The sequence below is a fragment of the Phyllobates terribilis genome, unplaced genomic scaffold (assembly GCF_046119375.1).
Source record: "Phyllobates terribilis strain yellow unplaced genomic scaffold, ASM4611937v1 Scaffold_5__5_contigs__length_657084704, whole genome shotgun sequence".
Lineage (NCBI taxonomy): Eukaryota > Metazoa > Chordata > Amphibia > Anura > Dendrobatidae > Phyllobates > Phyllobates terribilis.
In genome coordinates, this window is record NW_027362765.1 from 72,113,808 (window position 1) to 72,185,896 (window position 72,089).

General features: G+C 45.4%; 1 protein-coding gene across 1 annotated transcript; it reads left to right on the forward strand.

Annotated features, from left to right (window-relative positions):
* Nucleotides 1–5,296: 5,296 nt before the first annotated feature.
* On the forward strand, nt 5,297–37,758 carry LOC141270748 (oocyte zinc finger protein XlCOF8.4-like). The gene is made up of 6 exons (XM_073680855.1): nt 5,297–5,434; nt 5,564–5,743; nt 5,826–5,949; nt 6,033–6,130; nt 7,693–7,783; nt 35,584–37,758. The coding sequence occupies exons 1-6, from the start codon at nt 5,357–5,359 to the stop codon at nt 36,495–36,497; spliced, it is 1,485 nt and encodes a 494-aa protein (XP_073536956.1). The 5' UTR covers nt 5,297–5,356; the 3' UTR covers nt 36,498–37,758.
* Nucleotides 37,759–72,089: the final 34,331 nt, after the last annotated feature.

Genomic DNA, 72,089 nt, shown 5'->3' on the forward strand with positions numbered 1-72,089 from the left:
TCCACCTTCTTGTTCCTGAGCCCTTCTGTTTCTCTGTCTCTTCTTCTCTTTCTTTCCTGTTCTGTTCCTTTCTCTTGGAGCTGAGATGAGCTAGAATCTCAGCTCCCCTTCACCTCCTCCTCGGCCTCTCACTAGGCCCTCCTGGAGTAGAGCTCCTACAGAGCCTCTACTCCCTGTCTTCTCCTCTGGCTGAACGAACCTAGATCTAAGATGGTGCCCACCTTTTATACCTCCCTCTGACCATGAGCCCAGGTGACCAGCAACCAATGGGCTCCTACCTACGCTCAGGAACTGCCCCCTATCTGCCCCTACAGCACTGGGTGTTCCACCCCTCCCTCCCCACTCCAGCAGGGACATGGTCGGTCGTGCCTGCACTTCTGTCTAGTGGGAGCACCGTTGAGCTGTCCCTCGGAAATGGGGTGTGTGTGCTGTATGCAGCTAACTGAGCCCTGGTCCACACTCCATCCTTACCTGGGAGTGGAATATCACACCTCTGGCAGAGGTGCAATACCCCTGTAGCGGCCGAACCCTCGGGGCGCTACATTCCCCCCTGGTAAAGCACAGCACGTCCCCGGGCTGGAAAAGAGCAAAAACAGTTGATTACAGGACATGCAAAACTTTTTCAATAACTTTTTACATTTAGAAACAGACATTACGGTTCAACTCCCTTTATGGGACACACTTTTCTTTTCACTAGGCATTATAGAAAACTTTTTCAATACTTCCGGAACTCTTTTGACATTTCACACTATAGAAAACATTCACATCAATATCTATCAGCATATAAAAACTTTTCATATATAAAACATTTTTAATTAAAGCACATTCTTGGGTTCTTGGCTGCGGTGCAACTTGCAACCAGGTGCTCTTCCTTTTTAAAGGTGCAACAGTCCATTTTAACTTTGAGGTAGACGTTGTGGTTCTTGTATAAAACCAGTAGGGGGCGCTCTAAGAAGCGCAACTATATACATGGAATTGGCCGTTTCCAGTCCGCGGCCGGTGGGGATAGGGGAATGGCTGCTCACAGTCCTCAGCCTGTTAGGGGAAGAGGGACGGCTGCTCTCAGTCCTCAGCCAGATTACTTAGGGGATAGGGGCACACAGGTAACAGTTCGATACTTGTCCCAACGGGGACCACACTTTCAAGACGGGAACAGTCCCAAAAACGATTCGGATGTCCTGACGGGTAACTATGTACACAGGTACTTTGCTACTTACTAGTAGCGGTGTCCTCCATAGGCTCCTTCTTCCTCCTCATATGGCTCTTCAGACCCGTCCGGGTCCTCTTGGCTCTCCTCATAGCCGCGGTATTGTAGCTCCTCCTCGGTGAGCCGATGGACATGTAGGGCGTATGGTCCTTTTGCACTTACGTGGCGGGTGAAGGTGACCACATCACCAGGGTATAGGTCACGGCCACGATGCCCCTCAGGTAGATGACTTTCGACGTCCCTGCGGGTCACAAAGACGTCGCCTGCGGTTTCTGGGCCCCTGATGAAGCCCCAGCCGTTCTCCATGTGGAACTTGACTATGGTCCCGGTGATTCGGGGACCATGGGCTGCTTTGGGGTCTTGGCGGGCCTTACGTTTTTGTTCAGCACTCTGGGCTTGGAGCCGTTCCTCTCTGACGCGTCTCTCTCGTCGCTCCCGCTCAAAGGTCGCCAGTTGCTGATGACAGGCCTCCAGACGACGGACCGCGTCTGCCCGAGTCTCTTGGGAGAACCCCATCAAGTCCTCGCCGGTGGGGTCCCACACAAATTGGATGTCCTCCAGTGGGGGTAGGGGGACCTCCACGGGTTCTGGAGCCGGTAACAGAGGCTCGCGCGGGGGCTGGGTCTTCCATGGCTGATTGCTGATGACTTCGGCCGGCCACTCCAGGGGCAGTCCATCCGGACCGGTATGATGGGCAATCAAGTCCACACCCAGTCGTGGTATGGTAGAGGGACTTGATCTGGGGGCAGCACCCGGGGGCACTCGGCCTTGCGACCAGGCCAGGGGTCTCTCGGTCGCGCTAGGTGGCAGTCCCGTCCGGGACAGGGGCGCAAGCTTAGCGATGGCGCCCGGGTCATCCAGGCCTTGCGACCAGGCCGATGACGCTTCTCGCTTTACGGCGCCCGGGGTCAGGGGGCGTGGCGACGGGCGGGGCGTGGCCGCGGCGCTCACCGCTTGAGGCCTAGCTGGAAGTAGTGGCGGCGCGGCAACAGGCGCGGTGAGTGGGGCTTCGGGTGCCGCGACTGGGGGCTGGGGCAGGCTTGCGGTTGCTGGGCTTGGGGTGGTGACGTCCCCTTCACTTGCCTCAGTCTTCGCGGCTTCCTCCGCGGCGTCGCCTCTGGTCCTCTCTCCTCTTGCGCCGTCCTCCGAGGCAGGCAAACCGCGGGGTGCGGCTGAAGTCTGTCGCTGATGGGTCTCGGCCTGCCGGGCCAGTTCCTTTCTCCACTCTGTGAGTGCATCTTGCTGCGCCCGGACCATCCTCCGCTCCAGGTCCTCCAATGCAGCTTGCGCACGCTCTGGATCTCTGGGGAGCTGCGCCAGGACTTCTGCTAGGCTGCAGAGCGGTTCGGCCTGCAGCAGGCTTCGGGCCAGGAGACTGGTGCTGCTCAGGGCGTCCATTCCCAGGTGCGGTCTGTCTGGACTGATCCAGACCACCCCCTGCCCCGCAGTTTTCTTCTCTTCCCACCCCCATTGGGGGTGGCCTCGGGGCAACCTGGTGACAATCACTTTCAGGGGCAGCCCCCCCATGTTGATAGACATCTCCACTGCTGCATTCATGGCTGGTGGGGGCGGGCTCCTCCTTTGGCGCCATTCTGGGATCTGGCCCACGATGGGAGGTGGCTTCCTGCTGTCTTTTGGTGCACACATAATGGCGTCCGCTCTGCCAGGGCGGGAAAAACGGATGAAGACGGCGGGAAACGGTCCAAGATGGCGTCTGATGGCGGGAATCGGCTCCGGATGGCGGGAAACGACTCCGGACGGCGGGAAACTTCTTTCTAAGGTACATGTGTAATTCTCTTCAGGCACGCAATACCCGTTTGTGGCAGGTTGGTCACGATCCTGCCGACTACGCCAAAGCTGACTCGCCCCCTGGGCCGTGGGGCACGCGGATCCGGGCGATAGGGGAACGACGGGGGTAGTAGTAGTGGCGGCCCGGTCCCGCGGCTCAGGGTGGTCAGACCATTGGTAGTCTGCTACGTACTTGAGATAATGTCCGACTACGCCACCCGTGGATTGCGGTTATTAGGAACCGCCGCTGCATGCAGACCGCTGGGGCTGATGAAGTGTGCAGCTAGGGTAGTGTGACTCCCCACGGGAAGAGTGCGGCCCCAGGGCAGTGTAGTGGCTGGTGGAAGTGATGGTGGTGAGAGTCCCAGTACCGGTAGTGCCGGAGGAGCGAAGGAGCACACGGACAACAAGTTACAGTCCAGGGTCTTTACTCACAGTTCGTTTGTTCCGGGTCACTTCCGTCGGCAGTGACCGCCCGAGCCGTGCTGCGTCCACCAGGTGAGGGGCTCGGTCAACTCCCAGGCAGTTCAGGAGCATGGCACAGGACCCCCTTTAATCCTTTCTCTGGCCTGCCTCACCAGTGACCCACTTTTGTCCGGCTGCTGCGGACTTGTGCGGTTAAACGTGGGCCCCGTCCTCCGCTGTCCTATATGGTGCCTTCCTAGCAGGTTTGATGAGGTGTCGCACCAATAGATGATCACGACGACCGGTCTTTGGCTGAGGGTTGTTTCTCCTCCACCAACTTGGGATCCGGTACCCTTAATCTGCCTGACCCTGCACCCTGGATTCTCGTGGGTTCTTAGGGTCCCTTCCACCTTCTTGTTCCTGAGCCCTTCTGTTTCTCTGTCTCTTCTTCTCTTTCTTTCCTGTTCTGTTCCTTTCTGTTCCTTTCTCTTGGAGCTGAGATGAGCTAGAATCTCAGCTCCCCTTCACCTCCTCCTCGGCCTCTCACTAGGCCCTCCTGGAGTAGAGCTCCTACAGAGCCTCTACTCCCTGTCTTCTCCTCTGGCTGAACGAACCTAGATCTAAGATGGTGCCCACCTTTTATACCTCCCTCTGACCATGAGCCCAGGTGACCAGCAACCAATGGGCTCCTACCTACGCTCAGGAACCGCCCCCTATCTGCCCCTACAGCACTGGGTGTTCCACCCCTCCCTCCCCACTCCAGCAGGGACATGGTCGGTCGTGCCTGCACTTCTGTCTAGTGGGAGCACCGTTGAGCTGTCCCTCGGAAATGGGGTGTGTGTGCTGTATGCAGCTAACTGAGCCCTGGTCCACACTCCATCCTCACCCGGGAGTGGAATATCACACCTCTGGCAGAGGTGCAATACCCCTGTAGCGGCCGAACCCTCGGGGCGCTACATAACCATCAGCAGATTTGGTTTCCAGTATCATCTCTATGCTGATTACTACAAAATACCAGTGATTGTCGGTCCGCTGTCTCTATCATGTCTTCCCTATGTCTAAAACTGTATTGTTTCATAAATAAACTCCTTTTGTTTCCTCCCTCTTCTAACCTTCCTATACCTGATACTGCCATCTCCATGTGTGATTCTACAATAACTTGCCTGGACCGTACACAACAAGCCCTTATTATTTACCTTGTGCCCCCCCAATTCCGCATAGATTGTAACTTGTGAACAGAACTGTCGCTCCTCCTGACTGAATTGTTGAATAATATATCGCTGTGTAATGTTTTACTCCACTACATACACGTTGTACACACACGGCTCCGCTACATACACAGCTCCGCTACATACACAGCTCCGCTACATACACGTTGTACACACACGGCTCTGCTACATACACATCGTACACACACGGCTCCGCTCTATACACATCGTACACACGCGGTTCTGCTGCATACACCTCGTACACACACGGCTCTGCTACATCCACACTGTAAACCCCTCCTGACCCCACACATAAACTTCCCCTCATCCAGCACCATGACAACCAGCACAGCAGAGTCCTGCAGACACTGAGGCCCCTGATCATGTGACCCCTGACTCCTCCCCTCCTGTGACATCATCACAGGTCCTGTGCGCACAGAACAGCCATATATGTGGTGGCGGCTCTGCAGGTGGAGGTATGTGGAGATTCCCCATTACTATTAACCCCCTCAGTGCTGAGCCTGTGATAAATCCCTGTGTGTGACTATAATGTGATTGTGTGTTATACCGGGGGCAGGACGGGGCCATGACTGGATGTAGTGATCATGTGAAGCCGGTAACAGCTCCGGAGATTTCTTACATGGGATCTTTATGATGTTACATCGTCATCTTCTCCCCATTCAGGTCCCTACAATATCGGATCCTCTCAGTGGAGATCTTCTATATAAGAGAATTTCACCCTACAAGGATGGATAGGGACAGGGACAAGATGGCGGAGAGGATATTACACCTCACCCTAGAGATCCTCCTCCGGCTTACTGGAGAGGTGAGAGATTCTGATGACGTCACATTACATCATTCTTATCTATGGGAATAACAGATGGACAGAACTGGAGAGGTGAGGACTCTGGAAATGTCTGTAGTGAGATTTATTAATGTGTCTCTCCATAACCAGGATTACACAGTAGTGAAGAAGGCCTCTAGTGAGCGCTGTCAGGCCCCTGTGTCTGAGGGATGGGGAAGACCCCTGAGCCCAATCACAGGGCCTCCACCTCACCCCCTGATACATGAGGACATCAATGACCAGAAGATCCTAGAACTCACCTACAAGATGATTGAGCTGCTGACTGGAGAGGTGACACTGCTGGGAATGCTGGGACATTATACAGTAACGCTATGAAGGGAACGGGGGATGACGGTATCATTGTATGTGTCAGGTTCCTATAAGGTGTCAGGATGTCACCATCTATTTCTCCATGGAGGAGTGGGAGTATTTAGAAGGACACAAAGATCTGTACAAGGACGTCATGATGGAGGTTCCCCAGCCCCTCACATCACCAGGTAATAGACAGGACTAAATACACACGGCCTATAATTATCTGTATGCAAAGAATGAAATCAGTCCCTGTATGTGTTTCCTCCAGTTCCATCCAGTAAGAGGACAACACCAGAGAGATGTCCCCCTCCTCTTCTTCCACAGGACTTTAAGCAAGAAGGTCCCAATGTTCCTCAGGATCATCAGGTAGATGGAGAGAAGTTGTCATGAGATCTTCTCTATGATGTGTAGAAGGCTGTGAAGGTCTTGTGTTCAGTCTGGTTTTATCCACCAGTATTATAAACTGAATGGACAATGAATTAGCAACACTTTCCTGATTAGAGCTTTATTGTGTGGAGTGAGACCTGTGACCCTGGAGTGTAGTATAAAATGAAGTGAGGAGTTATCAGCCAGAATCAACATTAAAATTGGAAGAGTGAGTGATCGGAGTGACTTCAAACATGGTCATCGATGCTACATTAGCCATGACCAGTATTTGAAAAACTACAAACCTTGTTGAGATTCTCCTTGCAATGGTATCAAGGCTATACTGAGAATATTGTGATAACAGAAAAACAAACAATATCAACACTTCAGGCTGGTGGAGGTGGATTAATTAATAATAATACACTTTTGGGAGCTTTTTATATATTTTAGGCCTTTTAATTTTGAGCATCACTTGGAAAAGTGCTTGACAAGTTGGTCACACAATATAAATCCATGCAGCTGGCATGGTTTTATAATGTGTGACCAACTTAGATGCTTTAAATGCAGCATCTATAGTAAAAAAAAAAAAAAAGCATTAAAAAGTTAAAAATAAAAAAACCTGTATACTCACCTCTCCGGTCTCCTCCCGGCCGCGTCCTCTCTCCTCAGCGTCCCACGGTGTACTGGCAGGACCTGCGGTAACGTCATTTAGTCAGCTGATGGTCACGCGACCATCAGCTGACTAAATGACGTCACCGCAGGACGCCGAGGACGTGGCCGGGAGCAGACCGGAGAGGTGAGTATACAGGGTTTTTTTATTTTTAACTTTTTTATTTCTTTTTTTTCACCTCGTGGTAGCCGGGATGTAGAGGAGTTGTTGTCTCCTCTTCATCCCGGGTACCACACGCACTGCGATTACGCCGCAAAATTTGCGCCCATTGAATTTAATTGAAACTGAGCAAATCCACATATACCTGCGGGTTTGCTGCGTTTCAATGTTCCTCAATGGCCGTGAATTTGCAGCGTAATCGCGGTAGAAATTGTCATGCTGCATTTTGCAACGCTATGCGAATTCGGCGCGCAAATTAGTGCATCATATGCACATTCACATTGCTTTGCATTGCAGACTGTTTTACAAGCATTTTTGCGGCCACAAAAACGCTACATGGGCACATGGCCTTAGGGGTAATGCACTTAATGTGTTTTTTGCCTTTTGCAAATCCAGCAATTTTTTGTCTTGAAGCATCTTTTTTGTTTTGCACCTTTTCAGTTGGTTTTCCGATATACTTTGGCGTCTGGCTTTTTATTCAAAACTTTTATTGAATAAACTAGAGAGCACCTTTCATGCTGAAACCACCAATGGAATGGTCTGGTAACTTCTTTTAACCATTTTAGATCTTTGTAACCCTGACATTCAAAAGACTAATCATATGGAAGGCAAGTCGTCTTGACATTACAGTGGAAATGTTCATTGTTTTTCAGATGTTTTCCAGGCTGAATCCATCTGAAAAAGACGTTGTGCGCACATAATCTGTCTTTGACTTTTACAATATTTCTTTCAGGGTGAAGATCTGCCCCATATTAATACTACAGAGACATATGTGAGGAGTGATGAGCGGTGTAAAGAGGAGATTCCTACAGATAACCGCAAAGGTGAGTAGTCACCACTAAAGGCAGAGAAGTCACAGATTCTACTCAGTCAGTGGATGGTATGATTATGTGTGGAATTTTTTAGGGGCTGTTACACTGAGTTTTTACATAGATTTTACACCTAAAGATTTAAAAAACACGTTTTCACACTATTTTATATAGTTGTCTCTCTGCTTCAGAAGGGAGTCTTTTGTATTCAGAGACTTATCTAACACCGGACACTGTGCTCAGTGAATAACCCTAAATTTACTTTGAAACTTGTCAGTGTTGGGGATTCGCACTCAGGACCCCTGATATGGAAGGCAGAAACATTACTAGTGAGCCACAGGCTGCACTGCTATGTACACAATACATTTCTCAGCCTGAAAACCTCAGTAATATTCTTCTTTACAAGCATAATATTCCAGTATATTAATGGCGCAATTGTTGTTAGAACAGGAAAAAAGTTCAACAGTGGGTCCAACATATTGACATAAAAATTGGATTTTAACTTGTAAACAAAAAAAAGACGGATGTCATCTGAATGAAGCCTGAATCTATAGTCTCATTCTGAAGTTAATTAATTAACTAATTAATATTACTCCTACTACATATTGAGATAGGATCTTGGAGATGGGAATACCCCTTTAAGGACTTGCCCATTTTGGGTCTTTAGGACAAAGGATTTTTTTTCTTTTCAAGATCCAAAGTATTTTTATTTTTATGGATTTTATATGTATAACTTATTAACTCTTTATAGAGTTAACAAAACAGTAATTCTGTGGGTTTTTGATGTTTTACATTTTCTGTTATCCACGTGCTGCTCTTATAAGGCATTACCTTTATTCTGTGGATCTGTCAATATCAAATTTATATAGTTTTTTTTGTGTTTTACTACTCTTGTACACAGTGGTGTAACTAGAGTCTGATGGACCCCGGGCTAAAATTTGGACCTGTTCCCCCTGCATTTTGGTCAGATGTATGGGCACTTGTAGTTTTCTGAATCCTATAAGGACATATGTGTTGCCCCTTTCCCCATTAACGTGTAATTTTCCCCACCCTGTTCCCCTTCCATGCGTATGTGTCCCCATCCTGAGCCCCTTCTTGGCATATATGTCCCCCATCCTGGGCCCCTTCCTGGTGTATACAGTAGCTTGTGAAAGTCTTCACCTCCCTTGGCTTTTTACCTAATTATTTTACATTACAACCTGTGTTTTAAATATTTTTGTAATCCAATCTGTGTGTGAGCTATCAGCACTAAATATTCTAAGTTAGTGAAGTGAGAAAAATATTTGCAAAAATTTAATTCATGGGTTAAAATAAAAAAAAATTGGCATGTGCATATATATTGACCCCTTCTGCTATGAAGCCCCTAAAAATTTCTGGTGCAAGCAATTACCTTCATAAGTCACATACTTCGTGAAAGAAAGTACACCTGTGTGCAATCTAAGTGTCACATGGTCTGTCAGTATATACACCCTTTATGAAAGGTTTCAGAGGCTGCAACACCATTAAGCAAGAGGCACCAGTAACCAAACAGCACCATGAAGACCAAGGAGATCTCCAAACAAGTCAGGGTCGGGTTATAAAAAAAATAAATAAAAATAATCCAAAGTCTGATGATCCTTCGGAGAAATTATAATCAACTGGAAAGAACATGGTACCACAACAAACCTGCCAAGAGAGGGCTGCCCAGCAAAACTCTCAGCCTGGGCAAGGAGGTCATTAATCAGAGAGGCAGCACAGAGACCAAAGGTAACCCCGAAGGAGCTGCAGAGTTCCCAAGCAGAGACTGGAGTATCTGTCCGTACAACTACTATAAGCTGTACACTCCATAAATGTGGCCTTTATGGAAGAGCGGCCAGAAAAAAGCCTATACTTACACACAAAAATTGTAAGGCTCGTTTTGAGTTAAGACATGTGGGAGACTCTCCTAATGTATGGAGAAATGGGCTGTGGTCAGATGAGACCAAAGTTTAACATTTTGGCCACCAAGGTAAACGCTACATCTGGCACCAAACCAACACAGCTCATCACCCCAAGAACACCATCCCCACAGTGAAACATGATGGTGACAGCATCATGCTGTGGGGTTGTTTTTCTGCAGCAGGGACAGGGAAAATTATCTGAGTCAAGAGGAAGGTGGATGGTGCGAAATACAGGGATATTCCTGAGGAAAATATCTTTTTCAGTCTGTCAGTGATTTGAGACAGGGACAGAGGTTCACCTTCTAGCAAGACAATGACCCAAAGCATACTGCTTAAGCAACACTCGAGTGGTTTAAGGGGAAACGTGTAAATGTTTTGGAGTGGCGTAGTCAAAGATCAGACCTTATTCTAATTGAGAATCTGTGGTCAGACTTGAAGATTGCTGTTTACCAGAGGAAACCATCTAACTTGAAGGAGATGGAGCAGTTTTGCCTTGAGAAATGGGCAAAAATCCCAGTAGCAAAATATGGAAAGCTCATAGAGACTTCTATAAAGCGAATGCAACTGTAATTGATTCAAAAGAGGGCTCTGCAAAGTACTTGTTTTTTCCTGCTTGCACATCAAAATTTGCAGCAGAATTTTCTGCTGCAAATCCTGAATGCATGCATATTGCTTTAATCCCTATCATGTGCCCACTTCCCATTCATTAAAAGTCCTTGATTATGATTAATTAGGGGATGGGAGAAGATATTATCAGGGTCTTATAGTGAAATGAGGGGTGGGAGAGGATGCCATCAGGTGCTAAGTAAAATTTGGACCCGGTCCCCACTTGCATGTTGATCAAATATATGTGACCATGTAGCGTTCTAGATCCTATAAATACATATGTGTTCACCCTCCATGTAAAGTCCTCCATTCTGGTACACCTTCATGATAAAATGTGCCCCATCCTGGGCTCCTTCTTGATAAAATGTCCTTCATTCTGTGTCCCATCATGGTACAATGTCCCTCATCCTGTGCTCTTTCTTGATATAATGTTTCCCATTCTAGCAATAAGTTTCAATGTTCTTCTTCAACATATATACACGTCTGTGTATATACACTGCTCAAAAAAATAAAGGGAACACTCAAATAAACATATGCTAGATCTGAATGAATGAAATATTCTCATTGAATACTTTGTTCTGTACAAAGTTGAATGTGCTGACAACAAAATCACACAAATATCATCAATGGAAATCAAATTTATTAACCAATGGAGGCCTGGATTTGGAGTCACCCACAAAACTAAAGTGGAAAAACACACTACAGGCTGATCCAACCTTGATGTAATGTCCTTAAAACAAGTCAAAATGAGGCTCCGTATTGTGTGTGGTCTCCACGTGCCTGTATGACCTCCCTACAACGCCTGGGCATGCTCCTGATGAGGTTGCGGATGGTCTCCTGTGGGATCTCCTCCCAGACCTGGACTAAAGCATCCGCCAACTCCTGGACAGTCTGTGGTGCAATGTGACGTTGGTGGATGGAGCAAGACATGATGTCCCAGATGTGCTCAATCGGATTCAGGTCTGGGGAACGGGCGGGCCAGTCCATAGCTTCAATGCCTTCATCTTGCAGGAACTGCTGACACACTCCAGCCACATGAGGTCTGGCATTGTCCTGCATTAGGAGGAACCCAGGGCCAACCGCACCAGCATATGGTCTCACAAGGGGTCTGAGGATCTCATCTCGGTACCTAATGGCAGTCAGGCTACCTCTGGCGAGCACATGGAGGGCTGTGCGGCCCTCCAAAGAAATGCCACCCTACACCATTACTGACCCACTGCCAAACCGGTCATTCTGAAGGATGTTGCAGGCAGCAGATCGCTCTCCCCGGCGTCTCCAGACTGTCACGTCTGTTACATGTGCTCAGTGTGAACCTGCTTTCATCTGTGAAGAGCACAGGGTGCCAGTGGCGACTTTGCCAATCCTGGTGTTCTGTGGCAAATGCAAAGCGTCCTGCACGGTGTTGGACTGTGAGCACAACCCCCATCTGTGGATGTCGGGCCCTCATACCACCCTCATGGAGTCGTTTTCTAACCGTTTGTGCAGACACATGCACATTTGTGGCCTGCTGGAGGTCATTTTGCAGGGCTCTGGCAGTGCTCCTCCTGTTCATCCTTGCACAAAGGCGGAGGTAGCGGTCCTGCTGCTGGGTTTTGCCCTTCTACGGCCCCCTCCACGTCTCCTGGTGTACTGGCCTGTCTCCTGGTAGCGCCTCCAGCCTCTGGACACTACGCTGACTGACACAGCAAACCTTCTTGCCACAGCTCGCATTGATATGCCATCCTGGATGAGTTGCACTACCTGAGCAACTTCTGTGGGTTGTAGAGTCCGTCTCATGCTACCACGAGTGTGAAAGCACAACCAACATTCAAAAGTGACCAAAACATCAGCCAGAAATCATTGGTACTGAGATGTGGTCTGTGGTCCCCACCTGCAGAACCACTCCTTTATTGAGTATGTCTTGATAATTGCCAATAATTTCCATCTATTGTCTATTCCGTTTGCACAACAGCATGTGAAATTGATTATCAATCAGTGTTGCTTCCTAAGTGGACAGTTTGATTTCACAGAAGTTTGATTTACTTGGAGTTATATTCTGTTGTTTGTGTTCCCTTTATTTTTTTGAGCAGTGTATACAGTGCCTACAAGTAGTATTCAACCCCCTGCAGATTTAGCTGGTTGACACATGTGGAATTAACTTGGCATTGTGACATTTGTACTGTAGATCAGCCTGGAAGTGGGAAATGCACTGCAGCAAATTTTACGTTTTAAAAAAAAAAAAAAAAAAGTTAATTCAGAGTGTCATTTATTATTCAACCCCTCAAACCACAAGAATTCTGTTTGGTCCCCCTAAAGTATTAAGAAGTAGTTCAGGCACCAAGAATAATGAGCTTCACATGTGTGGATTAAAGATCTCTTTAACCCTCCCCAAACTTGTGAACAGCACTCAGACATGGTCAACATGGGAAAGACAAAGGAGCATTCCAAGGCCATCAGAGACAAGATCGTGGAGGGTCACAAGGCTGGCAAGGGGTACAAAACCCTTTCCAAGGAGTTGGGCCTACCTGTCTCCACTGTTGGGAGCATCATCCGTAAGTGGAAGGCTTATGGAACTACTGTTAGCCTTCCATGGCCAGGACAGCCTTTAAAAGTGTCCTCCCGTGCCGAGGCCAGGCTTGTCCGAAGAGTCAAGGCTAACCCAAGGACAACAAGGAAGGAGCTCCGGGAAGATCTCATGGCAGTGGGGACATTGGTTTCAGTCAATACCATAAGTAACGTACTCCACCGCAATGGTCTCCGTTCCAGACGAGCCCGTAAGGTACCTTTACTTTCAAAGCATCATGTCAAGGCTCGTCTACAGTTTGCTCATGATCACTTGGAGGACTCTGAGACAGACTGGTTCAAGGTTCTATGGTCTGATGAGACCAAGATCGAGATCTTTGGTGCCAACCACACACGTGACGTTTGGAGACTGGATGGCACTGCATACGACCCCAAGAATACCATCCCTACAGTCAAGCATGGTGGTGGCAGCATCATGCTGTGGGGCTGTTTCTCTGCCAAGGGGCCTGGCCATCTGGTCCGCATCCATGGGAAGATGGATAGCACAGCCTACCTGGAGATTTTGGCCAAGAACCTCCGCTCCTCCATCAAAGATCTTAAGATGGGTCGTAATTTCATCTTCCAACAAGACAACGACCCAAAGCACACAGCCAAGAAAACCAAGGCCTGGTTCAAGAGGAAAAAAGTCAAGGTGTTGGAGTGGCCTAGTCAGTCTCCTGACCTTAACCCAATTGAAAACTTGTGGAAGGAGCTCAAGAATAAAGTCCACATGAGACACCCAAAGAACCTAGATAACTTGGAGAAGATCTGCATGGAGGAGTGGGCCAAGATAACTCCACAGACCTGTGCCGGCCTGATCAGGTCTTATAAAAGACGATTATTAGCTGTAATTGCAAACAAGGGTTATTCCACAAAATATTAAACATAGGGGTTGTATAATAATTGACCCACACTTTTATGTTTAAAATTTAATAAAATTCAACTGAGCAACATAACTTTTTGGTTTGTAAGATTTATGCTTCTGTTCATAAAACCTACTCTCGTTTGCAGTTTGAAGACTCTAACTTATTTGCATCTTATCAAACCATCTAAATCTGCAGGGGGTTGAATACTACTTGTAGGCACTGTATATACTAGCTATTGAACCCGTTCTACGCCCGGTTGGCGAGCATTTTTATTGGTATATGGTCTCCCATGCTGGTATATGCTGCCCCCCATCCTGGTATTTTTGCTCCCCAATCCTGTTCCCCCAACTTATGTGCTGCCCCCATCCTATCCTGATATGCATGGCACCCCTCATCCCCAATCCTGGTATGCATGGCGCCCCTCATCCCTATCCTGGTATGCATGGCACCCCTCATCCCTATCCTGGTATGCATGGCACCCCTCATCCCTATCCTGGTATGCATGGCACCCCTCATCCCTATCCTGGAATGCATGGCACCCCTCATCCCTATCCTGGAATGCATGGCACTCCTCATCCCTATCCTGGTATGCATGGCATCCCCTCATCCCTATCCTGGTATGCATGGCACCCCTCATTCCTATCCTGGTATGCATGGCACCCCTCATTCCTATCCTGGTATGCATGGCACCCCTCATCCCTATCCTGATATGCATGGCACCCCTCATCCCTATCCTAGTATGCATGGCACCCCTCATCCCTATCCTGGTATGCATGGCACCCCTCATCCCTATCCTGGTATGCATGGCACCCCTCATCCCTATCCTGGTATGCATGGCACCCCTCATCCCTATCCTGGTATGCATGGCACCCCTCATCCCTATCCTGGTATGCATGGCACCCCTCATCCCTATCCTGGTATGCATGGCACCCCATCCCTCTACCTGGTATGTATGGAACCACTCATACCCCAATTCTGGTATGCATGGCACCCCATCCCTCATCCTAGTATGTATGGTACCCTTCATGCCTAAACTGGTATGCATGGTACCTCTCATCCTGGTATGCATGGCACCCCATACCTCACCCTAGTATGCATGGTACCCCTCATCCCTATTCTAGTATGTATGGCACCCCTCATCCCCCAATCCTGGTATGTATGGCCTCCTCATCCCCCCAATCCTGGTATGCATGGTACCCCGCATCCCTGTTCTGGTATGTATGGTACCCCTCATCCTGGTATACATTGCATCCCTCATCCCACTTCGGGTATGTATGGCCTCCTCATTCCAGAAACCTGGTATGCATGGCACCCAATCCCTCATCCTGGTATGCATGGCACCCCTCATCCCTATTCTGGTATGCATGGCTCCCTCATCCCTATCCTGGTATGCATGGCACCCCTCATCCCTATTCTGGTATGCATGGTACCCCTTATCCATATTCTGGTATGCATGGTACCCCCTCATCCTGGTATGCATGGCACCCCTCACCCCCCAATCCTGGTATGCATGGCACCCCTCATCCCCAATCCTGGTATGTATGGCTCCCTCATCCCCAATCCTGGTATGTATGGCTCCCTCATCCCTATCCTGGTATGCATGGTACCCCTCATCCCTATTCTGGGATGCATGGTACTCCTTATCCCTATTCTGGTATTCATGGTACCCCTCATCCTGGTATGCATGATCCCCTCACCCCCCAATCCTGGTATGCATGGTCCCCTCACCCCCCAATCCTGGTATGCATGGTCCCCTCACCCCCCAATCCTGGTATGCATGGTCCCCTCACCCCCAATCCTGGTATGCATGGTCCCCTTACCCCCCAATCCTGGTATGTGTGGTACCCCTTATCCTGGTATGCATGGTACCCTCACCCCCCCAATCCTGGTATGTATGGCACACCTCACCCCCCAATCCTGGTATGCATGATCCCCCCCCCAATCCTGGTATGCATGGTCCCCTCAACCCCCAATCCTGGTATGCATGGTCCCCTGACCCCCCAATCCTGGTTTGTATGGCACCCCTCACCCCCCAATTCTGGTATGCATGGTACCGCTCATCCCCATCGGGCTGCACACATACAAAAAAATAAACACTTATAATCACCTTTCTTCCCTGTGCTCCAGCGCTGCGTCCCATTCTGCTGGAGGCCAGGGGAGGAGTGCAGCGCCGGAGTACGCGTGTGCCCATACCTCGCTGTCTGGCGCCATTTTGCTGAAGACACACTGCAAATGTGTCTTCAGTAAAATGGCACCGGATAGCGCTATGCGCACGAGCCAATTCCGACGGCGCATTCATCTCCCGGCTACCGGCCCGAAGACACAGCGCGGTCTCCCGGATAGGTGAGTTGTTAGGAGGCCGGAGATCGCGGTATGTGTTCAGTGCTTACGCATACCGCAATCTCTTGGGCCACAATTCTCATCCTAAACTCCTCGTTTAGGATATGGTTGCATTCCTCTGTGGGGTCCAGACCACGCAGGCGCGTCGCGCTTGCGCAGTCTATAGAGGCTTCAGACAGAGGGACGCTTGTACGATTATATTATAGATATATAGATATATATATATATATATATATATATATATATACAGTACAGACCAAAAGTTTGGACACACTTTCTCATTTAAAGATTTTTCTGTATTTTCATGACTATGAAAATTGTACATTCACATTGAAGGCATCAAAACTCTGAATTAACACATGTGGAATTATATACTTAACAAAAAAGTGTGAAACAACTGAAAATGTGTCTTATATTCTAGGTTCTTCAAAGTAGCCACCTTTTGCTTTGATGACTGCTTTGCACACTCTTGGCATTCTCTTGATGAGCTTCAATAGGTAGTCACCGGAAATGGTTCCCAGAGTTCCCAGAGATGCTTAGTACTTGTTGGCCCTTTTGCCTTCACTATGCGGTCCAGCTCACCCCAAACCATCTCGATTGGGTTCAGGTCTGGTGACTGTGGAGGTCAGGTCATCTGGCGTAGCACCCCATCACTCTCCTTCTTGGCCAAATAGCCCTTACGCAGCCTGGAGGTGTGTTTAGGGTCATTGATGGTCTAAATAAATGCAAACCGGATGGAATAGCATGCCGCTGCAAGATGCTGTGGTAGCCATGCTGGTTCAGTATGCCTTCAATTTTGAATAAATCCCCAACAGTGTCACCAGCAAAGCACCATCACACCTCCTCCTCCATGCTTCACGGTGGGAACCAGGCATGTAGAGTCCATCCGTTCACCTTTTCTGCGTCGCACAAAGACACGTTGGTTGGAACCAAAGATCTCAAATTTGGACTCATCAGACCAAAGCACAGATTTCCACTGGTCTAATGTCCATTCCTTGTGTTCTTTAGCCCAAACAAGTCTCTTCTGCTTGTTGCCTTTCCTTAGCTGTGGTTTCCTAGCCGCTATTTTACCATGAAGGCCTGCTGCACAAAGTCTCCTCTTAACAGTTGTTGAAGAGATGTGTCTGCTGCTAGAACTCTGTGTGGCATTGACCTGGTCTCTAATCTGAGCTGCTGTTAACCTACGATTTCTGAGGCTGGTGACTCGGATAAACTTCTCCTCAGAAGCAGAGGTGACTCTTGCTCTTCCTTTCCTGGGGCGGTCCTCATGTGAGCTAGTTTCTTTGTAGCGCTTGATGGTTTTTGCAACTGCACTTTGGGACACTTTCAAAGTTTGCCCAATTTTTCGGACTGACTGACCTTCATTTCTTATAGTAGTGATGGCCACTCATTTTTCTTTACTTAGCTGCTTTTTTCTTGCCATAATACAAATTCTAACAGTCTATTCAGTAGGACTATCAGCTGTGTATCCACCAGACTTCTGCACAACACAACTGATGGTCCCAACCCCATTTATAAGGCAAGAAATCCCACTTATTAAACCTGACAGGGCCCACCTGTGAAGTGAAAACCATTTCCGGTGACTACCTCTTGAAGCTCATCAAGAGAATGCAAAGAGTGTGCAAAGCAGTCATCAAAGCAAAAGGTGGCTGCTTTGAAGAACCTAGAATATAAGACATATTTTCAGTTGTTTCACACTTTTTTGTTAACTATATAATTCCACATGTGTTAATTCATAGTTTTGATGCCTCCAGTGTGAATGTACAATTTTCATAGTCATGAAAATACAGAAAAATCTTTAAATGAGAAGGTGTGTCCAAACTTTTGGTCTGTACTATATATATATATATATATATATATATATATATATATATATATATATATATATATATATATATATATATATATATATATATATATATATATATATATATATATATATATATATATATAATATAATATATTTTTAGGATTCTTACCGCCTCCGGTGTCAGTGGGTCCGCCTCCACCCCTGGAATGTCTGGAATGTTCACCCCCTTGCTACAGCCCCAGTAACTCCTATGTGATGTATGTGCTACAGCCCCAGTGACTCCTACAATCATGGCCAAAAGTGTTGGCACCCTTGAAATTGTCCCAGTCATTAGAGAATTTCTCCCAGAAAATTATAGCAATTACACATGTTTTGTTATATACATGTTTATTTCCTTTTGTTTATATTGGAATAGCACAAAAAAACTGAGAAAAAAAGCAAATTGGACATAATTTCATAATAAACGCCAAAAATGGTCTGGACAAAATGTTTGGCACCATCAACCTAATATTTGGTTGCATACCCTTTGCAAAAAAATGCAACCCTTTGCAATCAATTTATTCCTGGAACCATCAACAAGCTTCTTACACCTCTCAGCTGGAATTTTGGACCATTCATCTTTTGCAAACTGCTCCAGGTCTCTAATATTTGAAGGGTCCCTTCTCCCAACAGCAATTTTAAGATATCGCCACAGGTGTCTAATGGCATTTAGATCCGGACTCCTTGCTGGCCACTCAAAACTTTCTAGCACTTTGTTTCCATCCATTTCTGGGTGCTTCTTGAAGTATGTTTGGGTTCATTGTCCTCCTGGAAGACCCATGACCTGGGACGCAAACCCAGCTTTCTGACACTGAGCACTACATTGCGACCCAAACTCCTCTGGTAATCTTCAGATTTTATGATAACTTGCACACAGTGAAGGAACCCAGTACTAGAGGCAACAAAACAACCCCAAAACATCTTTGAACCTCCACCATATTTGACTGTAGGCACTGTGTTCTTTTCTTTGTAGGCCTTATTTCATTTTTGGTAAACAGCAGAATGATGTGCTTTACCAAAAATCTCTATCTTGCTCTCATCTGTACATATGACTCTTTCCCAGAAGGATTTTGGCTTGTTCACATACATTTTGGCAACTTGCATTCTAGCTTTTTTATGTTTCCGTGTCAGCAGTGGGTTCCTCCTGGGTCTCCTGCATAGGTTTCATTTCATTCAAATGTCGATGGACAGTTTGCGCTGACATTGATGGGCCTGCAGGGCAGCTTGAATTTCTTTGGAACTTGATTGGGGCTGCTTATCTACCATTTGGACTATCCTGTGTTGCAACCTTTCATCAAATTTTCTCTTTCCACGTCCAGGAAAATTGGCTACATGGGTTGTAAACTTCTTGATTATGTTGTGCACTATGGACAAAGGAACATCAAGATCTCTGGAGATGTAACCTTCAGATTTGTTGATATTTATCAACAATTTTGGTTGTCAAGTCCTCACAGTTCCCTTCTCCTCTTTCTGTTCTCCATGCACACACAGACACACAATGAAAAGATTGAGTCAACTTTCTCCCTTTTTATCTGGTTTCAGGTGTGATTTTTATATTTACTTCACCTGTTACTTACCACAGGTGAGTTTGTACAAGCGCCACATGCTTGAAACCAGGTTGTTTACCCACAAATTTGGACAGATGGCAAAAATTTTGTCCTGCCCATTTTTGGAGATTTGTGTTAAATTATGTCAAATTTGCCTTTTTTTTGTGTTGTTCAAATGCACACACAGAAAATAAACGTGTATAACAAAACATGAGTAATTGCAATAATTTTCTGGGAGAAATACTTCATTTTCTGGAACAATTTCAAGGGTACTAACACTTTCGGACACGATTGTACATGATGTATATGCTAAAGCCCCAGTGTCTCCTATTTGATGTATGTACAGCAGTCTTGGTGTCTCCTATGTAATTTATATACAGCAGTCTAGGTGACTCATATGTGATATATACAGCAGTCTTGGTGTCTCTTGTGAAATGTATATACAACAATCTTAGTGTATCCTATGTGATTATATACAGCAGTTTCAGTGTAATCTTGAGCATAATTGTATGAGATCTACACAGCAGTGTCTGTTTGTCCTTGATGCATACAATAAGTCTCCCACTGCTTGATTTCTGTAAATGTAACGTGAGAAGTGATGACTTTCCCACTGTGATCAGACATGCAAGGTAATATACATCTGTGTTCAGTATAACTTTGTTTAGGGTTTCCAGTCTGGTGTCTGACCAAGCTAAATTATCCTTTTTGTTTGTCTACCTTGTTGTCTTTAGTTTGTAGTGAGGCCTGACTATTGCTCACCCTTCCACCCCCCCCCCTATCTAGGGCCTAGCTCTAGGGATATACAGGGCTTACATTTCCTGCTCAGCGATTGGTGTGGAACCAATATAGGGACGGTAGGGTAGGCAGAGTGTTAGTAAATGTGCCTAGGGGTCTCCACTCCCCCTTTCCCTAGTGTTTGGGCTTTCTTCCCTTCATGTTGCACTTAGTCTTTCCCACAACGTGCGTGACTTCATCACTGACCGTGCATATTTAAAAGAAACAACAAAAACTGACACGTGGTTTTATTTGTGTGGGGTTTTTTTTTTCCTTTCTCCCTTGGTTCATGGATCCCGTTGCTGAGCTGGCAGAGCAGCTGCGCACTCTGTCTCTAGAGGTGACTGCCCTCCGCTATAAAATTTAGCAGCAGCAACAGCGGCTGCAGGTCCCTAATGTTGGGGTCTCAGCAGTTAGGCTGATCCAGCTTGAACCCAAGGATGCCCTCCTAGACAGGTTTTTGTGTTCAAGGAAGCTTGCAAACTGTATTTTAAACTTCGGTCTTACTCCTCCAGAGATGAGGAGCAACGTGTGGGAATTGTGATCTCACTTCTGCAAGGAGATCCTCAATCCTGGGTGTGAAGACACGGGGTCTTCCGTGGGCGTAATACTACTCAGACAACACAGGGTGAGGGTAAAACAGCTTGGCCATACTTTATTGAACCACAAAACGGACAATAAACACATAGAATAGTACCAGCAAATACCCAAAATAGTGCAAAATTACACAGTCTCACCCTCCCGCTGGCCCGCCTGGGATAGAACAGTGAGATATGTGGCCAGGTGACCTTTGTGTCCCAACCTGGATTTCTTCGTAACGGTTCTAACAATTCAGTGATATTCAGTGGAGCAGATCTGTACTTTTGATGGAGCCATATGTCTGCTTGCTGTCTTCAAGTCTCTATTGGCTGTGTTTTTGTAAAAAGACCCTGATACAGAGGCAGAGACCCCTTTTATAATTCACAACTGTATTTTAGACATTATCCAAAGGTCAGGCGGGAGGTGAGAGGACTTTAATTTACATTGTTAGAACATCTAATTGATCTGCAGTTTGTCCTCCTGTTTAGCTACTCAATAAGGCAGTTGGCCTGGGACAATAAGTAATCAGCATTTTAGTAAACATTGTTTCTTGACCCTCAATCCCTGTCATCGGAGATAACAGACCACAAGTTACAGTAAATATCAGCTCAAGTGTCAACATGCAGGCTTACACAAACAATAGTCTGTCTTTCTTGATCAACCAAAGAAAAACACATAAATTCAAAGTCAACATAAGGATAATAGTGTTTTTCGCCTTAATCGAGACGTCTGGGTGATTAAGAAGAAATGCTGTGTTGTCACACTGGGCTTTCTCTTTGCTGCAGGAGTCAGTTTGCCTCCAGTCTGTGGAGGCGTGTTTCGGGGCTCTAGCCCTTATCTATGATGACCCTGACCGAATCTCCTTGGCTGAGTCTCCTTCATCAGGGGAATCGGTCAATGGAGGCATATAGCTCCGAATTCCTCAGATGGGCAACTGAGGGGAGCTGTTAACCAGTACTGGGGGAGGTGGAGGAACCCATGCAGTTAGGGGGTGCCTCTGCATCGTACATTTCCCCAGAGATCCACAAAAAAAAGGGCTTGTGTTTTTTGTGTGGAAAAAAAGTGTCATTTTTTGAGGGCCTGTCCTTTCATTCGTAAGCAAAAGGAAACTTGTTTAATCCTTTGGTAGTCTGGAGTTGGATAAGCAAGGAGTGCATTTATCGTCAACTTGCCGTTCCCGGCTTGACCTCACAGCAGAGGTGGTGCTAGAGAACAAAACAGAGAAAATTTCTGTGTTTCTTGACAGTGGAGCCGGAGTCAGCATGGTTGATGCTGAGTTTGTGAGAACTCATGGTCTTGCTTGCTTGCTGTATTTTAGCTAAGCCCATTCCCATCTTCGCCATCGACTCAGCACCACTTGCACAGAAAGCTCTGACTCAGATTGTACATATTGCAAGACTGATGGTGGGGTCGGTTCATTGTGAGAGAATTCCTTGCTATGTCCTGGATGGTCTTCCCACCCCAATTGTATTGGGTCTACCCTGGTTGGTGAAACGTAATCCGTTGGTGAATTGGCAAACCAGGGAGATTATTGAGTGGGGCGAGTACTGCCAAGAGAACTGTTTAAATATTTTCCTTTCTACAGTCTCTACAAAAACCTTACCTGCATTTTTGTGTGGTTTTGAGGACGTTTTTCCTGAGAGGGGGTGTCAGGATTTGCCTCCTCATTGTGCATATGACTGTCCTATTAAACTGACCCCCGGTGCTAAACTACCAAAGTCCAGACTGTATAATCTTTCTGGCTTTGAGAGACAAGCCATGAAGGATTTCATTGCAGAAAGTCTTTAGAAGGGACATATCAGACCCTCATCTTCGCCTGTGGCGGCAGCGTTCTTCTGCATGAAGAATAAAGATGACGGTCTACGTCTCCGATTAGATTTCCGGGAGTTGAATCAAATTACCATCCGAGATCCATACCCTCTTCCTCTGATTCCAGATTTGTTCAGCCAGCTTGTGGGAGCTAAGGTGTTCTCCAAGTTGGATTTAAAAGGGGTCTACAACTTGGTTAGAATCAGAGAAGGGGATGAATGGAAAACGGCATTCAATACCCCTGAGGGTTATTTTGAGAGTCTGGTCATGCCTATCAGTCTGACCAATGCACAGGTGGTGTTCCAGCAGTTCATTAATAATATTTTCCATCATTTGGTGGGTAGTTTTGTGGTGGTTTATCACCAGTTTACTCTCCTGATTTTGAGACACATCAGGGGCTTGTTAAACAGGTGCTTCAGATATTAAGGGATAAACTATATGCCAAACTAGAAAATTGTGTTTTCGTTGTCCAGGAGGTGCAGTTTTTGGGGTACCTGTTGTCATCTTCGGTTTTCGGAGGGATCCAGAGAAGATTCGTGCTGTTCTTGATTGGAACCTTCCCGAGAACCTGAAGGCTCTACAGCGTTTTCTGGGCTTTACTAATTTTTACCTGAAATGTATCCAAAATTATTGGGTAATTCTGAAACCCCTCACTGACATGACAAGGAAGGTGTCTGATTTTTCTAAATGGTCGGATGCCGCCCTGCAGGCTTTTTCCTCCCTAAAGAGCTGTTTGCCACTGCACCTATACTCAGTCAACCCGATATTTCCCAATCCTTTATTGTGGAAGTTGATGCGTAGGAGGTGAGGGTTGGGGTTGTGTTGTCTCAGGGTCCGTCCCTTGGTAAATGGCATCCATGCGCTTTCTTTTCTAAGAAATTATCTTCAGCTGAGAGAAATTATGACTTGGGTAATAAGGAGCTTTTGGCAATTAAATTGGCGTTCGAAGAACGGCAGCATTGGTTGGAGGGGCTGCCCATCTGTCATGCACAGTGTAAGAAAGACAAAGTGTGACATTAAGAGATGAGGGAAAGGGAGCCCAGACACTAGGGAAAGGGGGAAGTGGAGACCTCCTAGGCTGATCTGCAATCACCCTGTCTACCCCTACCGTCCCTATATTGGTTCCCCACCAATCACTGCACAGGAACCTATCCTGTATTGCCCTAGAGCTTGGCCCTGGCTAGGGAGGGGAAGGTGATGAGTGCTAGTCAGTCCCCACTAAACAACTAAAAACAGCAAGCGGGACAAAACAAGGAAAAGCAACTTGGCTAGAGCCGACTTCAGAGAGATTGCAACACATCCTCTCAGCTCCAGGAGGAAGTAAGCAGACTGCAACAACTCCAAGCCTTAACAAGGGGTCATGTGAATATCACCGGCACCTCTGTGTAGCAACCAGGAAGTATTTAAACACCCAGGCTTGATTGTCAATTAGAGCAGGAGGGAGGTAGCTGCTGGGACACACTGCCCCCCTGAGAGCTCCAGTATTTTGTGGTCCGAACTCCTGGTATGTCAGTATTTATTTGCTAAACACTTATTATATTATAGACTGACATTAGTGACTACCAGCATTGAGCCTTGAGTATAAAAGACTGTTATATCGCCGTTATATACTATGCTACACTGAGTTAAGTGTGACCACACCAAGTGCTTCATCATCATGTTATTGATGAAATTGATGGCTATATAGTATTGCTTGGATCTCGCAGCGGGGAGTCCTGTCTATTATTTTTATGTGAGTATGTATTCGCACCATTTTTGTCCCATTTACCTGTATATTAATTTCTTAACTTATTTACTCAATAAAATGTATACTTTGATACAGCATAAATAATTGGGTTTGGATCGTTGTTTTTCTGTTTGTAGATAGGAACCTATCCCTGTATTTCCTTAGCACTTGGCCCTAGATATGGAAGGGGGTGGATGAGCGCTAGTCGATCAACACTGACAACTAAAGACAGCAAGGGGAGACAAACATGGGGAAAGTAGCTTAGCTTGAGTCAACTTCAGAGAGAGATGGCACACACGTCCTCTTAGCACCAGAGAGGAAGTAAGAACTGCACTTGCTCCAAGCCTTCACAAGGGGTCATGTGAATATCACCAGCGCCTCCCTATTGCCAAGTGAAAGTATTTATACACCCAGGCCAGGGTGTTAATTATCAAGAGGAAGGCAGCCACTGTGTCCTAGAGTGAGACGGATCCAAGAAGGTGTCTGTAATGCCAAACAAAGAGATCTTCTGCAACCAATTCTAGGGCTACTGTCTGTCACATCTGACACACCTGTGTGTCCGGACACTCAGGACCAGGTTTCTCAAGATAAGACGTGTGAAATGGACGAACCAACCTGGGAGCGTTCACCTCTGATGCTGAAACCCACATCCTCTCTTCTGGACCATAACCCTTCCAGTGCACCAAATATTGTAGGGAACGACGTTGGAGACGAGAATCTACAATCCTCGAAATATCAAACTCCAAATTACCATCAACCATTACAGAGGGCAGCGGTAGGGGTAAGGACTCAAGATGTTCCACATATTTCTTGAGTAAGGACCTGTGGAAAACATTTTGAACCTTAAGGGCCCAGGAAGCTCAAGACGAAATTGTCACGCTGTCTCTGTATACTGGAGGTAGGGGGCCTAAGCTGACCCTAAGCTGGGGCCCTGACTAATCCCTCAACCTGGAGGTACTGTTAAAGGTACAGAGGTCCAGGCCGCCAGCGTAACCCCTACCTCCTGAGGATCCCTGCACCTAAGTAATCTAGTCCTGAGAAGGACCCCGATCACAACAAAAGGGGACAAGTAATAATATGCCCACACACAGTACTTAGACGAACGAGACAGTACAAGGGAAAAACCAAAACCGCCTTGCATACAAAAACTACACAACTACAACAGAGGGAACACCAACGGGAAAGGAGATAAATGATAAAGCGAGGAAGGGAAAAAACTCTCCGAAAACACTTATCTCTGAAACTCCAAATACCACGATCCGCTCTGTTAGTCTGCATGAAATGCTTTCACCGACACTTCCCTAACAGACCAGCAGGCATTTGAAGGAGTCTCACTACAGCAGCATTGATTGCAGCTGGGCGAGGCTGGACCTCGTCTAGCACAGAGAGAGAGAGAGAATTAACTCCCTCACTGCCGAAAAACACAAAGCACCAAAAAGTCAGCTGCGAGAAGTCAGGCTGTGTAATCGTGACGATCTTCGTGGCGACACACCCGTGACAGTACCCCCCCTTCTACGAGGGGCCTCCGGACCCTCAGGGCCAGGTTTATCCGGGTGAGTCTTGTGGAAGGCCCGAACTAATCGGTATGCGTTAATATCCGACGCAGGAACCCACATCCTCTCCTCAGGACCATAACCTTTCCAATGAACCAGGTACTGAAGGGACCGGCGATTAAAGCGTGAATCGATGACCCTCGATACCTGGAACTCCAAGTTACCATTGACCACCACTGGAGGGGGAGGTAAAGGTGACGGTACCACCGGCGCCACATACCTCTTAAGCAACGATCTGTGGAACACGTTGTGAATTTTAAACGTAGGGGGGAGGTCAAGACGGAATGCCACCGGATTAATTATAGAACTGATTCTGTACGGCCCGATGAACCTGGGACCTAGTTTCCAGGAGGGAACCTTAAGTTTTATATTCCTGGTAGACAACCATACCCGATCGTTCACACTTAGGTCCGGACCAGACACTCTCCTCCTATCAGCCATACGTTTGTATCGGTTCCCCATAGTATTCAGATTCTTCAGCACCCCTCTCCATACTGAAGCGAGTGACGAGGAAAATCGTTCCTCCTCAGGAACCCCCGAAGAGCCCCCCCTACTGAAAGTACAAAACTGGGGGTGAAAACCATATGCCCCAAAAAACGGGGACTTACCAGTGGACTCGCTCCGCCTATTATTAAGAGCAAACTCTGCCAGAGGTAAGAAAGAAGCCCAGTCCTCCTGGTTCTCTGACACAAAACACCGGAGATATGTCTCCAAGCTCTGGTTCATTCGTTCCGTCTGACCATTGGTCTGAGGATGAAAAGCCGATGAGAACGACAAATGCATCCCCCGCCGTGCACAAAACGCCTTCCAGAACTTGGACACAAACTGGGACCCCCGATCAGACACCACCTCGGAGGGTACCCCGTGAAGCCTCACAATCTCCCCAATGAACACCAACGGGAAAGGAGATAAATGATAAAGCGAGGGAGGGAAAAAACTCTCCGAAAACACTTATCTCTGAAACTCCAAATACCACGATCCGCTCTGTTAGTCTGCATGAAATGCTTTCACCGACACTTCCCTAACAGACCAGCAGGCATTTGAAGGAGTCTCACTACAGCAGCATTGATTGCAGCTGGGCGAGGCTGGACCTCGTCTAGCACAGAGAGAGAGAGAATTAACTCCCTCACTGCCGAAAAACACAAAGCACCAAAAAGTCAGCTGCGAGAAGTCAGGCTGTGTAATCGTGACGATCTTCGTGGCGACACACCCGTGACAGAAATGCTGCTGGGTTAATGACGGCGCTTATTTTACAGGGACCAATAAAATCCCAGCTTCCAAGAAGGGACCTTCAACTTGATATTCCTGCTAGACAAACACACAAAGTCATTCAGATTCAGATCCGGACCTTGCAAGCATTTTCTGTCAGCCATACGTTTATACCTGTCTCCCATGATCTTTAAATTACTCAGGAACCCCCCCCCCCCCCGCCACACCGAGGAGTGCGATGAAGCAAAACGTTCCTCTTCAGGAACTCCTGAAGAGCCTCGAGGCCCCACTAAAGGTACCAAACTGTGGGTGGTAATGGTATGCACCAAAGAACGGTGACGTGCCAGTAGATTCTTGGCGATGATTATTAATGGGAAATTCTGCCAGCAGTAAGTAGGATGCCCAATCCTCCTGATTTTCCAAATTCTGATTGACACGCTCGGTCTGTCCTTTCGACTGAGGGTGGAAAGCAGAGGAAAAGGACAGCTGCACCCCTAGTCGAGGACAGAATGCCTTCCAGAACTTGATCTGACACCACATCTGAGGGAACCCCGTGAAGCTTCGCAATCTCATTTATGAGCACCTGAGCAACTGTCTTGGTATTTGTAAGTGCAGGCAATGCGACGAAGTGAACCATTTTACTGAACCTATCTACAAACACCAAAACCACCGTTTTGCCTGCAGAAACCGGTAAGTCAGTAATAAAATCCATGGACAAGTGTGTCCATGGCCTTCTAAGGATAGGTAGCGGAAGAAGAGTACCAGACAGACGTTTATGCAAAACCTTAGAAAGCTAAAATACTACAAGCAAATACTTGTTCAATCACATCCCGATGCAACCCCGGCCACCAAAAACGTCGCGAGGGGAGTTCCGCGGTTGCCTTACCACCTGTATGACCAGCAAGCATAGAGTTATGATGTTCCGTAATTACTTTGCAGCGTAATTAGATGGTACAATAACCTTCCTGAAGGGCAGGAGGCAGGGGCGTCCCCCTGAGCCTCCAACACCTCACCCTCCAGTTCAGGATATAATGTTGAAATGACTACCTCCTTCTGTAGTATCAGGACATGGTTCTTATGGTCACCGCCACCAGGGAAGCTCCGGGACAAAGCATCAGCCTTGAAATTTTTGACTCCTGGACGAAAAGTGACAGCAAAATTGAACCTTGTAAAAAACAGGCACCATCTGGCTTGCCTAGGGTTGAGACGTTTAGCTGACTGGAGAGATGACAGATTCTTATGGTCAGTAATAACAGTAATAGGATGGACAGCCCTCTCCAACCAATGTCGCCATTCTTCAAGCGCAGATTTGATCGCCAAAAGTTCCCTATTACCCACGTCATCATTTCTCTCAGCTGAAAACAATTTTTTAGAAAACAAGGCGCATGGACGGCATTTACCAGGGGACAGACCCTGAGACAACACAGCCCCAACCCTCACATCCGACGCATCAACTTCCACAATAAAGGGTTGGGAAACATTGGGTTGACTGAGTATAAGTGCAGTGGCAAAATAATTATTTAAGGAAGAAAAAGCCTGGGGGTAAGCATCCCACCATTTGCAAAAATCAGCCCCCTTCTTAATCATGTCAGTAAGGAGTTTCACAATTACTTTGTAATTTTGGATGAATTTCCGGTAAAAATTAGTCCAGAAAACATTGTAGAGCCTTCAAGTTGTCAGGACGGTCCCAATCAAGGACTGCACGGATCGTCTACGGAGCCATCTGAAAACCTAAAGATGACCACAAGTACCCCAAAAACTGCATCTCCTGAACAGCGAAAACACATTTTTCCAGTTTGCCATAAAGTTTGTTATCCCTTAATATCTGGAGCACCTGTTTAACATGCTCCCGATGTGTCTCAAAATCAGGTGAGCAAACTAAAATATCATCCAGATAGACCTCTACAAACCTCCCCACCAAATGATGGAAAATATAATTTATGAAATGCTGGAATACCACAGGTGCATTGGTCAAACCGAAAGGCTTAACCAGACTCTCGAAATTCCCTTTAGGTGTATTGAACGCTGTTTTCCATTATTCCCCTTCTCTGATTTTAACCAGATTGTAGGCTCCCCTTAAATCCAACTTGGAGAACACCTTAGCTCCTATAGGCTGGCTGAACAAATCAGAAATTAGAGGATGAGGGTATAGATCTCTGGTAATTTGATTTAATTCCCGTAAATCCAAACAGGGATGTAGACCGCCATCGTTTTTGTTCACAAAGAAGAACCCTGCCGCCACAGGTGAAGATGAGGGCCTAATGTGTCCCTTCTCCAGACTTTCCGCAATGAAATCTTTCATGGCTTGTCTCTCAGGGCCAGAAAGATTATACAGTCCTGACTTTGGTAGTTTAGCTCCGGGAGTCAGGTTAATAGGACAGTCATATGCACGATGAGGAGGCAAATCCTGACACCCTCTCTCCGAAAAAACATCCTCAAAACCAGACAGAAAAGCAGGTAATATTTCCGTAGAGACAGTAGCAAGGGAAATATCCAAACAGTTCTCAAGGCAGTAATCTCCCCGGTTTGCCATTCCACCAACGGATTATATTTCACCAGCCAGATGAGACCCAGAACAATTGGGGTGGGAAGACTGTCCAGGACATAGCAAGGGATTATTTCACAATGAACCGACCCCACCTTCAGTTTTACATTATGTACAATCTCAGTAAATGCTTTCTGTGGGAGTGGCGCCGAGAAGATGGCAAAAATGTTAATAGGTTTAGCTAAAGTACAGCCAGCAAGACCATGAGTTTTCACAAACTCCGCATCAACCATGCTGACTCCGGCTCCACTGTCAACAAACACAGAAATTTTCTCTGTTTTGCTATCTAGCACCACCTCTGCTGTTAGGACAAACCGAGAACTGCAGGTTGGCAACAAATGCACCCCTTGTTTATCCAACTCCAGACTACCAAGAGTTAATCGAGTCTCCTTTTATTTAGGAATTAAAGGACAGGTCCCAATAAAATGTCCCTTTTTCCCACAAAAAAACATAAGCCTTTTTTCTTGCGAATCTCCGGGGAAATGTATGATGTAAAAGCACCCTCTAACTGCATGGGTTCCTCCACCTCCCCGAGTACTGGTTCACCTCCAGACCGCTTCCCCGGCGGAGGTATATAACCCCTACAATAAGGACCCGGAGAAGGTGGTCTCACCTGTGTATCCCGAAGGCGTCTATCAAGACATATGGCCAACGACATTGCAGCCTCCAAGGACTGAGGGGTTTCATATACTGCCAAGGCGTCTTTCAACCTTGCACTAAGACCCTCACAAAATTGACTTCTAAGGGCTGAGTCATTCCATTTAGAATCCTTTGCCCATCTACGAAATTCAGAACTGTACGTCTCCACTGACCGATTCTCCTTATAGATGAGGGCCAGGGCCCCCAAAAAAACCTGCACAGACTGGAAACAAACTGAATCCTGCGGTAAAGAAAACGCCCATGATTGAGGATCTTCATGCAGTAGAGAGTTCACAAAAACAAACCCGTTGCTGCTCGTTTCCGGAGGAGTAAGGACGAAGTTTAAAATACAGTTTGCAGGCCTCCTTGAATACAAAAAACTTGTCCATGGTCCTGAAAACCTATCTGGGAGGGCAACCTTGGGTTCAGGCTGGACAGGCCTACGTGCAGAGACCCCCAAATTAGCGACCTGTACCCGCTGATGATGTTGCTGAACCTGACAGCGGAGGTCATTCACCTCCAGAGCCAGACTGGTAAGCCGCTCTGCGAGTTCTGCAACTGAACCCATACCAAGGGAGAAAGGGGAAAAAAAAACACCCAAAACAAACCCACACACAATTAAACTCAAGTGTCAGGTTTTTTTTTTTTTTTTCTCTCTCTAAATGTGCACGGCTGGTGATAATGTCATGCACAGTGTAGGCAAGAGAAAGTGCGACTTGAAGGGATGAGGGGAAGGGAGCCCAGACACTAGGGAAAGGGGGAAGTGGAGACCTCCTAGTCTGATCTGCAATCACCCTGTCTACCCCCACCATCTCTATATTGGTTCCTCACCAATCGCCACACAGGAACCTATCCCTGTATTTCTTTAGCACTTGGCCCTAGATATGGAATGGGGGGGTGAGCGCTAGTTGATCCCCACTGACAACTAAAGACAGCAAGATGAGACAAACACTGGGAAGATAGCTTAGCTTGAGTCGACTTCAGAGAGAGATGGCACACACGTCCTCTGAGCACCGGAGAGGAAGTAAGAACTGCACTTGCTCCAAGCCTTCACAAGTGGTCATGTGAATATCACCGGCGCCTCCCTATTGCCAAGTGAAAGTATTTATACACCCAGGCCAGGGTGTTAATTTAAAGGAAGGCTGCCGCTGGGTCCTAGATTGAGACAGATCTACACTGTGTTCCAAATTATTATGCAAATAATATTTTCTCAGATTTTCCAAAATTACCTATATGAATTGCAGTCATTGTAATTTTCCAGTCAAATAACTATTAGAGTACAATTGAAAGGTTTTTGTACAAACTGCCTATGATAACAGTATATTTTATAAAAAATAAAACACTCAAACTGCACTCAAAATGCATGTTCCAAATTATTATGCACAGCAGAGTTTTCAACCTTTTCATTTTAATAAAGAACAAAAAAATGGTCATTTTTGGAATTATAAGCATTAGCAGGTTATTACAAACTGAAATCAAACAGTTTTCAACTCAAAACTTTATTCTAGGTGATGTTACATTTGCACATAGGACCCCTAGTTCGAAAGGAGCTTCTGAACTCTCTCTTCCATTGAATTTGTAAGGTTTTGGATGGTTTCTGCTTCAATTGTTTTGCATGAGGACAGAATACCCTCCCAGAGCTGTTGCTTAGATGTGAACTGCCTCCCACTGTCATAGACACTCCTTTTGATGATGCTCCGGAGGTTCTCAATGGGGTTGAGGTCAGGGGAGCATGGGGGCCACATCACAAGTTTGTCCCCTTTTATGCCCATATCAGCCAGAGATGCAGATGTGTTATGTGCAGCATGAGACGGTGCATTATCATGCATGAAAATGATCTTGCTGCGGAATGCATGGTTCTTCTTCTTGAACCATGGCAGGAAGTGCTGTTTGAGAAGCTCAACATACATTATGGAGTTCATCTTTACCACTTCAGGGATCCTAAAGGGGCCGACAATCTCTCTCCCCATGATTCCAGCCAAAAACATTACTCCACCTCCTCCTTGTTGGCGCCGTAGCCGTGTTTGCATGGGGTGTCCATCAACCTGCCATCCTCCACTCCATCCATCTGGACCATCGAGCGTTGCACAGCACTCATCCGTGAACAAAACCGTTTTGAAGTCAGTCTTCATGTATTGTTTGGCCCACTGGAGCCATTTCTGCTTGTGTGCAGTGGATAGAGGAGGTCGACAGGATGGCTTACGCACAGCTGCAAACCTCTGAAGGACCCTGCATCTTGTTGTTCGGGGGACGTTGGGGGCACCAGCAGCTTCAAAAACTTGTCTGCTGCTATGACAAGGCTTTTTTGCCGCTGCTCTTTTAACCTGAAGTAATTGCCTGTAGGAAAGAGTCCTCAATTTTCCTTTATCAGCACGCACACGTGTGTACTGTGAATCAGCTACATACTTCTTGATTGTGCGATGATCACGATGAAGTGTCTTGGCAATGTTGATTGTAGTCATGCCTTGACCTAAACACTCCACAATTTGTTGCTTCTCAGCAGCCGACACATCCTTTTTCTTTCCCATTTTGCCAGAAAATGTAGGCTGCTTAATAATGTGGGACAGCCTTCTTAAGTAGTCTTGCCTTTCATTGGACACACCTGCCAAACTATCTAGCACAGGTGTCTGCAATTGCTTACAGTGATATAAAGAGCCCTGACACACATCACCATCAATGAGTTTAACTGACAAACAAAAAAATTCTTACCTTATCACTCCTAAACTCTTTTTGCATAATAATTTGGAACACAGTGTAAGAAGGTGTCTGTAATGCCAAATGAAGAGATCTTCTGTAACCAACTGCAGGGCAACATCTGACACACCCGTGACACCATCCTATTACTGTTATCACAGACCATAAGAATCTGTCATATCTTCAATCGGCTAAACGTCTCAACCCTAGGCAAGCTAGATGGTCCCTGTTTTTTTACTAGGTTCAATTTTGTTGTTATTTTCCGTCCAGGGGTCAAAAACGTCAAGGCTGATGCTTTTGTCCCGGAGCTTCGCAGGTGCTGGTGACCATGAGAACCCTGCCCCGATATTACAGAAGGGAGTAGTCATTTCGGCATTGTACTCTGAACTGGAGGGTGAGGTGTTGGAGGCACAGGGGGACGCCCCTGAATCCTGCCATTCAGGAAGGTTATTTGTACCATCTAATTACGCCGCAAAGTAATTAAGGAACATCATAACTCTATGCTTGCTGGTCATCCAGGTGGTAAGGCAACTGCGGACCTCCCTTCTCATTGTTTTTGGTGGCCGGGGTTGCATTGGGATGTGATTGAACATGTGTCTTCTTGAAGTGTATGCGTGCGTTCTTAGGTATCGCATACCTATCCATCTGGTACTCTTCTTCCAGTACTTATTCCTAGCAGGCCATGGACACACTTGTCCATGGATTTTATTACTGACCTACAGGTATCTGCAGGTAGTACTGTGGTTTTGGTGGTTGTAGATAAGCTCAGTAAAATGGTTCACTTCGTCGCATTACCGGCACTTCCGAATGCCAAGACTCTTGCTCAGGTGTTTATAGATGAGATTGTGAAGCTTCACGGGGTTCCCTCCAATGTGGTGTCAGATTGGGGGACACGGTTTGTTTCCAAGTTGTGGAAAGCGTTCTGTTCTCAACTAGGGGTGGAGCTGTCCTTTTTATCGGCTTTTCATCCTCAGTCAAATGAGCAGACCGAGCGCATTAACCAGAATTTGGAGACTTACCTCAGATGTTTTGTCTCTGAAAACCAGGAGGATTGGGCATCCTACTTACCGCTGACAGAATTTGCTATTAATAATCATCGCAAAGAATCTATCGGCAGGTCACCATTCTTTGGTACATACGGTTAACATCCACAGTTTGGTACGTTTAATGGGGGAGGGGCTTCGGGAGTTCCTGAGGAGGAACGTTTTGCTTCGTCGCTCTCCTCGGTGTGGCGGGGGGTTCTGAATAATTTGAAGATCATGGGAGACAGGTACAAAAGTAAGGCTGACAGGAAACACTCGCCAAGTCCGGACCTGAGTGTGAATGACTTTGTGTGGTTGTCTAACAGGAATATCAAGTTGAAGGTTCCTTCCTGGAAGCAGGGACCTAGACTTATTGGTCCCTATAAAATAACCGCCGTCACTAACCCAGCAGCGTTTCGTCTTGAGCTACTTCTGGCCGTTAAGATCCACAATGTATTTAACAGGTCTCTGCTCAAAAAATATGTAGAACATCTTGAGTTCTCACCCCTACTGCCGCTCCCAATCATGGTTGATGGTAATTTGGAATTTCAGATTCTGAGGATTGTAGATTCTCGTCTCTACGTCGTTCCCTACGATACTTGGTGCACTGCAGGGGTTACGGTCCAGAGGAAAGGATGTGGGTTTTAGCATCAGAGTTGAATTCCTCCAGGCTGGTTCGTTCATTCCACACCTCTTATCTTGAAAAACCTGGTCCTGAGTGTCAGGAGGTTACTTGTAGAAGGGGGTTTTGTCACCGGTGTAACAGACTGTCACTCTGGATCTGTTTGTAGAAGGTCACTGCGCCTAGCATTGCAGGTGCCTTCTTAATCTGTCTTCTTTTAGGACCCAGCGGCTGCCTCCCTCCTGCTCTGATTGACACACCCTGGTCTGGGTGTTTAAAAACCCTCAGTGTGCTTCAGGGAGTCGCCGGTGATATTTCTATGTTCCTTGGCTCTGGCTTGGAGTGCTAGCAATCTGCTAGCTTCTTCTCTGGTGCTTTTGTAGGACAGTTGGCTTTTCTCCTCTTGTGTCTGCTTAAGCTAAGTTATCCCCTTTGTTTGTCTACCTTGTTGGCTTTAGTTTTGCAGTGGAACCTGACTATTGCTCACCCCTTCCTCTTCCTATCTAGGGCCTAGCTGTAGGGATATACAGTGCTTAGGCTTCCTGCCCGGCGATTGGTGTGGAACCAATATAGGGATGGTAGTGTAGGCAGGGTGTTATTAGATATGCCTAGGGGTCTCCACTCCCCCTTTCCCTAGTGTTTGGGCTTCCTTCCCCTCTTCCCTTCGTGTTGCACTTAGTCTTTCCCACACCGTGCGTGACAATAAATATCCAAATGGCCTTGGCAGAAAAAAGGTCCCCCACCCCTGATATAACTGGTAATGATTGAAGACAACTCCAATAGAGAAGTGAAAAACTGAAACAATGCAACCTGGTGGCCTAACATCATAATCTAATAATCCCTGCTATGTACTCTACTTTTTGATAATTTATTTGTATTACAGTTTGTATTAAAATAGATAAAATATATAATATTGATATGATTTCAATGCAGTATTATTGAAAAAAATAATAAAATTACTTTTATTCTTGGCAGATGAGTGTACCAGGAACTCAGAAGGACATCTGATACTTTCAGATTTTGCAACAGATGATCATGGTATTACAGCAGATACATATGAAGAACATAACACAGATATACCTCAAGCCCTTCTCAGAAAAAATCTTTCATCTGACCATTTTCAACAGGTCATTTCTTCTCCTTCATCAATGACCGATATGCAAAACAAAAGTCATAGAAGGACTAATGAACATGAAATAGCTCTTAAAGTGGAGAAGCCATTTTCATGTTCAGAATGTGGGAAATATTTTCATAAGAAATCACATCTCATTGAACATCAGAGAATTCATACAGGGGAGAAGCCATTTTCATGTTCAGAATGTGGGAAATGTTTTACATATAAATCAAATCTCATTGTACATCAGAGAACTCACACAGTTGAGAAGCAATTTTCATGTTCAGAATGTGGGAAATGTTTTTATGCAAAATCATTTCTCGTTCTGCATCAGAGAATTCACACAGGGGAGAAGCCATTTTCATGTTCAGAATGTGGAAAATGTTTTACATATAAATCAAATCTTGTTAAACATCACAGAACTCACACACAGGAGAAGCCATATTTATGTTCAGAATGTGGGAAATGTTTTAGTGCCATCTCAAGTCTCATTAGACATAAGAGAATTCATACAGGGGAGAAGAAATTTTCATGTTCAGAATGTGGGAAATGTTTTAGTACAAAATCAGAGTTTGTTAAACATCAGAGAACTCACACACAGGAGAAGCCACATTCATGTTCAGAATGTGGGAAATGTTTTACATATAAATCAAATCTCATTGTACATCAAAGAATTCACACAGGGGAGAAGCCATTTTCTTGTTCAGAATGTGGGAAATGTTTTACAGTAAAATCACATCTTGTTCGACATGAAAGGTCACACACAAGGAGGTAGCGATTTTTTCTTTTCATCAATTTATTGAAACCGTGTAAGAAGTCACACATCTACAAGAAAAAGGGGAAACAATTTAGAGCATTACATGATTATTAAAAGATGTATACAATTACCAATGAGTGTTATTGAAACATGTCTATGTTTGAATCTATATATAAAAATTATTTCAAAATCCAAAATCTTGGCCTACTGGAATGTATGTTCAGTAAATGCTCTCAATACTTGGTCTAGGCTCCTTTAGCATCAATTACTGCATCAATGCAGCGTGGCATGGAGGCGATCAGCCTGTGGCACTGCAGAGGTGTTATGGAAGCCCAGGTTGCTTTTATAGCAGCTTTCAGCTTGTCTGCATTGTTGGATTTGGTGTCTCTCATCTTCCTCTTGACAATACCCCATAGATTCTCTATGGAGTTAAGGTCAGGCGAGTTTGCTGGCCAATCAAACACAGTGATACTGTTGTTTTTAAACCAGGTATTGGTACTTTTGGTGTGTGGACAGGTGTTAAGCCCTGCTGGAAAATGAAATTTCCACCTCCAAAAAGCTTGTCGGCTGAGGGAAGCATGAAGTGCTCTAAAATTTCCTGGTACACGGCTGCGCTGACTTTGGTGTTGATAAAACACAGTGGACCTACACCAGCTGATGACATGGCTCCCCAAACCATCACTGATTGTGGAAACTTCACACTAGACCTCAAGCAGCTTGGATTGTGGCCTCTCCACTCTACCTCCAGACTCTGGGACCTTGATTTCCACATGAAATGCAAAATTTACTTTCATCTGAATACAACACCTTGGACCACTGAGCAACACTCCAGGTATTTTTCTCCTTGGCGCAGGTAAGACGCTTTTGGCGTTCTCTATTGGTCATGAGTGGCTTGACACAAGGAATGCGACACTTGTAGCCCATGTCCTGGATATGTCTGTGTGTGGTGGATCTTAAAACAATGACTCTAGCAGCAGTCCACTCCTTGTGAATCTCCTCCAAATTTTTGAATGGCCTTTTCTTAACAATCCTTTCAAGGCTGCGGTTATCTTGGTTGCTTGTGCACCTTTTTCTACCAAACTTTTTCCATCTACTCAACTTTCCATTAATATGCTTGGATACAACACTCTGAACAGCCAGCTTCTTTAGCAATGACATTTTGTGGCTTACCCTCCTTGTTGAGTGTGTCAGTGACTGCCTTTTGGACATCTGTCAGGTCAGCAGTCTTCCCCATGATTGTGGAGCCTACTGAAACAGACTTTTAAACGCTTAGGAAGCATTTGCGGAGATAATGACTATTGTGTTTTCATTGGCTGTAAGCCATAATCATCAACATTAACAGAAATAAACACTTAAAATAAATCACTCTGTTTGTAATGACTCTATATAATATGAGTTTCACTTTTTGTATTGTTTGACAAGGACATCATAAACGTAACTTTGTTAGGGTTTTTTCTTCTCTTCAGATTGGTGAAAAACATAATAAATTAAAAAATATATATATACAGTACAGACCTAAAGTTTGGACACACCTCATTTAAAGATTTTTCTGTATTTTCATGACTATGAAAATTGTACATTCACACTGAAGGCATCAAAACTATGAATTAACACATGTGGAATTATATACTTAACATAAAAGTGTGAAACAACTGAAAATATGTCTTATATTGTAGGTTCTTCAAAGTAGCCACTTTTTGCTTTGATGACTGCTTTGCACACTCTTGGCATTCTCTTGATGAGCTTCAAGAGGTAGTCACCGGAAATGGTCTTCCAACAATCTTGAAGGAGTTCCCAGAGATGCTTAGCACTTGTTGGCCCTTTTGCCTTCACTCTGCGGTCCAGCTCACCCCAAACCATCTCAATTGGGTTCAGGTCTGGTGACTGTGGAGGCCAGGTCATCTGGCGTAGTACCCCATCACTCTCCTTGGTCAAATAGCCCTTACACAGCCTGGAGGTGTGTTTGGGGTCATTTTCCTGTTGAAAAATAAATGATGGTCCAACTAAACGCAAACCGGATGCAATAGCATGCCGCTGCAAGATGTTGTGGTTGCCATGCTGGTTCAGTATGCCTTCAATTTTGATTAAATCCCCAACAGTGTCACCAGCAAAGCACCCCCACACCATCACACCTCCTCCTCCATGCTTCACGGTGGGAACCAGGCATGTAGAGTCCATCCGTTCACCTTTTCTGCGTCGCACAAAGACACAGTGGTTGGAGCCAGAGATCTCAAATTTGGACTCATCAGACCAAAGCACAGATTTTCACTGGTCTAATGTCCATTCCTTGTGTTCTTTAGTCCAAACAAGTCTCTTCTGCTTGTTGCCTGTACTTAACAGTGGTTTCCTAGCAGCTATTTTACCATGAAGGCCTGCTGCACAAAGTCTCCTCTTAACAGTTGTTGTAGAGATGTGTCTGCTGCTAGAACTCTGTGTGGCATTGACCTGGTCTCTAATCTGAGCTGCTGTTAACCTGCGATTTCTGAGGCTGGTGACTCGGATAAACTTATCCTCAGAAGCAAATGTGACTCTTGGTCTTCCTTTCCTGGGGCGGTCCTCATGTGAGCCAGTTTCTTTGTAGCGCTTGATGGTTTTTGCAACTGCACTTGGGGACACATTCAAAGTTTGCCCAATTTTTCGGACTGACTGACCTTCATTTCTTAAAGAAATGATGACCACTCTTTTTTCTTTACTTAGCTGCTTTTTTCTTGCCATGATACAAATTCTAACAGTCTATTCAGTAGGACTATCAGCTGTGTATCCACCAGACTTCTGCACAACACAACTGATGGTCCCAACCCCATTTATAAGGCAAGAAATCCCACTTATTAACCCCTTTACCCCCGAGGGTGGTTTGCACGTTAATGACCAGGCCAATTTTTACAATTCTGACCACTGTCACTTTATGAAGTAATTACTCTGGAACGCTTCAACGGATCCCCCTGATTCTGAGATTGTTTTTTCGTGACATATTGTACTTCATGATTGTGGTAACATTTCTTAGATATCACTTGCGTTTATTTGTGAACAAAACGGAAATTTGGCTAAAATTTTGCCATTTTCAAAATTTGAATTTTTATGCCCTTAAATCAGAGAGATATGTCACACAAAATAGTTAATAAATAACATTTCTCACATGTTTACTTTACATCAGCACAATTTTGGAACCCAATTTTTTTTTTATTAGGGAGCTATAAGGGTTAAAAGTTGACCAGCGATTTCTCATTTTTCCAACAAAATTTACAAAACCATTTTTTTAGGGACCACATCACATTTAAAGTTACTTTGAGAGGTCTTTATGACAGAAAATACCCAAAAGTGACACCATTCTAAAAACTGCACCCCTCAAGGTGCTCAAAACCACATTCAAGAACTTTATTAACCCTTCAGGTGCTTCACAGGAATTTTTGGAATGTGGAAGAAAAAAATGAACATTTAACTTTTTTCACAAAAATGTTACTTTAGACCCAATTTGTTTTATTTTTGCAGGGGTAACAAGAAAAAATGGACCCCAAAATTTGTTGTGCAATTTTCCCTGGGCACGCAGATACCCCCTATGTGGGGAAAACCCACTGTTTGGGCGCACGGCAGGGCTCGGAAGGGAAGGAGCGCCATTTGACTTTTTGTTTGTAAAATTTGCTTGAATAATTAGCAGACGCCATGTTGCTTTGGAGAGCCCCTGTGTGCCTAAACATTGGAGCTCCCCCACAAGTGACCCCATTTTGGAAACTTGACCCCCCAAGGCACCTATCTAGATGCATAGTGAGCACTTGGAACCCCCAGGTGCTTCACAAATTAATCCGTAAAATTGAAAAAGTGGAAAAAAAAACACTTTTTTATTATTATGAATCAATTTGTGAAGCACCTGGGGGTTACAAGTGCTCACTATGCATCTAAATAGGTGCCTTGGGGGGTCTAGTTTCCAAAATGGGGTCACTTGTGGGGGAGCTCCAATGTTTAGGCACACAGGGGCTCTCCAAATGTGACATGGTGTCCGCTAACAAATTGAATTGGAAAATCGGCACAAATTGTTAGCGGACACCATGTTGCGTATGGAGAGCCCCTGTGTGCCTAAACTGTGGAGCTCCCCCACAAGTGACCCCATTTTGGAATCTAGACCCCCCAAGGCACCTATTGAGATGCATAGTGAGCACTTGGAACCCCCAGGTGCTTCACAAATTCATTCGCAAAAATGAAAAAATGGAAAGAAAAACACTTTTTTATTTTTACGGATCAATTTGTGAAGCACCTGGGGGTTCCAAGTGCTCACTATGCATCTAGATAGGTGCCTTGGGGGGTCTAGTTTCCAAAATGGGGTCAATTGTGGGGGAGCCGCAACATTTAGGCACACGGGCTCTCCAAACGCGACATGGTGTCCGCTAACAAATTGGAACCATGTCGCGTTTGGAGAGCCCCAGTGTGCCTAAACATTGGAGCTCCCCCACAAGTGCCCCCTTTTTGGAACGGATTCCTGATTTGTCAATTTTATAATGTAGTGTTATATGCCAGTTGTGTATTACAACCTGACAAACACTACACAACTGAAGCATGACAACCTGACGAACACTACGTCAGCTGTGTAGTGTTCGTCGGGTTCTCATACGTCAGAAATTAATTCTATAATCCATGGAGGTATGGTATCTTCTGAAGCAGTCTTTCATGCAGAGGCCAGGTTTGTCGGGGCAGGTGTCACATTGGTAAATGGTGTCCTTGCTTATTCCTCTTCGGTAGCACACTCGGCACTTCTTTTGTGACTTACCCTTTTTTCCGCTGTGAGGGATCTGCCCCGCGAAATGCTGGCCCGGTACAATTCGAGGTCCTTCAGTTCCAGAAGTAGTGGGACCCGCTCCGCCACCACTGCCAAATATCAGGGCTTTGATAACTCTCTCCTGAAAGTGAAGATACGACGCAGAAGTCTGGCCTGCACATTGAGACAGAAGGAAAGCGTTGTGCATTGCCATCTGAACAATGTGCACGGCCAGCTTCTTATACCATACCTTGGCCTTTCTCAAAGCACTGTATGGCTGGAGGACTTGATCGGAGAGATCAACTCCCCCCATGTACTTCTTGTACCCCACTACACAGTCTGGTTTGGCGACCTGTGTAGTGGAACCTCTTACAGTGCTGAGGGTGCTGCCATCACCATGTATGGTGGTCAAGAGAAGGACATCCCTCTTGTCCTTGTACTTGACCACCAACAGGTGGTCGCTACATTGGGCTCTGCTCTCACCCCTTCTGAGCCGCTGCCCAATTAGCGTCTTTGGAAGGCCTTTCTGATTTTTGCGGACAGTACCGCAAGCTGCGGTATGTCGCGCAGAGAGGGACTTGAAGAGTGGGATACTTGTATAAAAGTTATCCACGTACAGGTGATAACCTTTATCCAGCAGTGGGTGCACCAAGTCCCACACAATTTTCCCACTCACTCCCAGAACAGGGGGGCATTCAGGGGTTTCAATCCGGGAGTCCTTCCCTTCATAAACTCTAAACTTGTGAGTGTACCCTGAGGTACTTTCACAAAGTTTATACAGCTTGATCCCGTACCTGGACCTTTTACTGGGCAGGTACTGCCGGAATCCAAGCCGCCCCTTGAAAGAAATTAAGGACTCATCCACGCAGATGTCCCTTTGGGGCACGTACACTTCACCAAACTTGTTGTTGAAGTGCTCGATGACCGGCCAAACTTTGAAAAGACGATCAAAGTTCGGGTCATCGCGTCCAGGACACCTTGCATTATCTTGGTAATGCAAGAACTTGTGGATGGCCTCAAAACGTTTCCGGATCATGACCATTCGGAACACTGGAGTGTTATACAAAACGTCAACACTCCAGTATTGCCGAATCTCTGTTTTTTTCAGGATCCCCATATGAAGGACCAGGCCCCAAAACTTCATCATTTCTTCTGCGTCTACAGGAGACCAGTTAGAAAATGATGAAGAGGGGTTTTGTTCCAAAAATTGATGAGCATACAAATTAGTTTGGCCCACCATGAGGTTTATAAAATCCTCAGAGAAAAAGACTTTGAAAGTCTATTTCTGTGAGGCCGGTGGTGTCAAACTTGATTCCTGATTCCGCAACGAAATCGGGAACCAATGGCTCAAAATTTTCGGGGGGCGAGGTCCATATGGGGTCAGTATTGGGGGGCGCTGGAACATCTTCTCTCCTGCGACGACTGTGGGGCGTTCCAGGAGAATATGAGGAAGAAGAGGAGGAAGAAGAGGAGGAAGAGGAGGACGATGAGGCGTCAGAAAAGCAAAGAAATGTGGGATCCTCTCCCTCGCTGTCAGACTCAGTGTCTGAGGCAACAAAAGAGTATGCCTCCTCCGCTGAATAGCGAGTTTGGGATGAGCCGGCCATTTTTTTTTTCCCGTGTATGTGGGGCGTGTGTGTCAGTTCTTTATTTAGAGTTTGTGTGTGTCAGTGTGCTTGGTGTGAACTTTTTTTTCCTGAAGAAAAAAAAGAACTACCGTAGGTGGTTCAAACAGCGAGCACGAGTGCGGATCGGTGAACTATGTCACCAATCAACTCTCGGCAGCTGCTGGGTGTGTGCGCGGATGTGGTGCAAAGGTGAGGGGGGGGAGAATTGACAGGGACAAGAAAAAGAAGCGCAAGAAGAGAAAGAAAGAAAGAAAAGTCGTGAAAACAGCGAACACAGAAAAGAAAAAAAGAAAAGTCGTGAAAAGCAGCAAGCACGGACGTTGATCAGTGACGTAGACACTGCTCAGTGCTCGGCCGCTGCAGGACGCACGAAAAAAAAAATTGGTAAAAGGAGGAGGGGAGGGCGAGGGGTGGATGAGGGGAGAACAGAGATGCGCTTACCAAAGTCTTCTCTGTTCTTCTTTCAGCAGGATCAGCAGCAGGTTCTGGAAGAGGCTCAGGAGCAGGATCCGCAGGGTAAGGAGCTGGAGACCGACAACCCAGGAGACAGGAGCAGGAGTCCAGGACCCTGGACAGCAGCCGGACGCCGAAACTGAAGATCCAGCAGCCTGAAGAGCTCAGCAGGATGCTGGAGCAAGAGATCCAGGACCCTGGAGAGCGGCAGCAGTGACTGGAGCAGGTAGGAGAAAGGTCTTGTAGTGTCACAGAAGATTGTGGAACTACAAGGCCTAGCACAGAGTGATCAGACGTGACCCCGCTGTAGAAATCCTCACCAAGTGTGAGGATCTTCAGGGCGGTCACAGGGGGGGTGACAGGGTGGTGACAAGCAGGTCACAGGCCGGTCACCACCCGGTCACCTCCCGGTCAGGTACTCTGATTGGTGTGATTGATGATGACATCGATCGCACCAATCAGAGATGGCTGGGGCCTGGGCACGCACCACAGGGGGTTACAGGGAGGTGACAGGCAGGTCACAAGCCGGTCACCGCCCTGTGACCGCCGTGTCCCCTGTGTTCATGTACTCTGATTGGAGCGATCGATGTCATCATCGATCGCTCCAATCAGAGCTGGCAGGGGACTTGTATGACTTAACAGGGGGTCATAGGGAGGTGACAGGCAGGTCACAAGCCGGTCACCGCCCCGTGACCGCCCTGTTAACGCGCGGTCCCGCTGTGATCGGTGCGATCGATTTGATCGGCGATCACACCGATCCTAGCAGTTTGGGGAGAGGGCTGGGGTTACTAGGCAACAGCCTAGGATCGGTGCTCTTAGGAGCAGCGATCCTAGGCTGCACAGCACTGTTTCCGACAATCTGATTGCCGGAAACCGTGAGAAATGCTGTGATTGGCTGTTCAGAATTGAACAGCCAATCACAGCGATCGTGCGGGGGGGCGGCGTCACCCCCCGAGATGCCGGCGCCATCTACTCTGAGGTAAGATGGCACCGGAATTTAAATGTTATCACCGCGACTTCGGTCGCGGTGCCGCTTTAAAGATAGGGCGTACTAATACGTATCAGGTCCATAAGTCCCAGGGCACAGATACGTATTAGTACGCCTTGGGTCGGAAAGGGGTTAAACCTGACAGGGCACATCTGTGAAGTGAAAACCATTTCCGATGACTACCTCTTGAAGCTCATCAAGAGAATGCCAAGAGTGTGCAAAGCAGTCATCAAAGCAAAAGGTGGCTACTTTGAAGAACCTAGAATATAAGACATATTTTCAGTTGTTTCACACTTTTTTGTTAAGTATATAATTCCACATGTGTTAATTTATAGTTTTGATGCCTTCAGTGTGAATGTACAATTTTCAAAGTCATGAAAATACAGAAAAATCTTTAAATGAGAAGGTGTTTCCAAACTTTTGGTCTGTACTGTATGCCGCTCAGCATACTCGAATACAGTGGCGAAAATAAGTATTTGATAGACTGCTGATTTTGCAAGTTTTCCCAACTACAAAGAATGGAGAGGTCTGTAATTTTATCATAGGTACACTTCAACTGTGAGAGACAGAATCTAAAAAAAATCCAGAAAGTCACATTGTGTGATTTTTTTTTTAAATAATTAAATTGCATTTTATTGCATGAAATAAGTATTTTATCATCTACCAACCAGCAAGAATTCTGGCTCTAACAGACCTGTTAGTTTTTCTTTAAGAAGCCATCCTACTCTGCACTCATTACCCTTATTAATTGCACCTGTTTGAACTCATTACATGTAAAAAAGAAACCTGTCCACACACTCAATCACTCACACTCTAACCTCTCCACCATGGCCAAGACCAAAGAGCTGTCTAAGGTCACCAGAGACAAAATTGTAGATCTGCACAAGGCTAGGATGGACTACAGGACAATAGGCAAGCAGCTTGTTGAGACGGCACAATTATTATAAAATGGAAAAAATGCAAGATGACTGTCAATCTTCCTCGGTCTGGGTCTCCATGCAAGATCTTGTTTCGTGGGGTAAGGATGATTCTGAGAAAGATCAGGAATCAGCCCAGAACTACACAGGAGGGCCTGGTCAATGACCTGAAGAGAGCTTGGACTATAGTTTCAAACATTACTGTTAGTAACACACTATGCCGTCATAGATTAAAATCCTGCAGGGCACGCAAAGTCCCTTTGTTCATGTCACCACATGTCCAGACCCGTTTGCAGTTCCCCAATGACCATCTGGATGATCCAGAGAAGGCAGGGGAGAAGATCATGTGGTCAGATGAGACCAAAATAGAACTTTTTGATATCAACTCCACTCGCCGTGTTTGGAGGAAGAAGAAGGATGAGTACAACCCCAAGAACACCATCCCAAACGTAGAGCATGGTGGGGGAAACATCATACTTTGGGGTGCTTTCCTGCAGGACTACGGCACCGTATTGAAGGGAGGATGGATGGGGTCATGTACAGTGGTGGCCAAAAGTATTGGCACCCCTACAATTCTGTCAGATAATACTCAGTTTCTTCCTGAAAATGATTGCAATCACAAATTCTTTGGTATTATTATCTTCATTTAATTTGTCTGAAAAAAACACAAAAAGCATTGTCCTAAAGCCAAATTGGATACAATTTCACACCAAACCTAAAAAAGGGGGTGGACAAAAGTATTGGCACTGTTTGAAAAATCATGTGATGCTTCTCTAATTCGTGTAATTAACAGCACCTGTAACTTACCTGTGGCACCTAACAGGTGTTGGCAATAACTAAATCACACTTGCAGCCAGTTAACATGGATTAAAGTTGACTCAACCTCTGTCCTGTGTCCTTCTGTGTACCACATTGAGCATGGAGAAAAGAAAGAAGACCAAGGAACTGTCTGAGGACTTGAGAAACCAAATTGTGAGGAAGCATGAGCAATCTCAAGGCTACAAGTCCATCTCCAAAGACCTGAATGTTCCTGTGTCTTCCGTGCGTAGTGTCATCAAGAAGTTTAAAGCCCATGGCACTGTGGCTAACCTCCCTAGATGTGGACGGAAAAGAAAAATTGACGAGAGATTTCAACGCAAGATTGTGTGGATGGTGGATAAAGAACCTCGACTAACATTCAAACAAGTTCAAGCTGCCCTGCAGTCCGAGGGTACAACAGTGTCAACCAGTACTATCCATCGGCATCTGAATGAAAAGGGACTGTATGGTAGGATACCCAGGAAGATCCCACTTCTTACCCCGAGACATAAAAAAGCCAGGCTGGAGTTTGCCAAAACTTACCTGAGAAAGCCTAAAACGTTTTGGAAGAATGTTCTCTGGTCAGATGAGACAAAAGTAGAGCTTTTTGGCAAAAAGCATCAACATAGAGTGTACAGGAAAAAAAAAGGCATTCAAAGAAAAGAACACGGTCCCTACAGTCAAACATGGCGGAGGTTCCCTGATGTTTTGGGGTTGCTTTGCTGCCTCTGGCACTGGACTGCTTGACCGTGTGCATGGCATTATGAAGTCTGAAGACTACCAACAAATTTTGCAGCATAATGTAGGGCCCAGTGTGAGAAAGCTGGGTCTCCCTCAGAGGTCATGGGTCTTCCAGCTGGACAATGACCCAAAACACACTTCCAAAAGCACTATAAAATGGTTTGAGAGAAAGCACTGGAGACTTCTAAGGTAGCCAGCAATGAGTCCAGACCTGAATCCCATAGAACACCTGTGGAGAGATCTCAAAATAGCAGTTTGGAGAAGGCACCCTTCAAATATCAGGGACCTGGAGCAGTTTGCCAAAGAAGAATGGTCTACAATTCCAGCAGAGCATTGTAAGAAACTCATTGATGGTTACCGGAAGTGGTTGTTGGCAGTTATTTTGGCTAAAGGTTGTGCAACCAAGTATTAGGCTAAGGGTGCCAATACTTTTGTCTGGCCCATTTTTGGAGTTTTGTGTGAAATGATCAATGATTTGATTTTTGCTTCATTCTCTTTTGTGTTTTTTCCTTGCAAGCAAATTAAATTAAGATAATAATACCAAAGAATTTGTGATTGCAATCATTTTCAGGAAGAAATTGAGTATTATCTGACAGAATTGTGGGGGTGCCAATACTTTTGGCCACCACTGTATTGCGAGATTTTGGCCAACAACATCCACCCCTCAGTAAGAGCATTGAAGATGGGTCATGGCTGGGTCTTCCAGCATGATAATGACCCGAAACACACAGCGAGGGCAACTAAGGGGTGGCTCCGTAAGAAGCATTTCAAGCTCCTGGAGTGGCTTAGCCATTCTCCAGACCTGAACCCAATAGAAAAACTTTGGAGGGAGCTGAAACTCAATGTTGCCCAGCGACAGCCCTGAAACCTGAAAGATCTGGAGAAGATCTGTATGGAGGAGTGGGCCAAAATCCCTGCTGCAGTGTGTGCAAACTTTGTCAAGAACTGCAGGAAACGTCTGACCTCTGTAATTGCAAACAAAAGTTTCTGTACTAAATATTAAGTTCTGTTTTTCTATTGTATCAAATACTCATTTCTTGCAAGAAAATGCAAATGAATTATATAAAAATCATACAATGTGATTTTCTGGATTTTTTTAAGATTCTGTCTCTCACAGTTGAAGTGTACCTACAATATAAATGACAGATCCTTTGTAGGTGGGAAAACTTGCAAAATCGACTGTATTAAATACTTATTTTCCCCACTTTATATGTTCATTACATATTATCTGATCACCTATTGAGGATTCCTGGTCAGTTAGAGTAGTGGTAGAGCTACATAGGGGTAGTTGATAAGGAGTCGGGGCGCCATACCATTTCAACTTAGGGTGCCAACCTCCGCTGTCAGGAAGGGAATTGTGAAGGGCAAAACTAGTGTCCATCTCCCCTCATTTCTGCTCTTATTTTTTTTTTTTAATTCTGTGCAAATTTGTGTGAATTTATGTCTTTATGTGTTGGGGTTTTAAACTAACTAGATAAAGAGAGAGTTTTTTAAAGTTTTTTTTTGTTATGGTTTACATGTATGAGAGCCCCATAAATTGATCGCTTTGGTTGTTGATTGAGGTGGCTATTTGGCGGCTCATGTATGTAGGGGGCTATGTGATGGGTCATACAGTATATAGGGGGCTATGTGGGGCTCATGCTGTATATAGGGGGATGTCAGCATACCGTATTTTTTGGACTATAAGATGCACCGGACCATAAGATGCACCTTGGTTTTAAAGGAGGAAAATATAAAACATTTTTTTAGCAAAAAATTTGGTCATGATGCACTGTTAAGGAGGAGGAGGTCTTCTGCTGACACTGTTAAAGGGGTGATGTCCCCCAATTCTGTTAATGTCTCCCATCCTGGTATATATGGCCCCCTCCTTCCTGTTATACGTGGCCCTCATACCCATCCTGGTATGCATGGCACCCCTCATACCCATCCTGGTATGCATGGAACACCTCATCCCCATCCTGGTATGCATGGAACCCCAATCCCCCATCCTGGTATGCAAGGCACCCCCTCATACCCATCTTGGTATGCAAGGCACCCCTCATCCTGGTATGCAAGGCACCCCTCATCCTGGTATTCAAGGCACCCCTCATCCTGGTATTCAAGGCACCCCTCATCCTGGTATGCTGCAAGGCACCTCTCATCATGGTATGCTGCAAGGCACCCCTCATCATGGTATGCTGCAAGGCACCCCTCATCCTGGTATGAATGGCACCCCTCATCCTGGTATGCATGGCCCCCCTCATCCTGGTATGCATGGCCCCCCTCATCCTGGTATGCATGGCACCCCTCATCCTGGTATGCATGGCACCCCTCATCCTGCTATGCATGGCACCCCTCATCCCTCTTCCTGTATTTATGGCCCCCCTCATCCCTCTTCTTGGTATGTATGGCACCCTTCATCTCTCTTCCTGGTATGCATGGCACCCTTCATCCCTATCCTGGTATGACCCCCTCATCCCTCTTCCTGGTATGTATGGCACCCCTCATTCTGGTATGCATGGCACCCTTCATCCCTCTTCCTGGTATGATGGTCCCCCTCATCACTCTTCTTGGTATGTATGGTCCCCTTCATCACTCTTCCTGGTATGCATGGCACCCCTCATCCATCTTCCTGGTATGCATGGCAACCCTCATACCTCTTCCTGGTACGCTCCCCCCACCACCTACAGCCACAGTATATATTGTATATATATTAATGACTATAAGACGCACCCCCCACTTTCCTCCAAAGTTTTGGAGGAAAAAAGTGCTTCTTATAGTCTGAAAAATACTGTACTTAATTCTGCTTAATATTAAGTCATACAATTATTAATAATTTTTTTATTTTATGTTTTGTTAATATTGAGCAGAATTAATTTCAGCCTATTGGTTCGGACTCCACAACAGTCAGTCTGTCATGTGGCCCCTTGGGAAAATTAATCTCCCACCCCTGCTTTATTTTGTATTGCGCTGTTATGTGTGATGCTGTACGCAAGGGAAAAATTTGCGTGGCACGCGAAGCTATCTCTGTGGTCAGCATTGTGGCTGAGTGGTTAGCACGGCAGCCTTGCAGCACTGGGATCCTGGATTCAAATCCCACCAAGGACAATATCTGTAAGGAGTTTGTATGTTCTCACCTTGCTTGTGTGCGTTTCCTCCGGATTCTCCAGTTTCCTCCCACATTCCAAAGACATACTGATAGGGAATTAGATTGTGATTACCAATGGGGATAGTGGTGATATTGTATGTACAGCGCTATGGAATTAATGGCCTATATAAGTCAGTAAAATAAAGAAATAAAATCTTTGTCATTTTCCGTGTATGGATGTGCACCAAAGGACTTGTGTGTTACTCACATGACCTATCACATGATCTATCAAACGGAATCATGTGACATGTGATACTTCCGGTACTTGTGGGGGGCCCTCCTTTTAAACTACCCGGGGCCCTGGCTACTTTTAATCCGCCCCTGGGTACGTCGCACCTTAAGTTCCAGGCGATAGTGATCAAGGCCCTAATTTTTGGAGATCAGAAAGGAGAGGGCCCCAGTACTTCCATAACTGAAGGTGCTCGTATCGTACCAGGCCAACATTTCAAACCACAAAAAAAGGAAGGTCGCAATAGAGGGGCTGAGTGTGTTACAGAAGAAGGATGCGCAAGGACACCACTTGTCAATGTGACACCTGCCCCAACATACCTGGTCTGTGTATAAAAGAATGTTTCAAACTGTACCACACATCCATGGACTACTAAATTCTGACCTACATGACTCATGTATGCCAACCTGACGTACGCTACACAATTCACGTATGTCAACCTGATGTACACTACACTACTCACGTATACCAACCTGATGCACTTATCTGCAACTTACGTATACCACTACATTGTGAAATTTACATACTAGAAAACAGTAGATCAGTTCTAAAATGGTGTCACTTGTGGGGCATTTCCACTGTTTAGGCACATCAGGGGTTTTCCAAACATGACATGCCATCTGCTTTCAATTCCAGCCAATTTTGAGATCAAAAAGTCAAACAGTGCTCCTTCCCTTCCGAGCCCTGCGGTGTGCCCAAACAGTGGTTTCCCCCACATATGGGGTATCTGCAAACTAAGGAGAAAGTACACAACAACTTTTAAGGTCCATTTTCTCCTGTTACGCTTTTGAAAATAATAAAATTGGAGCTGAAAGATCGTTTTTGTGGAAAAAATTTGATTTTTTTATATTTTTTTTATTTTCATGGCTCTACGTTATAAGGTTCAAGGTGCTCATCACACATCTAGATAAGTTCCTTGAGGGGTCTAGTTTCCAAAATGGGGTCACTTGTTGGGGTTTCCACTGTTTAGACACATCAGGGGCTCTCCAAACGTGACATGGCGTCCGCTAATGATTCCAGCAAATTTTGCGTTCAAAAAGTCAAACGGTGACCCTTCCCTTTTGAGCCCTGCTATGTGCCTAAACAGTGGTTTTCCCCCACATGTGGGGTATTGGCATGCTCAGGAGAAATTGCACAACATATTTTGTGGTCCATTTTCTCTTGTTAACTTTTTTGAAAATAGAAAAATTGGGTCTAAAGTAACATTTTTGTGAAAAAAGTTAAATACAAATTTTTTCCTTCCATATTCCATTAATTCCTGTGAAGCATCTGAAGGGTTAATAAACTTCTGGAATGTGGTTTTGAGCACCTTGAGGGGTGCAGTTTTTAGAATGGTGTCACTTTTAGGTATTTTCTGTCATGTAGACCCCTCAAAGTCACTTTAAATGTGATGTGGTCCCTAAAAAAATGGTTTTGTAAATTTTGTTGGAAAAATGAGAAATCGCTGGTCAACTTTTAACCCTTATAACTCCGTACCAAAAAAAATGATGTGTTAAAAACTGTGCTCATGTAAAGTAGACATGTGGGAAATGTTATTTATTAACTATTTTGTGTGACATATCTCTCTGATTTAAGGGCATGAAAATTCAAAGTTTGAAAATTGCGAAATTTTCACCAAATTTTCCATTTTTTTTTCACAAATAAAGGCAAGTTATATCAAAGAAATTTTATCACTCATGAAGTACAATATGTCACGAAAAAACAATCTCAGAATCAGGGGGATCCGTTGAAGCGTTCCAGAGTTATTAACTCATAAAGTGACAGTGGTCAGAATTGTAAAATTTGGCCTGGTCATGAAGGTGAAAACAGGCTGTGGGGTTGAAGGGGTTAAGTAGCGCTGTTTGCTTTTCAAGTTTTGCTATGCGCCCAAACTTTAGTTTATGACCACATGTTGGGTATCACTGTGTTCGAGAGAAATTGCATAACAAATTATGGAGTTCATTTTCTACTATTACTCCTCATGTAAATTATACATTTCGTACTAATTCAGTATTTTAGTGGGAAAGAATGTAATTTTTTCACATGTAAATATTATAAAGTTTTGTAAATCACCTGTACGTTAAAAATGCTCAGTAAACCCCATAGATTAATTTTTTTAGGGGTCTAGTTTCTAAAAGGGGTCACTTGTGGCGGGTTTCTGCTTTTTTGGCATGTCAAGGGCTCTGCAAATGTGACATAGAATCCCCAATTTATTCCAGACATATTCCTTTCTGAGCCCTGCCATGTGTCCAAACAGCAGTTTTTGACCACATATGGGGCTTTGGCTTTGAGATCCCATAAAAAAAGCTTATCTTTAATCGACCCCCAGGGCCCCTTGCTCCCGATTTCAGATAATCCGGATTTCCCACCAGGACTATCTGCAAATAGATTTCTCGGTTCAAACAAATCCCATCCGATATTCTTTTCTCATGCCATCTCCAATACTTCGCTGCTCCCCCTCAATGACTTGTTACAGGGAAGAGCCACTTCCCCAAAGGCTAATTTTGAATATAGTCTGTTACAACACTTCTATTCAACTGTGAAGAAGCGCACACATCTTCATAGAGATCTCACAAACTTTGAAAAATTGAGCCTATCATTGTCACCCCCTACACACTCCATCTCCCTACTGTATAATCTCCTCATTGCCCAGGTAACTGACAATAGGCCAGGATTCTGCGGTGCATGGGAAAGGGAACTGGGGAAGTCCTTCTCTGACTCACAATGGGATAAATGTTTCTTCCTAACACATAAAACCTCAATAGGGTCCAAAGCTCAGGAAACCTCCTTCAAAATTATCTCTAGATGGTACCAGGTACCAGCAGTCCTTCATAGATGGTATCCAGTGGTCTCAGATAGATGTTGGAGATGTGGGGAGGGGGAAGGGACAATGTCACACATATGGTGGGGGTGCCCTATAATAAATGTATTTTGGGCAAAGGTGGTTCCCATGATTGAGAAAATAACTAGTTTGACTATCCCTAATACGCCAGAAGCCCTCCTTTTATCAATGTTACCAATAAGTAAATGTAGTTATAAAAGGTCATCAATAGGCTACCTAATACAGGCGGCTAAGAATGTCATTCCATGACACTGGAAAAAGCCGAGACCCACCCACTGTGGAGGAATGGTTTGCGGAGATCTCCCTCCTTAATAGGATGGAGCATCTGATTGCCATCTCACCGGCTGATGTTGATAGACACTGTGTGACTTGGAGGGATTGGATGGATTTCCAAAACTCTGACGCTTACCATCTAGCCCCCAACTAAAGTTATCCGGGATGTCGTCACAACAATGATCATAATCACACTCTATTGATTGGAAGTCTGCCGTGGTCCGCTCCCTCTCTCTCTATCTTTCATATGGAAAAATACATGCTTGATCTGGATATTGATCGAAAACCCTCCCTGTACCCCCCCAGTGTACTGTAGTTATGCATAGATTTATAGTTACGTTACCCCTTTTACTATGTATATTGTATTTTCTTGTACTTTTTCAACACAAAAATAAAAAAAACTTGAATTTGAAATAAATGTAAAACATATCGCCCTAAATCTGCCACTAGCATACAGTGGGTGAAATAAGTATTGAACATGTCACCAATTTTCTAAGTAAATATATTTGTAAAGGTGCTATTGACATGAAATTCTCATCAGATGTTGATGACAACCCACCCAATCCATATGGGCAAAGAAATCAAACCATAGATGTCCATAAATTATGTGTAATAATGAGAAATGACACAGGGAAAAGTATTGAACATAACTGCTGAAATTTATTTAGTACTTTGTTGGTTATGACAGCTTCAAAGCGCTTCCTGTATAGAGAAGCTAGTCGCATGCATTGCTCAGGTGTGATTTTGGCCCATTCTTCCACACAAACACTCTAGAAATCCTGAAGTTTGCGTGGATTCTTTCTATGAACTCTGAGCTTTAGTTCCTTGCATAAAGTTTCTATTGGATTCAGGTCAGGTGATTGGCTGGGCCATTCTAGCAACTTTATTTTCTTTCTGTGAAACCAATTGAGAGTTCCCTTGGCTGTGTGTTTGGGATCATTGTCTTTCTGAAATGTCCACCCTCGTTTCATCTTCATCATCCTAGTAGATGGCAGCAGATTTTTATCATGAACATATTTGTACATTTGTCCATTCAGCCTTCCTTTAATCATACGCAGCATGTCAGTACCGTATGCTGAAAAACAGTCACACACCATGATGTTCCCACCTCCAAATTTCACTGTTGGTATGGTGTTTTTGGGGTGATATGCAGTGCCTATTGGTGTGTATTATGGCATCCAAATAGTTCCAATTTTGGTCTCAACTGACCAGACTATATTCTCCCAGTATTTTACAAGTGTGTGTAAATGTTGTTCATTAAATGCGCTTGAACATTCTTTTTGTTCAGAAATGGAGTTTTGCATGGTGAGCGTGCATACAGGCCGTGGAGGTTGAGTGCATTATGTGAGGGAGTGACTGGGATCGTATACGAGGGATGTTATATATCCCCCAGAATGTGTACAGATACCTATTAAACCCGTTGGAGTGCATTACAGACACAGCTGCAATGCAGGAATGAAAGTGAGCATTGACCTGGTCAGGCTATCTGACTAAGGCAGATTAAGTAAAACCCGGCAGGGCCTTCATTTCTTGGAGGAGGCTACAGGAAGGCAGTGGGGCGGCCTCCTCCTTCCAACCCGGGTTTTCCAGTAGCTCTTGCCACAGGTCCTTTAAAAACTCTGCATTAAGGGTTAGTGTTGTTCAGTGTTGGGACCTACTAGGAGCATAGCAGGAAAGCTCGGCGGACCTGTGAGTAGCTGAACCCACGCCTGGGTAGGCTCTGCACCCGTCAGGCTCTGAGCGGCCGGGTGCGGCAGTTGCCCCCGGCAACCGTTGTGTATGGACTTGTGTTAACCCCGCTGCGAACCGGAGGACTTTTCTATTTTACCTGTGAGTTGCTGAATAAAAGCTGCTTATGTTGGACTTGTTTGGGTCACTGCCTCCGTTACTGCACGGTGTGAACACCGCCGCCTTACAATTACTTATTGTCATGCGTCTAGGTTCGAACTCTTAAGCCTGTGCTTTGTGGTCAGCTTCTCTGTCTGCTGAGGCACAGCAGATACACCTTTTCTCCGGGTGTTTAGTTTCTGTCATCCTTTACTCATTTGTCTGCCCTCTCACCTTTCCGGTGCAACTTTTTATATTTTCACCCTGCTGGCATTTCCTGCTGGTGATAGTCTCATTTGGATGTACAATTATACTGCTGTAATTTATGCCATTCAGTGAAAGAACAGCTAGGGTTTATCTCTTTGCTGTTTGTTATTTACCCTGCACCTACCTTTCTTTCTTTTTACAAAGTATGCAGCATATTTTGTAACAGTATGTTCTTAATCCTTTATTTAGTACATCATGGTTTGTTTTACTCTTTCCAATTCAGCACACTTTTCCTTTTGTAGGTAATTTAAACTCTTCTCTGACCTTTGGTTCTTTAGAAGAAACGTGCAGCAGTCGATGGCCTTTCAGGCAGCATAGGTCCGAGGTGCCATCGTTTAGTCTGTGGTTAGGGCTATGCTGACTCACACAGGAACCACTAGGGAGTACGGGCTCAGCATCTCCAGTCTGTACATGAACCGGCAGAGTCAGTTGCAGTTTTTAGTGTTACCTACTTTCTCGATTAAGCTGCTCTGCCTGCCCCAGCTTATCAGGGCGATGGTTGTACCTAGCAGAGAGGATCAGGCCACAACCCCTGATCTGTGACATAATTCAGTCTTAGTTCATCATCCGTGTTAAGGCCACAGCATTTCAGAGTAAAACATGTGGCTGAAAACATACAGCCATGGTCTGATGCATGCATCGGGCAGCATGTATCTGTTGTTAGGTTCCCTTTAAAGTTTATTTTGTATGTGTTAACCTGTTTTTTTTTTGTGTTAATGTTCGTCACTGTGGGCAGTTTTGGGGTTTTCCAGATTTTTTTGGCTGAAACACCAATTGCTACTCTTTAAAAAGTAGCAAACTTTGTGCGCAAGTTTACTCCAATGACCCTTGCAGTTCTTTTATGTACGTCTATAGACTAGATGTCTATATATTTTTCCTGTATCAGACACACTCAGTGCAGGAATGAATATGTCACATGGATTTATGTCAATCTACTTCTGTGTTCCTCAGACCTGTGGGGGCATTAAAACCCCGGACCAGGCTTCAATCACAGGACAATAAAACTTTTACACTCCTTATCTGTGAACTATTCCAATATTTACGGACACAACTCTTTGCCCCTCTCCCGTAATAATAGTTCTGCTTCACGTCACTTGTCTCATCTATTGCTTTATGTCTGTCTTTTTGTGTATAAATATGTGACTCTTCAGATTTTGTGGTATACTATGCCTGATGAAGAGACCTGAGTAGTCTCGAAAGCTTGCAATTTGTTACCATCTTTTCAGTTAGCCATTAAAAGGCATCAACCACTGAGGACCCTCAAATCTAAATATTTTTCTATCTACTGGCTAACATGGTACAAAGAAATTATATATTTTTTCTTTATGTATGTCTGGAAATTTTGTGATATTTTAGTGAAACATGAAACCTTTTGAGTAAAAAAAACCCACAAAAAAGGTTTAAGACAAAAAGAGCAATTTTGATATTTTGTGAAATATATTATATGGAGAATAATCACCACCAGATAAGATAAAACTTACATAGCATATTACACTTATAGCTTGTATAACCACATAATATAAGTGATAGAGACACACAGCTCTGCTACATACACATCATACACACAAGGCTCCGCTCCGTACACCATTTTTCTCACATCTTCTCACCCTACTATCTGCACCACTGATGCTATTCCTTATTATCTTCCTCAGTCCCGCTCCCCGGCTGTCACCACCCACCTAACTAAAATATTTAACCTTTCTGGGGGGTTTTCCCAGTATCTTTCCCACCTCCTTCAATCATCCTGTCATAAACCCCTTACCAGTGGTGGATCTAGGTTTTCCGGCTACCAAGGTAAGTCAGTTTGGTACCACCAACCCCCCCCCCCACCTCACCCCACTGCTGAAGTGGTTTGAGTAGTGGCCATGTATGTGCTGATTAGCACACTTACATTCACGTGCCTACAAGATGCTTTTCCTAATTTTCTCAATGTTCAGTTAAATACTACAGCCTCTGCTTCATTGAGAGAAGCAGGAAGAAAAGCTAGTTGTAAAGTGGCCAGAAGTATGAAAATCGCATGTGAATGGTCAAGTGATGATTTATGGAACCAGTAAACAGTGTAGAAAACTGACAGTGAGTATATTACACTGTCAAGATTGTGCATGCTACAGTGCTTAATGTTATATTTAAAGGGGTTGTCCAAGTTTGGAACGAAAGTGTTCAGTCAGTCACTCCATATGACTGAAGAATTATAACTTCTCACATTGCACATACTGCACACTTTCAGGATTCTCCAGTAGACTGTTATGGGAATGCAAGTATGCAATTTGAATGATTTTGGCCACATTCTGACTAGACATATCTGGCCTTGCTCAATTCAGTTGTATTGAATTAGGCAGAGCATGTCTAGTCGATATGTGACTGCATACTTGTGGTGTCATAACCTCCCACTTTCACTGCCAACAGCAGAGAACCCTGACAGCATGCAGTGCGCACAATATAAAAGTAGTAAGGCTTAACTTACTATGGCACAACACTTTACAGTATTAACACATCCATGTATCATGTAATCTTACAATTTATGGATTGTGTGAGAAGGTCATTGGTAAAATACTGAAGAGGATATACACTACAGACCAAAAGTTTGGACACACCTTCTCATTTAAAGATTTTTCTGTATTTTCATGACTATGAAAATTGTACATTCACACTGAAGGCATCAAAACTATGAATTAACACATGTGGAATTATATACTTAACAAAAAAGTGTGAAACAACTGAAAATATGTCTTATACTCTAGGTTCTTCAAAGTAGCCACCTTTTGCTTTGATGGCTGCTTTGCACACTCTTGGCATTCTCTTGATGAGCTTCAAGAGGTAGTCACCGGAAATGGTTTTCAATGTGAATCACTTTTCAAATACACGTGGAATATAAAAGTGCTTGTGCAAGTGCAAAAGAAAAGGACTAATGTAGGAGCAAAACCACATGGAGTTCATGAGCGGTAATGCCTATAGTTTTAAATAAAACACAAGTCTATGGGGAGTGTAATGAAGTGCCAAGTGCAGTACATGTAGAAAAGTAGCTAGGGAGCAATATAGAGCAATAGGGTTTTATCTGGATAACAATAACGGTCACATTAGCAGTTTTGCTCAGATGGTCAAGTTGTGTGAGACACACCACTAAATTGGCATAGATGTGAGGAATCCCAGATGCTGCATCACCTCGGGTTGGATTACATTACATAATAGCAGCTTATTAGTGGAAGACGGGTATCCTAAATTGCTGGTGTTAACCACTTCATGGTTGTAATGCAGTTTAATTTCTATGCGTTTTGAAGTAATCCAACTTCTTCAGGAAAAACCACAGAGAAGTTCAGTACAAGAACTTAAAAATTGTGCATAGTAATCACAAGCACAAGAGATCCCATACCTGTAAAACCTCCTTGTCCCTGTGGTGGTGTTAGAGCCCTTCTGTTTGTTTTTTCCATCTTGTGTTTTGCGGTCACGTGACCATCTGCCTTTATATTCCAGCTCCGCCCTTCTGGCTGTGCTGGACTTCAGTGTTTGACTGTTTCTCTAGCCAGGTGCTTCTGTGCCTTTCTCTGTCAGTTCGCTTGGTCCTTCTGGGACCTCTAGTACTTTTTTGTCAGTCTGTCTTTTTGTGTTCTGCAACTACTTCTCTATTTAGGAGGTGTCCCATTTTTTGTCCCAGTCCTTAGTTCTTTTAGGGACCCATCCCTTCATGCTATAGGTCTTCGTTCAGACTAGCCGAGGACTAAGACGGGTCTGTTCGCTAGGAACAGGCAGCCCGCTACATCGTAGGGATTCAGCTTAGTCTTACTGTAGGGACAGCTTTCCTCTATCTTTCCTTAGTTCATTTTGCAGATCATAACAGGTGGCGCTAGTTTTTAAGGTCATGTACTGCATTAGGCACTTTATTACACACAGTGGAATCGGAGACCATTGGAGACCTGCGCAGGCGCACCTCACAGCTGATGATTCCACTGCGCCATACCGAGACTTCAGGCTATGTGTGGATGGCGTAGAGATGTCAGCCACTAACATCCAGATAGAAGAGGTGGTGTTTAAAGGGATTGGGGCGGTGCTCATTGCAATCTGGAAACACCCATCGGACCGTACTGCAATTTACATGCAGTATAAAACACTTTTTCTGAGGCATGCAGGGGCACCTCTAAATATATAAAGGGGTTGTAGGAACCCCATTCACATGCTCTTAAAAGTGATGGGCAGGGTTTATAAGCGATAAAACTGGAGACAGGTTCCCTTTAATTCTTCTCAATTTTGTTAAGTGATACTATTAATATAAAATAATAATTACCATTAATATGTTATTAAAATTGATCAGAATTAATTTCAGTCTATTGGTTTGGCCCCCACAACAGTCATCATACCTCCCAACTTTTGAAGAACAGAAAGAAGAACAAATTATGCAGTGCTCCGCTGTAAATTTTGGCCATGCCCCTGGCCACAACCCATCCCATTTCTTTCTACCCTGGCAGGAAGAGATATCAGAGGGGGTGAGGGAAATTCAGCAGATGCCCCAGATTGCAGGGCGTAGACCCAAATCCCGGACTCTCTGCTGTATCCAGTACAGCTGTGACTAGAAATGAGCGAATCGATTCATGGCACTCCAGTTCAGCATCTAGATCAATGGTAACTGGCAGCTGAATGGAAGGCCGTGAATCTCTTACCATCCGATGTCCCCAACACGGCTTTTGATTAGCCAGAGCTGGTGCAACGTCATTTGTGCGTCCTGCTCATCTCTAGCTGGGACCTGTGGATTTGTTTTTTGTTCCTTCATTCACAGTCGGAGCCGCCAGAACTTTCTCTTCTTTATGTAGTTTCAGTTCATGGCATCTGGCTTTTTTGTGTCTGTAAGGCCGTGTTCACACGTTGCAGAAATACTGTGTTTTTCGTTTTCTGTAGATGTCCGCACCAAACTACACAATAATAATATTCTCTGATTATTGCTGCATTTTTATGCCTTTTCCCTCTTATTTGATGCATTATTGGTACAGATGTGAAGCCGCGTTTTTGTTTTTTTACATGCGTTTTTTTCAGGCTCTACATAGAAGACAAAACAGCACCAAAATGCACAACAGTTCAGCAGCACATTAGATGCACAGCAGGTGTAGCATTCATGAAATCACATCCACTTTGCTTGGACAGAATTTCTGCGCAAAAAAGGAGCAGAAAACACGCAGCATTTGCATTACATGTGAACATGGTCTAAATTTCCAACTTAAGTGGATGTGATTCCATGAAATCTCTGCCACCTGTGGTCTGAAGACGCTGCTGAACTCTGCGGTTTTGGTGCCTTTTTTCTCTGTAGGCTTCTTCTGAAAAAAACACATGAAAAAAAAACTCAGTTGCATGTTTAAGCACCGATTCAAAGCTTTTCTGTGCTATTAAAAACATTAAAACGCTGCTTCATATCTACATCAAAATCATATCAAGAAAAAAGAAAATGCATAAAAGAAACACAGTAAACATTCAATAATCAGAGAAGATTGTTATTGCGTTGTGTGATGCGGAAACCTGCGGAAACTGTGCAGAAAAAAAAATCTGTAGAAAGAACACAGTATCTACGCTACAGGTGAACACGGCCTCAGTTTTACACTTTTATTACATTTTTATGGGTTTAATAGAAAAAAAATATCAATCAAGCCATTTTTTACATCATTTACTGATCCCTGTAAATAATTTGATCGTTTTTTTTTTGTGCTGGTTGTTACCATTACAGGGGCACCAAATATATCCATGTTATTTGCTGACTTGTGGTGTTTATCATTTAAAAAAAAAAGGCGTGAAAAATTACGTTTTTTTTCATTATAAAGTGTTTTTCATTATTTTTTTTAGTAATTTTATATGATGAAAATAAATCTATTTTATTCTCTTTTTAAAATAATGTATCATGTATCAGTACAATCTGCCTGTGGAGTCAGTGCAATACAGATCAAGAACACAAAATTCTCCCCATTACATCACCAGAATTTGTGGTTCAGTAGCTTTAGTTCCTGTCTGTAATGTTGAAGGTTGTAAGCTCAAATGCTGGGGAGACTTTTGGATGATATTTTTGTAATTACTTTTTATTATTTTTAGTAATAGTTTTATTGGAACTAAAAAATCTGACTTTTTTTCACCTCTAGAATACAGGGAACATACATTATATAAAACAATATATTTCTATCTCTATATATAATAGTATAATCTGCTTCTGTATTCACTGGCTACAATACAGGTCAAGATTACCAAATACTCCATTTTAGATTATTGTGGTCTGTGGCTCATAGGTAGAGCTGCAGCCTGGAAACATGGAGATGCAAGTTTGAGTCCTGGAGAGACCTGTTAACAGGAGAGGGGTGAATACTATAGTTTAATTTGTGCACTCAATACAGTGATGCGGGCGGCCCTGCCTCCGAGGAAGAGGAGCTATGGAGCAATGAAGACTTCAAAGAGAAGAGAGGTGAGTATCAGAAGCGGGGACAAAAGCTCTGATGTGGCGGGACTGAGCCCTCACACCAGGACAGTCCCGCTGAATCCGGGATAGATGAGAGCTATGGTCTCTCATGTGGTCCTTCAAGAAAATTAATTGCCCAGTCCTGGTATTAGACATGATAGGATTAGATACACATCTCAGCTAATTATCATGTATGACAGTTTGTATATCTGTGCCCAGTAATGGGGAATCTCCACATAGCTGCAGAGTTTCACACTATATATATATGACTGTTCTGTTCTTACAGCAAGTAAAAGAGAAAAGAACCACATGCACGGAGCAGCACACTTCTATATATAAAAGGTATAATTTTATTCCAGAAACCTCATAGACAAAACATTTAAAAACATTTAAAAAGTTTATAGACACAAAGGGGTCTGGCCCTCATGACTGCTCAAGTTAATAGTTGGTCACCAATGCAGATAGTGCAATAAATAGACAATACTTTGTATATCATGCAATAAATACATGCGTATTGTGAGGCAGTGACCGGGATCGTATACGAGGGACGTTATATCTCCCCCAGAATGTGTACAGAGACCTATTAAATCCATTGGAGTGCATTGTAGTCACACGCACAGCTGCGGCTGCAATGCAGGAATGAAGGTGAGCAATGACCTGGTCAGACTACCTGGCTAAGGCAGATTAAGTAAAACCCGGCAGGGGTTCATTTCTTGGAGGAGGTCACAGGAGGCAGTGGGGCGGCCTCCTCCCTCCAACCCGGGTTTTCCAGTGGCTCTTGCCACAGGTCCTTTAAAGCTCCTGCACTAACTATTAGTGTTGTTCTGTGTTGGAACCTGCTAGGAGCATAGCAGGAAAGCTCAGCAGGACTGAGTGTGGCTGAACCTATGCCTAGGAAGGCTCTGCACCTGTCAGGCTCTGATCGGCCCGGCGCGGCCGTTGTCCCCGGCAACCATTGTATTATGGACTCATGTTAACCCGGCTGCGAACCGGAGGACTTTCTGTTAACCCGTGAGTTGCTGAATAAAAGCTGTTTATGTTGGACTTGCTTGGGTCACTGCCTCAGTTACTGCACGGTGTGAACACCGCCGCCTTACAGTATATAACATATCAAAATACACAGAATTTACAGAAGAGAGACCATGAACACTGTAAAGGATAAACCAGAAAAAGCAATAGCCACAACGTGATTTTTTTTGCCACCTAATCATAAAGGTTTGTGCAATATATGAGCCCAATGTCTAATATAAATAAATGGGTAATATCAAATCCTTAATGCTCCTGCAAAATAGCACAATAGTGCATTGTAAGTGGTGTAGGGTTTTGTACTCAGCCGCATTAGAGGTAGGCACAGGATACTGTCTCTTTAAAATGTCCAAGGCAGGTTTATTCAGACTTCATAAACCGCACTTTCAAAGCAAACAAAACACAGCCTTGTCCGGCACAAAGTAACAAAGCCGTAAAATAAACAGTCCATATAGTCCTGTGGGTACGCCCCCTCACAGTCAGTGTCTTTTAGCACAGACACGCTGGAGGTCTCCACACCTCCAGCCACAGACACTGAATGAGACACTCGGTCTCCATTTTATACACACGCCCTGGGCTGGGGATATGTGAGCAGCCAATTACTCCCGTCTCTTATGACTGCTCGTAAAAACCGGCCCTGATACGCCCTATTAACCCTCTCAGCACTAAATGTTATGGAGCATACTTTCCTGGTTTTACATCACCGAAGCTTCCAACCTGGGTGATATATATATCTCCCCTCAAGGACCTTACTGGCGGCCATCTCACATATCCCCCCTGCCCAAAGTCGGGGGGGGTTTGGCACCTTCCACTAACAATCAGTGAACTCTCGACAATGCGTCAGCATTGCCATGCAGTTTCCCAGGCCTATGCTCTACATGGAAGCTGAAATCCTGAAGAGCTAGGAACCACCTGGTCACTCAAGCATTGTTCCCCTTCTTCTCGCTCATCCACCTTAGTGGGGCATGGTCTGACACCAGCCTGAACTTCCTGCCTAAGAGGTAGTATCTTACGGTGTCCAGCGCCCACTTGATCGCCAAACATTCCTTCTCCACTATGGAGTAATTTCTTACACAAGATGTCAGCTTCCGGCTTAAATACATTATGGGGTGCTCTTTCCCCGTTCACCTCTTGTGATAGGACAGCACCCAGTCCGACATCTGAAGCGTCCATCTGGACCACAAACTCCTTTGAGAAATCCAGTGCCACCAGCACTGGCTGTTTACACAGAGCCTGCTTTAGCTCCCGGAAAGCCGTCTCAGCTTCTGCAGACCACATAGCCATAGCCGACTTTGTCCCTTTAAGGAGGTCTGTCAACGGGGCAGCTATCATGGCGACGTTAGGGATGAATTGGCTGTAGTAGCCCACGACGCCCAGGAAGGCTCTGACCTGTTTTTTTGAGAGAGGTTGTGGCCAACCCTGGATCGTGTCAATTTTATTTATTTGGGGTTTTATCACGCTTCTGCCTATGACATAGCCCAAATATCTGGCTTCCTCCATGCCCATGGTACATTTCTTCGGGTTGATAGAAAACCCCGCCTTCCGTAGAGCATCGAATATTGCCTGGACTTTGCTCAGATGGCTTCCCCATCCAGGTAGGCCGCTGCATACTTCTTGTGGGAAGCTAGGATCTGGTCCATGGCTTTCTGGAAGGTAGCTGGAGCTCCTTGCAACCAAAACGGCATCCTGGTGTATTGGAAACACCAATCTGGCAATGCAAAGGCCGTCCTCTCCTTGTTCTCTTGGGACATAGGAATTTGCCAATACCCTTTTGTAAGGTCAAAGGTGGTGATGTACCTGGCTGGGCCTAGCCTTTCAATTAGTTCATCTACTCTGGGCATTGGGTACGAATCAAAGTTAGAGATCTCATTTAGATTCCTATAGTCATTGCAGAAACGCCATCCTCCAGCTGGTTTCGGCACCAAGACTATGGGACTGGACCAGCCACTCTTGGACTCTTCAATGACCTCTAGACTCAGCATGCGCTTCCCTTCCTTTGAGATTACCTCTCGTCGGGCTTCAGGAATCCTATGTGGCTTAATGTTCACTCGGACATGAGGCTCCGTAAGCACCTAATGTTCTATGATCTAAGTACACCCCAGTAGATCTAAGAACAGGTCCTTGTTCCATTGCAGCAACTCTAGGCATTGCTGCTTCTGGGCACGTGACAGCGATTCTGCCACCTTGACATCTCCCACGTCTGCTTCCGACTTCGCCACCAAAGACGGAGTTTCTACAGGCTCGCTATCTCGCCATGGCTTTATCAGGTTGACGTGGTACACCATGGCTTTATCAGGTTGATGTGGTACTTCCTTCTCCCTGGTTGGTGCACTTTATAGTTGACATCGCCCATCTTTTCCACTACTTCATAGGGGCCCTGCCACTTAGCCAGGAATTTGCTCTCAACGGTAGGTACCAGCACCAGTACCAAATCCCCAGGATTGAAGTGTCTCCCCCTCACCGACCTGTTGTACACCCTCGACTTTGCCTCTTGAGCTTTGAGGAGGTGTTCATTCACAATGGGCATCACCTCTGCAATCCTCTCTTGCATCTGAGCCACATGTTCGATTACACTCCTGTAGTGTGCAGATTCCACCTCCCAGGTCTCCTTTGCCACATCCAAGAGTCCCCCAGGTTTTGAGCAACACCATTAAGAACAGTCACATAATCAAACGCCCCTTTTAGAGTTAAGTCCCTGAGCTGGACGGTTCCACAGTTTCCTCCGGACACCTCCAGTTCAGGTATGTTGGCCTCCGGGGATGCTGCCTCATCCTCATCCCCAGCCGGCACACAAAAAGGAAACCCGGCGGCGGCCTGCGATGAGGTGTCTTCAAGAGCGACCTGGTTGTTGTCCAGACAACCTGGCTTCCTCCCTTTCTCCCACAAGTCCCAAAACAAGGCAAAGTCCCACCCTATTATAACAGGGTGCAACAGGTCCTCGACTATGCCCACCTCATGGGACTCGGCATCACAGTTTGTGTCCATGACCAATCGGGCCACACGGTAGTCCTTAGCGTCCCCATGGATTCAACGGATGCCGACCTTTTTCGCCGGAATCAGCCGATGAGGAATTGTGGCTTTCACTAGGGTTACCAAACTCCCCGAGTCTAATAGAGCAGTCACTTGCACTCCAATCACTGATACGAGGCATGCCTGCGGTCCCTCGCCTGGTTGAGGGACAGCACTGCAGGCAGGATATGCAAAGTACGAACTGCGCCGTCCCGTGCTGCAGTCCATTGGCTCATTTGTCACGGTGCAACGGGCGGTTATGTGACCTGGGCTGTGGCATCTCCAATATACTATGTTATTGGGCAGGACCTTTGACAGCATCTCAGTCCCCTCCTGGGCTCTAGGACGTCCCCCAGATGTGGTTCTAGCTCCCCTCTGTTCCATAGGCACTAGAAACACATATGCTTCTCTTTACCCTAACTGTAGGCCAAGCAGCCAAAACAAAAAACTGATGTGTACAGGTGCTTACTAAGAGTAGCCATCTCCATATATAACTAAGAAATAAAGTAGCACTCTGTAGCGCTAAGTATGCAAACATGAAATATATTAAATTTGAATAGCAATACTACTCAAGAAAATAGAAATAATTTAGAAATCTTAGCGCATAAATTGGCCCATTCATGTGTACTTGGTAGCCATGCTAAGGTTTTCTCATTACCAGGAACCTACCAATGTGTTCCCTCTCTTAGAGACTAAAGCCTGCATGTATGGGAAGGTAAAAACCTTGGCTCATGGGGAAGACCCCTGAGCCCAATCATGGGGCCTCCACCTCACCCCTTGATACATGAGGACTTTAATAACCTGAAAATCCTAGAAATTACCAACAAGATGATTGAGCTGCTGACTGGAGAGGTGACACTGCTGGGAATGCTGGGACATTATACACATAGGCGGATTATAATGAGGTCAATCTGGGCTACCGCCCGGGGCTCTGGGGTGTCTATGGCCAGATTGCCCTCATTATATGTGCGGCGCCGCGGCACATACCGGCAGACAGTGGCGGGGGAGCCCCCGGACCGCTCCCCCAGCAGCGGCGCACTGCCGCTACTTCTTCGTAGGCCGGGCCAGCACTGCAGCTGTTAACTTCCCTGTGCTGGCCCGGCTGCGTCACTGCTAGGAGACACGGCCCTGTGCGCGGCCGTGTCTCCTAGCTGTGACGTCAAGCAGTGCGTGCCCGGCCTGCACTGCTGCACCGGAGAAGAGCAGGAGGACTGGAGCCGGGGGATAGTGAGTGTGTGAGAGTGTGTGAGTGTGTGTGTGTGTGTGTGTGTGTGTGCAGGCAGATATCATTGTGTGATGTCTGTTTATATGTATTTTTGTGTTTCAAATGTGTTTATGCGTGTATGTATATGTCTGTATATGTTTGTGTGTGCGTGACTGCGTGCGGCCTCCCGCTGTCTCTGGGGGGGCGCCGTGCGGCCTCCTGCTGTGTATAGATGGCGCCGTGTGGCCTCCTGCTCTGCATAGATGGCTACGTGCGGCCTCCCACTGTTTATAGATGGCTACGTGCTGCCTCCCGCTGTGTATAGATGGCTCCGTGCAGTCTCCCGCTGTGTATAGATGGCTACGTGCGGCCTCCCGCTGTGTATGGATGGCTACGTGCGGCCTCCCGCTGTGCATAGATGGCTACGTGCGGCCTCCCGCTGTGCATAGATGGCTACGTGCGGCCTCCCGCTGTGTATAGAAGGCTACGTGCGGCCTCCAGCTGTGTATAGATGGCTATGTGCGGCCTCCCGCTGTGTATAGATGGTTACGTGCGGCCTCCTGCTGTGTATAGATGGCTACGTGCGGCCTCCTGCTGTGTATTGATGGCTACGTGTGGCCTCCCGCTGTGTATAGATGGCTACGTGCGGCCTCCCGCTGTGCATAGATGGCTACGTGCGGCCTCCCGCTGTGTATAGATGGCTACGTGCGGCCTCCCGCTGTGTATTGATGGCTACGTGTGGCCTCCCGCTGTGTATAGATGGCTACGTGCGGCCTCCTGCTGTCTATAGATGGCTACGTGCAGCCTCCTGCTGTGTATTGATGGCACCGTGCGGCCTCCCGCCGTGTATAGATGGCTACGTGTGCTCAATATTGAGTCATACAATTAATGTAAGGCTATGTGTCCACGATGCAGAAATGCTCCGGATTTTTTTTGAGCGTTTCTGCATCTCCCTGGCAGAAAAAACGCATGCGGATTTTACATGCTTTTTTCCTGCCAGGGACATACGGATGTGAAGCGTTCTTCACATGCATTTCCACATTTACAAGCAATTTTAGCATCACTTAGAAAATGCTTGACAACTTGGTCACACTGTATAAATCCATGCAACCGGCATGGATTTATATAGTGTGACCGTAAAGAATGGTAAAGATTAAAAAATAAATATATAATTACCTTCTGATGGCCTGCCGATGTCAGCGGTCGCGTGACCCGTCATGACTAAATGACGTCATGGCAGGTCCTTTTCAGACCATCGCGAACTGCCGGCAAGCAAGGACGCATCGGATAAAGACACCGGGGGCCATCAGAAGGTAAGTATAATATTTATTTTTTCTTTTTTTACAGGTTCTATGGTACCCGGGTCCGGAGGAGAGTCTCCTCTTCTCCAGACCCGGGTACCATTCGCATATTGAAACACATGGAATCCGCATGTACAGCTGCAGTGATGAGTAATCCATATTTTCCAATGCAAGTCAAGGGCGGCGAAAACGCCGCGCTTCCGCAAAATAATTGGTAATGCTGCGGATTTTTCCGCAATGATAATCCGCAGCGGAAATTTCCGCAGCATGTGCACAGCACATGCGGATTATCATTGGGGAGCATGGCAGACCTTCTACCAAGCATTTTTTAAGCGGTTCTGCAGCGGAATTGCCGCTGCGGAAACGCTTAAAAACGCATAGTGGGCACCCAGCCTAAAAAAATGATTATAATTAATATTGTGCCAAATTAATTTCACGTGAACTATCACATGATCTATCACAGGGCATCATGTGACATGTGATACATCAGGTATGTGGGGGGGGCACGCCTTCTAAACTGCCCGGGGTCCTTGCTACTCTTAATCTACCCCTGATTATACAGTAGCACTATGAAGGGATCGGAGAGATGACGGTATCATTGTTGTGTCAGGTTCCTATAAGATGTCAGGACGTCACCGTCTATTTCTACATGGAGGAGTGGGAGTATTTACAAGGACACAAAGATCTTTACAAGGACGTCATGATGGAGGTTCCCCAGCCCCTCACATCACCAGGTAATAGACAGAGCTAAATACACACGGCCTATAATTATCTGTATGTACAGAATAAATTCAATCCCTATATGTTTCCTCCAGTTCTATCCAGTAAGAGGACAACACCAGAGAGATGTCCCCGTCCTCTTCTTCTACTGGACTATACACAAGAAGATCCCGATGTTCCTCAGGATCATCAGGTAGATGGAGAGAAGGTGTCATGAGATCTCCCCTATGATGTGTAGAAGGCTGTGAAGGTCTTGTGTTCAGTCTTGTTTTATCCACCAGTGTTATAAAACGAGTGGCCAGTTTATTAGAGACACCGGCCCTTTCTTGATAGGAATTTCTATGTTTGGAAGTAGACCAATGACTCCTGAGGGCAGCATAAAATGAAGAGATTAGGTTCAGTGTGAATTCACATTAGTATGGGGAAATCGAGCAAACTGAGCGACTTCCAATGTGGCATGGCCATAAGTACTAGTTCACCCACGGTTTTTACATACAGGTGCTTCTCACTAAATTAGAATATCATCAAAAAGTTTATTTATTTCAGTTCTTCAATACAAAAAGTGAAACTCATATATTATATAGAGTTATTACAAACAGAGTGATCTATTTCAAGTGTTAATTTCTATAAGACACCCCCATTACTAACTGCCTAGTAAAGTTATCGCCGCCGTTTCAATAAAAGACACGACCAGAATGAAGTATTTTAATGAAATAAAAAACACATGGTTTTAAAAAATTTTTTATTGTACTCTGTCAGCGAAGACATCGATCTTTTGTAAAAAAAAAAAAAGATAAAAAACAACCAACCATATCCCTCACCTGTCCGCTGTCATGACGCAGTCCACGGTTACGCCAATGATTGTCCCTCGGCGATACGGGTCACTTCTTTAGCAATCATTGATGTCACTGCTGTAGAAGACAGCAGTGTATAGGGTGGGCCATTTAAATGGATACACCTAAATAAAATGGGGATGGTTGGTGATATCAACTTCCTGTTTGTGGCACATTAGTATATGGCAGGGGGGAAACTTTTCCAGATGGGTAGTGACCATGGTGGCCATTTTGAAGTCAGCCATTTTGGATCCAACTTTAATTTTTTCAATGGGAAGAGGGTCATGTGACACATCAAACTTATTGAGAATTTCATAAGAAAAACAATGGTATGCTTGGTTTTAACGTAACTTTATTCTTTCATGAGTTTTTTTTACAAATTTATGTGAGGCGCCCTGCAGCTGCAGGCTGTCACAGAACTCCTGGGTGTTGCACAGATGTGATTCTCCCCAGTGGCCTCAATACATGCAGACACCTCCACCCAAGTCCACTAGATGGAGCCCTGTCAGGTATATATATACTGGTGGGTGGAGTTCAGGAAGTCAGTCAGTGGGAAGCAGTGAGTGTGACACGATGCTGGAGCACCAGACAAGCTGAAGTCTGTGTGGCTGAAAGCCAGGCTAGGCCCAAGCCATGAGGGACAGAGGAACCACAGAGGGTTCATCCCCTGTTGCAAGCCGGGCACCGGGCCCGAGCCTATTGGGATCTCTATGCCCAGTATGGAATCCGGCATACTGAGGAGGATTTCATATCCCTCAGTCCACCCGTGAATACCGCACATTCAGAGAACTAGGTACCACGAAGGCCCCAGCATCCAGGGATCGTGGTAACCAGTGGGAAAGCCCTCGCCGCCAAGCAAGACGGGTGAGAGAAACATCAAGGGAGCTAGGCCCTGTTCCAGGCAGGTTAGAAGCTCCAGGGAGAGAGACAGGAAGATACAGAAAGGAGGCCTTACACCCGCTCACTGGGGAGCAAGACCAGAAGTGCACACCACCTACAAGTACCCCGGACTGTACCTGACTACCATCTGCAGTAAAGGTACTGAAACTAGCCCCGGTGTGTGTGTCTGTTCTTCCTCTGACCCGGCTGGGTCCCATCTCTCCTGCATCCCTTCACACCATCCCTGCCCCGGGGGCCCACTCCACCTGTGGGGAGCAGAAACTCCTCAGCTGCCATCTCAACACCCCCGGAGGTCTAAAGCAGCGCTGGTAATCATTACCAGGTACCACAGGTGGCGTCATGAACTGTTTATTTATTTTCTATCCAAGTAATAATCCCCCTTTTTATTGACCGCCCTGGGCCATGGACCGGGCCAGCCACCGTGATATTCCCCCTCAGCGGCATCCATAGGCCCGGCTGCCGAGTAACCCCCACGGCCCAGGGGGCGCCTCATATGACCACTTATAAAATGTGTTCAAAGTGCTGCCCATTATGTTGGATTGTCAATACAACCCTCTTCTCCCACTCTTGACACACTGATAGCAACACCGCAGAAGAAATGCTAGCACAGGCTTCCAGTATCCGTTGTTTCAGATGCTGAAAAGTTTCTGTCAGAGATTTTTTTCTGCAAAGTTACTGTTAAAGGAAGGTTTTTCTGCACCTTTATTTTTACCTACCAGAATCCTCAGCTTTAGATTGCAATCATGATAAAATAAGTAAAGATCCTACCTAAGGAATGGAGTATTTTAAGGGAATCTGTCACCAAGTTTCCAATACTATCTAAGAGCAGCATGATGTAGGACCCTGATTCCAGCGATGTGTAACTTACTTGGCTGCTTGCTGTAGTTTTGATAAAATCCACTGGTTTATCACCAGTAGATTATAGGGGATGACTAATAAACTGCTGCCATGTTGTCCTTCATATTCAAGAGCTCAGCACTGATGGGCTGCTGAGATGGCTGTCAGTTAGTGCTGGGGAGTGGTTAAAGCTAACTTACTATGTACTGAGCGGTGACTAAAGTTGCGCCTCTGTGACTGAAGGCCAGAGGCTGCCAGGAGGAATAAAGTTCATCTTCTCCAGACAGCCGGGCTTGTAGTGTGGTAGCCGCTTGACTTCAGAATGCCATTAACCAGCAGATTAATAGCCTTTTCTGACATGACATATTCCTTTTAATGGGAAGTTGACAGCTTGTCCGGTCCCACAAACTGCCACCATGTATTTATTGCTATGTGAAAATGTGGCACCCCTGCGGGGGATTACCACAGGATCCATAGGTGCAGGGAGAGATGTACACTTGGGCACATGACACGCCCCTGGGCCTGTGTCGCGCAGCGTTGCGC

Coding starts and splice junctions, on each gene's coding strand:
- LOC141270748 (XM_073680855.1), top strand. CDS start 5,357: ATGGATAGGGACAGGGACAAGATGGCGGAGAGGATATTACACCTCACC. Junction 5,435..5,563: donor TCCTCCGGCTTACTGGAGAG/GTGAGAGATTCT, acceptor CTCCATAACCAG/GATTACACAGTAGTGAAGAA. Junction 5,744..5,825: donor TTGAGCTGCTGACTGGAGAG/GTGACACTGCTG, acceptor TGTATGTGTCAG/GTTCCTATAAGGTGTCAGGA.